Source organism: Rutidosis leptorrhynchoides, chromosome 7 (assembly GCF_046630445.1).
Source record: "Rutidosis leptorrhynchoides isolate AG116_Rl617_1_P2 chromosome 7, CSIRO_AGI_Rlap_v1, whole genome shotgun sequence".
NCBI classification, from domain to species: Eukaryota; Viridiplantae; Streptophyta; class Magnoliopsida; order Asterales; family Asteraceae; genus Rutidosis; species Rutidosis leptorrhynchoides.
In genome coordinates, this window is record NC_092339.1 from 369,983,256 (window position 1) to 370,055,344 (window position 72,089).

Sequence of the window (72,089 nt, forward strand, 5' to 3'; positions counted from 1 at the left end):
AACGCATAATGGGGAAAAAAGTTCCTAATAAAGTTTTACGTTATTTTCCAATAACTCCAAGACTAAAATGTTTGTACAGTTCCAGATACACTGCAAAGGATATGACTTGGCATGCTACTGGGCGGTGCAATGAAGAGGGTAAGATGCGTCATCCGATAGATGGTCTAGCTTGGAAAGAAATTGACAAAAGATATCCGGATTTTGCACGTGAACATAGAAACATTCGACTAGGATTGGCTGCTGATGGTTTCAATCCATTCGGAAATATGAATAATCCTTACAGCATGTGGCCAGTCATATTGACAACGTACAATACGCCGCCGTGGATATGTATGAAAGAAAGTTCTCTCATGTTGACTATGTTAATTCCTGGTCCTAAATCACCTGGAAAAGATATTGATGTTTACTTGAGGCCTTTAGTTGATGAACTAAAGATTTTATGGTCCGAAGGGGTTGTTACACATGACTCAGTTACAAACACGTATTTTCAAATGAAAGCAATGCTTATTTGGACCATAAACGATTATCCTGCCCGTAGTAGTTTGTCCGGTTGGAGTGGCCAAGGCTATAAAGCATGCCCTACATGTAACGAGGACACTCCTGCTATGCGTGTGAAAAATAAAATTGTTTTTGTCAGTCACAGACCGAACCTTGAATCGAATCACCCATACAGAGAAAGCTTAGAATTCAATGGTAAGGTTGATCATACCTCTAAACCTAGAAAGTTAAAAGTAGCTGATATCGAAAACCAACTTATAGATTTGTTGCCAGTTGGTAATCCCGGTAAAAATCATACAAATGTTGGTGAAAAAAGAAAACGTCCCCCTAATTGTCGTCACAACTGGACTAAAATTTCTATTTTTTGGGAACTTGAGTATTGGAAATATCTTCCACTGCAACATAACTTGGATGTCATGCATATTGAAAAGAATGTGTTGGAGGCTATTTTGGGTACCTTATTAATGAATGACAAGTCCAAAGACACTCACAATGCACGAGTTGACTTGGAAAAATTAGATATTCAAAAAGATTTGTGGCTCAAACCTAAAACCAATGGTAAAAAAGATGGGCAATTCTTCAAACCTCTTCCCAAATACTCTTTAAAACCCGAAGACAGGGTAAGTTTTTGTAAATTCATTAAAGAAGTAAAACTTCCAGATGGGTTTGGATCAAACTTCAGGCACAAAGTGAACAAGGATAATACCAACATTACGAACATGAAATCTCATGATTGCCATATCATGATGCAACGATTATTACCGGTCGGAGTTAACGCGTTTTTGGACGAAACCATTTCTACATTAATAATGCAGCTATGCGCATTCTTTAAGCAAATTTGTGCTTGAGAGTTAATGGTGGCAGACATGTTGAAAGCTCAAAAACAATTGATTAAACTGTTATGTACTCTCGAGTTAATTTACCCTCCCGTTTTTTTTTTGACATAATGATTCATTTGGTGATGCATTTACCGGAAGAGGCTATATATGGAGGGCCTGTTTACATGAGGTGGATGTATCCAATTGAGAGATACATGAAAAAACTAAAAAATTATGTTAGAAATAATGCTAAGCCTGAAGGTTGTATAGCTGAGGGGTACGTTGCCGATGAAGCATTAACTGCATGTTCAATATCTCTTGAAGGTATACAGACGAGATTTAATCGTCCTGATAGATATGCAGACGGGCCAAATAGGTCATGTGAGTTTCGTGTGTTCAACTCGTTATGTAAATTTATCAGTAAAGATGTGTTTAAATCTCTGGCCCGGGATGTTCAGGATAAACTTCACTGGTATGTACTCGACAATTTTTCTGACATCGAAGAATACAAAAAGTAAGTCATTATACTAAAATATGAATTTATAATGACTTAACTGTGTAAACGTTAATCATACTAACAATTATCTTTGAACATTTACAGTCTGTTTAAAGCAGAGAATCCCAATATGGACATGAAAACAAATTTTCCTAGTTGGTTCACCAACCAAGTAAACTCATTGTGTGTGTGTATATATATATATATATATATATATATATATATATATATATATATATATATATAAAATTTACATTGAATAACTATTTTTTAATAGATACGTGAACTACGGTCAGTTGACAGATCGAAGTATAACGATGAATTGATCTGTCTATCTGAAGGACCGGTGGGTACCTCAAACCATTACAGTGCCTGCAATGTGAATGGTGTCAGGTTTGTGGTTAGCAATCGCGATGATCAACGCACAACACAAAATAATGGAATTGCAACACTCGCAGATGTCGGTGCTCGTGTCTCTAAGTATTATGGTCGATTGGAAGATATTGTTGAGTTGCATTATGGTGGTGCATTTAGTGTTGTGTTATTCAGATGCCTGTGGTTCAATACTGAGAACACTCGAAATCGTAAATGTACAGTTAAAGTGAATAACATAACTAGTATTGACACGAAAGATGAGTGGTACCAAGATGATCAACACATTTTTGCAACACAAGCTCAACAAGTCTTTTACATCGACAATCCTTCACAAACCTCTAGCAGCTGGAAGGTCGTTCATGAGGTACATCATCAAAAACTCTGGGATAGGGACATTATTGAAATGTCCCGTTCTTATTGATTAAAAACGTTCCATATTAATTGATTTCGTTGCGAGGTTTTGACCTCTATATGAGACGTTTTTCAAAGACTGCATTCATTTTTAAACAAACCATAACCTTTATTTCATCAATAAAGGTTTAAAAAGCTTTTCGTAGATTATCAAATAATGATAATCTAAAATATCCTGTTTACACACGACCATTACATAATGGTTTACAATACAAATATGTTACAACAAAATAAGTTTCTTGAATGCAGTTTTTACACAATATCATACAAGCATGGACTCCAAATCTTGTCCTTATTTAAGTATGCGACAGCGGAAGCTCTTAATAATCACCTGAGAATAAACATGCTTAAAACGTCAACAAAAATGTTGGTGAGTTATAGGTTTAACCTATATATATCAAATCGTAACAATAGACCACAAGATTTCATATTTCAATACACATCCCATACATAGAGATAAAAATCATTCATATGGTGAACACCTGGTAACCGACAATAACAAGATGCATATATAAGAATATCCCCATCATTCCGGGACACCCTTCGGATATGATATAAATTTCGAAGTACTAAAGCATCCGGTACTTTGGATGGGGTTTGTTAGGCCCAATAGATCTATCTTTAGGATTCGCGTCAATTAGGGTGTCTGTTCCCTAATTCTTAGATTACCAGACTTAATAAAAAGGGGCATATTCGATTTTGATAATTCAACCATAGAATGTAGTTTCACGTACTTGTGTCTATTTTGTAAATCATTTATAAAACCTGCATGTATTCTCATCCCAAAAATATTAGATTTTAAAAGTGGGACTATAACTCACTTTCACAGATTTTTACTTCGTCGGGAAGTAAGACTTGGCCACTGGTTGATTCACGAACCTATAACAATATATACATATATATCAAAGTATGTTCAAAATATATTTACAACACTTTTAATATATTTTGATGTTTTAAGTTTATTAAGTCAGCTGTCCTCGTTAGTAACCTACAACTAGTTGTCCACAGTTAGATGTACAGAAATAAATCAATAAATATTATCTTGAATCAATCCACGACCCAGTGTATACGTATCTCAGTATTGATCACAACTCAAACTATATATATTTTGGAATCAACCTCAACCCTGTATAGCTAACTCCAACATTTACATATAGAGTGTCTATGGTTGTTCCGAAATATATATAGATGTGTCGACATGATAGGTCGAAACATTGTATACGTGTCTATGGTATCTCAAGATTACATAATATATAATACAAGTTGATTAAGTTATGGTTGGAATAGATTTGTTACCAATTTTCACGTAGCTAAAATGAGAAAAATTATCCAATCTTGTTTTACCCATAACTTCTTCATTTTAAATCCGTTTTGAGTGAATCAAATTGCTATGGTTTCATATTGAACTCTATTTTATGAATCTAAACAAAAAAATTATAGGTTTCTAGTCGGAAAAATAAGTTACAAGTCGTTTTTGTAAAGGTAGTCATTTCAGTCGAAAGAACGACGTCTAGATGACCATTTTAGAAAACATACTTCCACTTTGAGTTTAACCATAATTTTTGGATATAGTTTCATGTTCATAATAAAAATCATTTTCTCAGAATAACAACTTTTAAATCAAAGTTTATCATAGTTCTTAATTGACTAACCCAAAACAGCCCGCGGTGTTACTACGACGGCGTAAATCCGGTTTTACGGTGTTTTTCGTGTTTCCAGGTTTTAAATCATTAAGTTAGCATATCATATAGATATAGAACATGTGTTTAGTTGATTTTAAAAGTCAAGTTAGAAGGATTAACTTTTGTTTGCGAACAAGTTTAGAATTAACTAAACTATGTTCTAGTGATTACAAGTTTAAACCTTCGAATAAGATAGCTTTATATGTATGAATCGAATGATGTTATGAACATCATTACTACCTTAAGTTCCTTGGATGAACCTACTGGAAAAGAGAAAAATGGATCTAGCTTCAATGGATCCTTGGATGGCTCAAAGTTCTTGAAGCAAAATCATGACACGAAAACAAGTTCAAGTAAGATCATCACTTGAAATAAGATTGTTATAGTTATAGAAATTGAACCAAAGTTTGAATATGATTATTACCTTGTATTAGAATGATAACCTACTGTAAGAAACAAAGATTTCTTGAGGTTGGATGATCACCTTACAAGATTGGAAGTGAGCTAGCAAACTTGAAAGTATTCTTGATTTTATGAAACTAGAACTTTTGGAATTTATGAAGAACACTTAGAACTTGAAGATAGAACTTGAGAGAGTTCAATTAGATGAAGAAAATTGAAGAATGAAAGTGTTTGTAGGTGTTTTTGGTCGTTGGTGTATGGATTAGATATAAAGGATATGTAATTTTGTTTTCATGTAAATAAGTCATGAATGATTACTCATATTTTTGTAATTTTATGAGATATTTCATGCTAGTTGCCAAATGATGGTTCCCACATGTGTTAGGTGACTCACATGGGCTGCTAAGAGCTGATCATTGGAGTGTATATACCAATAGTACATACATCTAAAAGCTGTGTATTGTACGAGTACGAATACGGGTGCATACGTGTAGAATTGTTGATGAAACTGAACGAGAATGTAATTGTAAGCATTTTTGTTAAGTAGAAGTATTTTGATAAGTGTATTGAAGTCTTTCAAAAGTGTATAAATACATATTAAAACACTACATGTATATACATTTTAACTGAGTCGTTAAGTCATCGTTAGTCGTTACATGTAAGTGTTGTTTTGAAACCTTTAGGTTAACGATCTTGTTAAATGTTGTTAACCCAATGTTTATAATAACAAAAGAGATTTTAAATTATTATATTATCATGATATTATGATGTACGAATATCTCTTAATATGATATATATACATTAAATGTCGTTACAACGATAAACGTTACATATATGTCTCGTTTCAAAATCATTAAGTTAGTAGTCTTGTTTTTACATATGTAGTTCATTGTTAATATAATTAATGATATGTTTACTTATCATAATATCATGTTAACTATATATATAACCATATATATGTCATCATATAGTTTTTTACAAGTTTTAACGTTCGTGAATCACCGGTCAACTTGGGTGGTCAATTGTCTATTTGAAACCTATTTCAATTAATCAAGTCTTAACAAGTTTGATTGCTTAACATGTTGGAAACATTTAATCATGTAAATATCAATCTCAATTAATATATAAAAACATGGAAAAGTTCGGGTCACTACAGTACCTACCCGTTAAATAAATTTCGTCCCGAAATTTTAAGCTGTTGAAGGTGTTGACGAATCTTCTGGAAATAGATGCGGGTATTTCTTCTTCATCTGATCTTCACGCTCCCAGGTGAACTCGGGTCCTCTACAAGCATTCCATCGAACCTTAACAATTGGTATCTTGTTTTGCTTAAGTCTTTTAACCTCAAGATCCATTATTTCGACGGGTTCTTCGATGAATTGAAGTTTTTCGTTGATTTGGATTTCATCTAACGGAATAGTGAGATCTTCTTTAGCAAAACATTTCTTCAAATTCGAGACGTGGAAAGTGTTATGTACAGCCGCGAGTTGTTGAGGTAACTCAAGTCGGTAAGCTACTGGTCCGACACGATCAATAATCTTGAATGGTCCAATATACCTTGGATTTAATTTCCCTCGTTTACCAAATCGAACAACGCCTTTCCAAGGTGCAACTTTAAGCATGACCATCTCTCCAATTTCAAATTCTATATCTTTTCTTTTAATGTCAGCGTAGCTCTTTTGTCGACTTTGGGCGGTTTTCAACCGTTGTTGAATTTGGATGATCTTCTCGGTAGTTTCTTGTATAATCTCCGGACCCGTAATCTGTCTATCCCCCACTTCACTCCAACAAATCGGAGACCTGCACTTTCTACCATAAAGTGCTTCAAACGGCGCCATCTCAATGCTTGAATGGTAGCTGTTGTTGTAGGAAAATTCTGCTAACGGTAGATGTCGATCCCAACTGTTTCCGAAATCAATAACACATGCTCGTAGCATGTCTTCAAGCGTTTGTATCGTCCTTTCGCTCTGCCCATCAGTTTGTGGATGATAGGCAGTACTCATGTCTAGACGAGTTCCTAATGCTTGCTGTAATGTCTGCCAGAATCTTGAAATAAATCTGCCATCCCTATCAGAGATAATAGAGATTGGTATTCCATGTCTGGAGACGACTTCCTTCAAATACAGTCGTGCTAACTTCTCCATCTTGTCATCTTCTCTTATTGGTAGGAAGTGTGCTGATTTGGTGAGACGATCAACTATTACCCAAATAGTATCAAAACCACATGCAGTCCTTGGCAATTTAGTGATGAAATCCATGGTAATGTTTTCCCATTTCCATTCCGGGATTTCGGGTTGTTGAAGTAGACCTGATGGTTTCTGATGCTCAGCTTTGACCTTAGAACACGTCAAACATTCTCCTACGTATTTAGCAACATCGGCTTTCATACCCGGCCACCAAAAATGTTTCTTGAGATCCTTGTACATCTTCCCCGTTCCAGGATGTATTGAGTATCTGGTTTTATGAGCTTCTCTAAGTACCATTTCTCTCATATCTCCAAATTTTGGTACCCAAATCCTTTTAGCCCTATACCGGGTTCCGTCTTCCTGAATATTAAGATGCTTCTCCGATCCTTTGGGTATTTCATCCTTTAAATTTCCCTCTTTTAAAACTCCTTGTTGCGCCTCCTTTATTTGAGTAGTAATGTTATTATGAATCATTATATTCATAGATTTTACTCGAATGGGTTCTCTGTCCTTCCTGCTCAAGGCATCGGCTACCACATTTGCCTTCCCCGGGTGGTAACGAATCTCAAAGTCGTAATCATTCAATAATTCAATCCACCTACGCTGCCTCATATTCAGTTGTTTCTGATTTAATATGTGTTGAAGACTTTTGTGGTCGGTATATATAATAATTTTGACCCCATATAAGTAGTGCCTCCAAGTCTTTAATGCAAAAACAACCGCGCCTAATTCTAAATCATGCGTCGTATAATTTTGTTCGTGAATCTTCAATTGTCTAGACGCATAAGCAATCACCTTCGTTCGTTGCATTAATACACAACCGAGACCTTGCTTTGATGCGTCACAATAAATCACAAAATCATCATTCCCTTCAGGCAATGACAATATAGGTGCCGTAGTTAGCTTTTTCTTCAATAACTGAAACGCTTTCACTTGTTCATCATTCCATTCAAATTTCTTCCCTTTATGCGTTAATACAGTCAAGGGTTTTGCTATTCTGGAAAAGTCTTGGATGAACCTTCTGTAGTAACCAGCTAGTCCTAAAAACTGGCGTATGTGTTTCGGAGTTTTCGGGGTTTCCCACTTTTCAACAGTTTCTATCTTTGCCGGATCCACCTTAATACCTTCTTTGTTCACTATGTGACCTAGGAATTGAACTTCTTCCAACCAAAATGCACACTTTGAAAACTTAGCGTACAATTCTTCCTTCCTCAATACTTCTAACACCTTTCTCAAATGTTCACCGTGTTCTTGGTCATTCTTTGAGTAAATAAGTATGTCATCAATGAAAACAATGACAAACTTGTCAAGGTATGGTCCACACACTCGGTTCATAAGGTCCATGAACACAGCTGGTGCATTAGTTAAACCAAACGGCATGACCATAAACTCGTAATGACCGTAACGTGTTCTGAAAGCAGTCTTTGGAATATCATCTTCTTTCACCCGCATTTGATGATACCCGGAACGTAAGTCAATCTTTGAATAAACAGACGAGCCTTGTAGTTGATCAAATAAGTCATCGATTCTCGGTAGTGGGTAGCGGTTTTTGATGGTAAGTTTGTTCAACTCTCGGTAGTCGATACACAACCTGAATGTACCATCTTTCTTCTTGACAAACAAAACAGGAGCTCCCCACGGTGATGTGCTTGGTCGAATGAAACCACGCTCTAAAAGTTCTTGTAATTGGCTTTGTAGTTCTTTCATCTCGCTGGGTGCGAGTCTGTAAGGAGCACGAGCTATTGGTGCAGCTCCTGGTACAAGATCTATTTGAAATTCAACGGATCGATGTGGGGGTAATCCCGGTAATTCTTTCAGAAATACATCAGGAAATTCTTTTGCGACGGGAACATCATTGATGCTCTTTTCTTCAGTTTGTACTTTCTCGACGTGTGCTAGAACAGCATAGCAACCTTTTCTTATTAGTTTTTGTGCCTTCAAATTACTAATAAGATGTAGCTTCGTGTTGCCCTTTTCTCCGTACACCATTAAGGGTTTTCCTTTTTCTCGTATAATGCGAATTGCATTTTTGTAACAAACGATCTCCGCTTTCACTTCTTTCAACCAGTCCATACCGATTATCACATCAAAACTCCCTAACTCTACTGGTATCAAATCAATCTTAAATGTTTCGCTAACCAGTTTAATTTCTCGATTCCGACATATATTATCTGCTGAAATTAATTTACCATTTGCTAATTCGAGTAAAAATTTACTATCCAAAGGCGTCAATGGACAACTTAATTTAGCACAAAAATCTCTACTCATATAGCTTCTATCCGCACCCGAATCAAATAAAACGTAAGCAGATTTATTGTCAATAAGAAACGTACCCGTAACAAGCTCCGGGTCTTCCTGTGCCTCTGCCGCATTAATATTGAAAACTCTTCCACGGCCTTGTCCATTCGTGTTCTCCTGGTTCGGGCAATTTCTAATAATGTGGCCCGGTTTTCCACATTTATAACAAACTACATTGGCATAACTTGCTCCGACACTACTTGCTCCGCCATTACTCGTTCCGACACCATTTGTTCCTTTCGTTCTATTAACCCCTGGTCCGTAGACCTCACACTTCGCCGCGCTATGACCATTTCTTTTACACTTGTTGCAAAATTTGGTGCAGAACCCCAAGTGATTCTTTTCACACCTTTGGCATAGCTGCTTCTGATTGTTGTTGTTGTTGCGGTTATTATTGTTGTTGGGATGATTGTTGTAGTTGCTGTTGTTGTTATTGTTGTTGTTGTTGGGCCGTTTGTTGTAGTTGCGATTGATGTTGCGATTGTTGGGATAATTGTTGCGATTATTGTTGTAATTGCTGTTGTTGTTGTATTGGTGATTCTTATCACCGTTTTCCTCCCACTTTCTTTTGACTTGCTTCACATTGGCCTCTTCAGCAGTCTGTTCTTTAATTCTTTCTTCAATCTGGTTCACTAGTTTGTGAGCCATTCTACATGCCTGTTGTATGGAGGCGGGCTCGTGTGAACTTATATCTTCTTGGATTCTTTCCGGTAATCCTTTCACAAACGCGTCGATCTTCTCTTCCTCATCTTCGAATGCTCCCGGACACAATAGGCACAATTCTGTGAATCGTCTTTCGTACGTGGTAATATCAAATCCTTGGGTTCGTAACCCTCTAAGTTCTGTCTTGAGCTTATTGACCTCGGTTCTGGGACGGTACTTCTCGTTCATCAAGTGCTTGAATGCTGACCACGGTAGTGCGTACGCATCATCTTGTCCCACTTGCTCTAGATAGGTATTCCACCATGTTAACGCAGAACCTGTGAAGGTATGCGTAGCGTACTTCACTTTATCCTCTTCAGTACACTTACTTATGGCAAACACCGATTCAACCTTCTCGGTCCACCGTTTCAATCCGATCGGTCCTTCGGTTCCATCAAATTCCAAAGGTTTGCAGGCAGTGAATTCTTTGTAGGTGCATCCTACACGATTTCCTGTACTGCTAGATCCAAGGTTATTGTTGGTATGTAGCGCAGCCTGTACTGCGGCTATGTTTGAAGCTAGAAAAGTACGGAATTCCTCTTCATTCATATTCACGGTGTGTCGAGTAGTCGGTGCCATTTCCTTCAAAATAGTCAAATGGAACAAGTTAATCATACAGAATATTAAGAGTAGTTAATAGTATTTCGTAGCATAATATGAACTCATTTATAAAAGCTTTTTCTTCATATTAGCATTTTATAAGTTTAAATTCGGGTAGTACGTACCCGTTAAGTTCATACTTAGTAGCTAATATACAATTCAACTACTTCAATTCTATATGAAAAACTGATTATAATAATATTTCGCGTTCAAACTTTTACACAATATTTTACAAACTTACAATACCGCTTATTTTACATAAAACATGAAATATAGCACACAATAACTTTGATACAAGATAGTTGTGAAGATAATTCTAGCTAGTACACAAGTCGTTCAGCAAAGGCAATAAAGACACGTAATTCATACGTCCAGAAACAAGTCATGCATTCTGGTTTTACTAGGACCACTTCCCATCCTTGGTCTTGTGCAACATAACCGTCATGGCCGTTGATAAGACAGCGTGTTGTAACGTCGTCAAAGGGACGAGGGTTACGTAATGTCCAACAGTCCCGTAATAATCTAAAAACCTCATTTCTTACCCCAATTACCGACTCCGTCACTTGTGGAAACGTTTTGTTTAATAGTTGTAGCCCGATGTTCTTGTTCTCACTTTGGTGAGAAGCGAACATTACTAATCCGTAAGCATAACATGCTTCTTTATGTTGCATGTTAGCCGCTTTTTCTAAATCACGAAGTCCAATATTCGGATATATTGAGTCAAAATAATTTCTTAACCCGTTGCGTAAAATAGCATTTGGGTTCCCCGCAATATATGCGTCAAAGTAAACACATCGTAACTTATGGGTTTCCCAATGTGATATCCCCCATCTTTCAAACGAAAGTCTCTTATAAACCAAGACATTCTTGGAACGTTCTTCGAATGTCTTACAAACTGATCTCGCCTTAAATAGTTGTGCCGAGGAATTCTGGCCGACTCTAGACAAGATTTCATCAATCATGTCTCCGGGTAGGTCTCTTAAAATATTGGGTTGTCTATCCATTTTGTGTTTTTAAACTGTAAAATAGACAAGAGTTAGATTCATAAAAAAAATACTTATTAATACAAGCAATTTTTACATATATCATAAAGCATAGGAACACTATATTACATATATTACACCACACGAATACAACTATCTTATTCCGACTCGCTCGTTTCTTCTTCTTCAGTTTTGGTTCGTTTTGCCAAGTTTCTAGGGATATATGATGTTCCCCTAATACGAGCCGTAATTTTCCACATTGGTTTAGAAAAACCTGGTGGTTTAGAGGTTCCCGGGTCATTGTTACAACTTAAGGACTTCGGAGGTTGACGATACATATAAAGTTCATCGGGGTTGGAATTAGATTTCTCTATTTTTATGCCCTTTCCCTTATTATTTTCTTTTGCCTTTTTAAATTCAGTTGGGGTAATTTCTATAACATCATCGGAATTCTCGTCGGAATCCGATTCATCGGAGAATTGGTAATCCTCCCAATATTTTGCTTCCTTGGCGGAAACACCATTGACCATAATTAACTTTGGTCGGTTGGTTGAGGATTTTCTTTTACTTAACCGTTTTATTATTTCCCCCACCGGTTCTATTTCTTCATCCGGTTCCGATTCTTCTTCCGGTTCCGATTCTTCTTCCGGTTCCGACTCTTCTTCCGGTTCCTCTTCGGGAACTTGTGAATCAGTCCACAAATCATTCCAATTTACATTTGACTCTTCATTATTATTAGGTGAGTCAATGGGACTTGTTCTAGAGGTAGACATCTATCACATAATATCAAACACGTTAAGAGATTAATATATCACATAATATTCATATGTTAAAAATATATAGTTTCCAACAAAAATGTTAAGCAATCATTTTTAAAGAAAACACGGTCGAAGTCCAGACTCACTAATGCATCCTAACAAACTCGATAAGACACACTAATGCAAATTTTCTGGTTCTCTAAGACCAACGCTCGGATACCAACTGAAATGTCCCGTTCTTATTGATTAAAAACGTTCCATATTAATTGATTTCGTTGCGAGGTTTTGACCTCTATATGAGACGTTTTTCAAAGACTGCATTCATTTTTAAACAAACCATAACCTTTATTTCATCAATAAAGGTTTAAAAAGCTTTTCGTAGATTATCAAATAATGATAATCTAAAATATCCTGTTTACACACGACCATTACATAATGGTTTACAATACAAATATGTTACAACAAAATAAGTTTCTTGAATGCAGTTTTTACACAATATCATACAAGCATGGACTCCAAATCTTGTCCTTATTTAAGTATGCGACAGCGGAAGCTCTTAATAATCACCTGAGAATAAACATGCTTAAAACGTCAACAAAAATGTTGGTGAGTTATAGGTTTAACCTATATATATCAAATCGTAACAATATACCACAAGATTTCATATTTCAATACACATCCCATACATAGAGATAAAAATCATTCATATGGTGAACACCTGGTAACCGACAATAACAAGATGCATATATAAGAATATCCCCATCATTCCGGGACACCCTTCGGATATGATATAAATTTCGAAGTACTAAAGCATCCGGTACTTTGGATGGGGTTTGTTAGGCCCAATAGATCTATCTTTAGGATTCGCGTCAATTAGGGTGTCTGTTCCCTAATTCTTAGATTACCAGACTTAATAAAAAGGGGCATATTCGATTTTGATAATTCAACCATAGAATGTAGTTTCACGTACTTGTGTCTATTTTGTAAATCATTTATAAAACCTGCATGTATTCTCATCCCAAAAATATTAGATTTTAAAAGTGGGACTATAACTCACTTTCACAGATTTTTACTTCGTCGGGAAGTAAGACTTGGCCACTGGTTGATTCACGAACCTATAACAATATATACATATATATCAAAGTATGTTCAAAATATATTTACAACACTTTTAATATATTTTGATGTTTTAAGTTTATTAAGTCAGCTGTCCTCGTTAGTAACCTACAACTAGTTGTCCACAGTTAGATGTACAGAAATAAATCAATAAATATTATCTTGAATCAATCCACGACCCAGTGTATACGTATCTCAGTATTGATCACAACTCAAACTATATATATTTTGGAATCAACCTCAACCCTGTATAGCTAACTCCAACATTTACATATAGAGTGTCTATGGTTGTTCCGAAATATATATAGATGTGTCGACATGATAGGTCGAAACATTGTATACGTGTCTATGGTATCTCAAGATTACATAATATATAATACAAGTTGATTAAGTTATGGTTGGAATAGATTTGTTACCAATTTTCACGTAGCTAAAATGAGAAAAATTATCCAATCTTGTTTTACCCATAACTTCTTCATTTTAAATCCGTTTTGAGTGAATCAAATTGCTATGGTTTCATATTGAACTCTATTTTATGAATCTAAACAAAAAAATTATAGGTTTCTAGTCGGAAAAATAAGTTACAAGTCGTTTTTGTAAAGGTAGTCATTTCAGTCGAAAGAACGACGTCTAGATGACCATTTTAGAAAACATACTTCCACTTTGAGTTTAACCATAATTTTTGGATATAGTTTCATGTTCATAATAAAAATCATTTTCTCAGAATAACAACTTTTAAATCAAAGTTTATCATAGTTCTTAATTGACTAACCCAAAACAGCCCGCGGTGTTACTACGACGGCGTAAATCCGGTTTTACGGTGTTTTTCGTGTTTCCAGGTTTTAAATCATTAAGTTAGCATATCATATAGATATAGAACATGTGTTTAGTTGATTTTAAAAGTCAAGTTAGAAGGATTAACTTTTGTTTGCGAACAAGTTTAGAATTAACTAAACTATGTTCTAGTGATTACAAGTTTAAACCTTCGAATAAGATAGCTTTATATGTATGAATCGAATGATGTTATGAACATCATTACTACCTTAAGTTCCTTGGATGAACCTACTGGAAAAGAGAAAAATGGATCTAGCTTCAATGGATCCTTGGATGGCTCAAAGTTCTTGAAGCAAAATCATGACACGAAAACAAGTTCAAGTAAGATCATCACTTGAAATAAGATTGTTATAGTTATAGAAATTGAACCAAAGTTTGAATATGATTATTACCTTGTATTAGAATGATAACCTACTGTAAGAAACAAAGATTTCTTGAGGTTGGATGATCACCTTACAAGATTGGAAGTGAGCTAGCAAACTTGAAAGTATTCTTGATTTTATGAAACTAGAACTTTTGGAATTTATGAAGAACACTTAGAACTTGAAGATAGAACTTGAGAGAGTTCAATTAGATGAAGAAAATTGAAGAATGAAAGTGTTTGTAGGTGTTTTTGGTCGTTGGTGTATGGATTAGATATAAAGGATATGTAATTTTGTTTTCATGTAAATAAGTCATGAATGATTACTCATATTTTTGTAATTTTATGAGATATTTCATGCTAGTTGCCAAATGATGGTTCCCACATGTGTTAGGTGACTCACATGGGCTGCTAAGAGCTGATCATTGGAGTGTATATACCAATAGTACATACATCTAAAAGCTGTGTATTGTACGAGTACGAATACGGGTGCATACGTGTAGAATTGTTGATGAAACTGAACGAGAATGTAATTGTAAGCATTTTTGTTAAGTAGAAGTATTTTGATAAGTGTATTGAAGTCTTTCAAAAGTGTATAAATACATATTAAAACACTACATGTATATACATTTTAACTGAGTCGTTAAGTCATCGTTAGTCGTTACATGTAAGTGTTGTTTTGAAACCTTTAGGTTAACGATCTTGTTAAATGTTGTTAACCCAATGTTTATAATAACAAAAGAGATTTTAAATTATTATATTATCATGATATTATGATGTACGAATATCTCTTAATATGATATATATACATTAAATGTCGTTACAACGATAAACGTTACATATATGTCTCGTTTCAAAATCATTAAGTTAGTAGTCTTGTTTTTACATATGTAGTTCATTGTTAATATAATTAATGATATGTTTACTTATCATAATATCATGTTAACTATATATATAACCATATATATGTCATCATATAGTTTTTTACAAGTTTTAACGTTCGTGAATCACCGGTCAACTTGGGTGGTCAATTGTCTATTTGAAACCTATTTCAATTAATCAAGTCTTAACAAGTTTGATTGCTTAACATGTTGGAAACATTTAATCATGTAAATATCAATCTCAATTAATATATATAAACATGGAAAAGTTCGGGTCACTACAATTATCGAAGACACCATACGGGATGTTGTACACGAAACCAATTCATCCGATCTTAGATAATATGATTTAGATAATATGACTTATACAAGTATGAGTGTACCCGGAGAATCAATACCAATTCAGTTTAATCCACCAACACATGAAGTTAATCCACCAACACATGAAGTTAATGATGATGATGAAGTTGATGATAATGATGATGATGATGATGACATTTGTGATGATGATGACATTTGTGATGATGATGTGGTGGCTGAGGATGAGCTAAATCCCCAAATTCCTCTAAATGAAGCTTACTCTAGCGATGATGATGATTATTGATGTGTAATTCTTGTCATTTATAAAAAAAAAACGCTTGTTGTTGTAATCAAATGTTTAATATTTTTATGAATGTTATTTCTATGAATGTCTTTTTAAAATTTTCGCATGAAATATATGTATATGTATACACACACAAACACACACACACACACACACACATATATATATATATATACATATATAATGTATATATATATATATATATATATATATATATATATATATATATATATATATATATATATATATATATATGTGTGTGATGTTAAGCGAGGTGTATATAAAATAGTTATTAATTTTAGCAGGAAAAACTATTAAATACGGTACAATTTTACACAAGATATTTATTTATTTATAGAATGGATATACTTAAACCTTGCTACAACACTTATAGGCAGTGTACCTAATCGTACAGTAGTGTAGTTTTTAGTAAGTCCGGTTCGTTCCACAGGGAAATCTTTAAACAAAGTTCAACGCTATATTAGTTTACTTTTATAAAAATACAAACATATATATAAGTAATATTATTATTATAAAGGGGGGTTTTTACCGTTTAATGACCGGTTTGTCGATTTTAAAACTTTAGTCGCAGTTAAAACCTAATGTAAAATATTAAATAATTAAAAGACTTAAATTAAAACTTAAAGTAAATAACGATAATGAAAATTGCGAATAATAAAAGTGCGATAAACTTGCGATAATTAAAAAGTACGATAATTAAAAGTGCGATTAAACAACAATAAATAAAAGTGCGATAATTAGAAGTGCAATTAAATATAAAATAAAGGAAATTAAATATGAAATAAAAGAATTATGCTTATTTAAACTTCCGTAATCATGATGTTTGACGTGTTGATTTTAGTTTTATGCCCATGGGTTAATTGTCCTTTGTCCTGGATTATTTAATATGTCCGTCTGGTTTTTGTCCATAACAGTCCATCAGTCATAAATATAAAGTGCGAGTGTCCTCATCAAATTATTCTTATACCCGAAGTTAAATATTCCAACTAATTGGGGATTCGAATTGTAACAAGGTTTTAATACTTTGTTTAATGAATACACCAGGTTATCGACTGCGTGTAAACCAAGGTTTTACTACTTTGTTAACAATTACACCAATTACCCTTGAATGTAATTTCACCCCTGTTTTAATTATTCTAGTGGCTATTAATCCATTCCCGTGTCCGGTTAAATGAACGATTATTCGTACATATAAATACCCCGCCCATCGTGTCCGATTGAGTGTATATGGTAATTTATAGGGACGCCCAATTGTAAATCTTTATATTAACATTAACAAACTTTCATTTAGTTAAACAAATATAAAGCCCATTAATAGCCCATAGTCTAATTTCCACAAGTGTCGTTCTTTTGTCCAAACCCCAATTATGGTACAAAGCCCAATTACCCAATTTTAGTAATTAGCCCAACATCATGATTACTTCGTTTTAAATAAGCATAATAATAACTTAGCTACGAGACATTAATGTAAAAAGGTTGAACATAACTTACAATGATTAAAAATAGCGTAGCGTTACATGGACAGAATTTCGACTTACACCCTTACAATATTCGCTAACATACCCTTATTATTAGAATTATAATTAAAATTAAAATTAAAATATAAATTATATATATATATATATCGTATGAATGAGGAGAAAAAAGAAAAATAGAATATGAAATTTTGATCAGAATTCGGTTTGCTTTATAGGGATTTTTGATTTTTGGGGCTCCGCGACTCGCGGTGAATTTTGCCTTCAAACTCCGCGAGTCGCGGAGTTTGAAATTCCAGCTCACATCTTGGAGTCTTTCTCTGCCGACGGTTTTTATTATATATATAATATATATATAATTAATATAATTAATTATATATTATATTATATTTATATACATAGTTAACTTGTAATTTTTAGTCCGTTGCGTCGAGCGTTAAGAGTTGACTCTGGTCCCGGTTCCGGATTTTCGAACGTCCTTGTGTACAATTTTATATTTTGTACTTTGCGTTTTGAATCTTGTACTCTTGTAATTTCGAGACGTTTCTTATCAATAATTGGAACCTTTTTGATTGTCTTTTGTACTTTTGAGCTTTTTGGTCGTTTGCGTCTTCAATTCGTCGAATCTGTCTTTTGTCTTCACCTTTTATTATTTAAACGAATATCACTTGTAAATAGAACAATTGCAACTAAAAGCTTGTCTTTCTTGAGGAATAATGCTATGAAATATATGTTCGTTTTTAGCATTATCAAATATTCCCACACTTGAGCATTGCTTGTCCTCAAGCAATATCGTCTTGAAATACTAGAATCACTTCTTTATTCTTCACACTTTGTACATCAGTGATTTCTATACGGCGGTATAAACAATGGTAGTAACGATATGGTTTACAGTCCCACATGACTATAAAAATTTAGATCCATTAAGGAAATTGGATCTTTATGAAAACATTTGATCTTTTGAAATCTAGTTTTTACCCTAGATAAGTTTTCCGGAATAACCCTTTACCGGTGTTTGCAAAATATTTTTGTGGGTTTGGTGGGTTTCAGATTTGAAAATTTTAGCTCAAAACTTGCGGTTTTGTGTCACCCACTTGCTAACCTTGTATTTGGAAAGCAACACGTCCAGTTTACTTGTCCCGTATATTACCTTTCGGTAAACTACCGTCCGGTTGTAAAGGAAAGCGTTGAACAAGCAACTGTTAAGGCAATGTCCCGTGACATGCTTTTGATTATGGTCTATAACGTGTCGGACGCAATTACTATCCTTGGTAGGAGCAATAGTAAAGCTCACCCTTATAATTTTTCGGTCTGGCACAAGGTCCTGTCTTTGACCACTATGCAACCACCGTTCTTACGGTTGACACCCGATTTAGTTCAGGTGACCTAATGAATTCCAGGTGAATTCCTAGGATTTTACGTTCAATGGTAATGAACGCATTGAAAATAGGGTTTTTAGAAAACAAATCGGTTTGTAATTTTGATCAAAATATTTTCTCGTTTAAGCTCGAGTTTAGATATCATCGAATTCCATGAGTTTGTAATTCTCAATCTTTAAGGTCAATCTCTAGGATTGAGTAATATCAGTTTTAAAAGCTGATTTTTAATCTTTAAGGAGATTATCCTTTCTGGGGATCTGATTCATTAGTCTTATCCAGCTAATTTGCATGGTGCCCCCCCATTGTACGAGATAAATCCTTCTCATGGTTAGGATAAATCTGACCACTTGGCGACCCTGTTTAATGCTGAGGTCCGTGGATTTCCTGCTGATTTTAGTGATGACTTTTCTAGATTTTTCGTCAACCTACAGCTGGTCTGAACGACAACTTCATGACCTAAATCAAGAAGCGCGTGTCTTTTTCGGAAGACTTTACTTCCTTTTAGTGATGGAATTGATTCATCGTGTAGATCCATCTCTTCTTTTCTTTCATCGGGTAAAACAGTTTAGTTTAGTCCAAAGCAAAAGTATTTTCAGTTATTTGTTACAGATATATGTGACATATGTTTAAGATAACTTGGTAAATTTTCCCACACTTGGCTTTTATTTTCCTTTTTATCGTCCTCTATTCCATTTTAAATGAATTTTAACATTTTAGTTTGTTTCTTAATTTATGTCCTTTCCGAGGTAACAATAATTTCGGTGTTAAAACCTAGTTTTATCGTTCATAAATATGTATAAACATGATTTGAATTCATTTAATTGAAAAATTTTACTAGAATTGGGTAGTCAGTATATAAGACTAGGGCTGTTCTTTTTTATCAGAGAGCACTAGATTCTAATACAACTACTGCTTTACTAGTATTTTTAATGGTAACCAAGTGTATAAAGTAAAAAATTTTAAAATCCGAAAGAATTTAACCCCTTCCCACACTTAAGATCTTGCAATGCCCTCATTTGCAAGAAATCAGTAACAATTTAAATTATTGAGGGTGATTTGTGTGAAAATGATTAAATTTTTACCAAAGTTTCCAAATATATTGGTATTTGTTTGCTGAATGATAAATGGTGTACATCATTTGTTCATTCCGTCTTGTTGTTATTTCACATATATTTTGCATCTTGTCGTCAAAATTAGTTGCTTTTGCTGAACTTAATGCCAGTCTTTGAAAATGCGTTGTTTTACCCTGTTGTGTACATAAGATAAACTGCAAACATATATACATATTTTTGAAGTTTGGTATATTACCCCACATTCAAAAATTATTAAAATCTAAGAATAAAAGTTAGATAATTATAAAAATGATTACAATATTAACAAAAATATTAAATGTATCAATAATTACAAATTACAAAATAAAAAAAATAATAATAAGTAAACTAAGGATGATATTGGTAAATTAAAGCGAGGTGTATACAACTAATCCCCGGCAAAAAGGAACATATATTTTGTCTTCAAAGCGAGGTGTATACAAAATAGTTTATATTTTACTAGGAAAAACTATTAAATACGATACAATTTTACACAAGATATTTATTTATTTATAGAATGGATATACTTAAAGATTGCTACAACACTTATAGGCAGTGTACCTAATCGTAAAGTAGTGTAGTTTTTAGTAAGTCCGGTTCGTTCCACAGGGAAATCTTTAAACAAAGTTCAACGCTATATTAGTTTACTTTTATAAAAATACAAATATATATATAAGTAATATTATTATTATAAAGGGGGTTTTTACCGTTTAATGACCGGTTTGTCGATTTTAAGACTTTAGTCGCAGTTAAAACCTAATGTAAAATATAAAATAAATACAAGACTTAAATTAAAGCGTAAAGTAAATAACGATAATGAAATTGTGAATAATAAAAGTGCGATAAAATAAAATTGCGATAATTAAAAAGTACGATAATTAAAAGTGCGATTAAATAACAATAAATAAAAGTGCGATAATTAGAAGTGCAATTAAATATAAAATAAAGGAAATTAAATATGAAATAAAAGAATTATGCTTATTTAAACTTCCGTAATCATGATGTTTGACGTGTTGATTTTAGTTTTATGCCCATGGGTTAATTGTCCTTTGTCCTGGATTATTTAATATGTCCGTCTGGTTTTTGTCCATAACAGTCCATCAGTCATAAATATAAAGTGCGAGTGTCCTCATCAAATTATTCTTATACCCGAAGTTAAATATTCCAACTAATTGGGGATTCGAATTGTAACAAGGTTTTAATACTTTGTTTAATGAATACACCAGGTTATCGACTGCGTGTAAACCAAGGTTTTACTACTTTGTTAACAATTACACCAATTACCCTTGAATGTAATTTCACCCCTGTTTTAATTATTCTAGTGGCTATTAATCCATTCCCGTGTCCGGTTAAATGAACGATTATTCGTACATATAAATACCCCGCCCATCGTGTCCGATTGAGTGTATATGGTAATTTATAGGGACGCCCAATTGTAAATCTTTATATTAACATTAACAAACTTTCATTTAGTTAAACAAATATAAAGCCCATTAATAGCCCATAGTCTAATTTCCACAAGTGTCGTTCTTTTGTCCAAACCCCAATTATGGTACAAAGCCCAATTACCCAATTTTAGTAATTAGCCCAACATCATGATTACTTCGTTTTAAATAAGCATAATAATAACTTAGCTACGAGACATTAATGTAAAAAGGTTGAACATAACTTACAATGATTAAAAATAGCGTAGCGTTACACGGACAGAATTTCGACTTACACCCTTACAATATTCGCTAACATACCCTTATTATTAGAATTATAATTAAAATTAAAATTAAAATATAAATTATATATATATATATATCGTATGAATGAGGAGAAAAAAGATGATGGTTTTTGATCAGAATTCGGTTGGCTTTATAGGCAGTTTTCAAATTTGGGGCTCCGCGACTCGCGGCAAAATCCTCTTCAAACTCCGCGAGTCGCGGAGAATGAAATTACAGCTCAGTCCTTGGAGTCTTTCTCTGCCGACGGTTTTTTATTTATAAATATAATATATATATAATTAATATAATTAATTATATATTATATTATATTTATATACATAGTTAACTTGTAATTTTTAGTCCGTTGCGTCGAGCGTTAAGAGTTGACTCTGGTCCCGGTTCCGGATTTTCGAACGTCCTTGCGTACAATTTTATATTTTGTACTTTGCGTTTTGAATCTTGTACTCTTGTAATTTCGAGACGTTTCTTATCAATAATTGGAACCTTTTTGATTGTCTTTTGTACTTTTGAGCTTTTTGGTCGTTTGCGTCTTCAATTCGTCGAATCTGTCTTTTGTCTTCACCTTTTATTATTTAAACGAATATCTCTTGTAAATAGAACAATTGCAACTAAAAGCTTGTCTTTCTTGAGGAATAATGCTATGAAATATATGTTCGTTTTTAGCATTATCAAATATTCCCACACTTGAGCGTTGCTTGTCCTCAAGCAATATCGTCTTGAAATACTAGAATCACTTCTTTATTCTTCACACTTTGTACATCAGTGATTTCTATACGGCGGTATAAACAATGGTAGTAACGATATGGTTTACAGTCCCACATGACTATAAAAATTTAGATCCATTAAGGAAATTGGATCTTTATGAAAACATTTGATCTTTTGAAATCTAGTTTTTACTCTAGATAAGTTTTCCGGAATAACCCTTTACCGGTGTTTGCAAAATATTTTTGTGGGTTTGGTGGGTTTCAGATTTGAAAATTTTAGCTCAAAACTTGCGGTTTTGTGTCACCCACTTGCTAACTTTGTATTTGGAAAGCAACACGTCCAGTTTACTTGTCCCGTATATTACCTTTCGGTAAACTACCGTCCGGTTGTAAAGGAAAACGTTGAACAAGCAACTGTTAAGGCAATGTCCCCTGACATGCTTTTAATTATGGTCTATAACGTGTCGGACGCAATTACTATCCTTGGTAGGAGCAATAGTAAAGCTCACCCTTATAATTTTTTCGGTCTGGCACAAGGTCCTGTCTTTGACCACTATGCAACCACCGTTCTTACGGTTGACACCCGATTTAGTTCAGGTGACCTAATGAATTCCAGGTGAATTCCTAGGATTTTACGTTCAATGGTAATGAACGCATTGAAAATAAGGTTTTCAGAAAACAAATCGGTTTGTAATTTTGATCAAAATATTTTCTCGTTTAAGCTCGAGTTTAGATATCATCGAATTCCATGAGTTTGTAATTCTCAATCTTTAAGGCCAATCTCTAGGATTGGGTAATATCAGTCTTAAAAGCTGATTTTTAATCTTTAAGGAGATTATCCTTTCTGGGGATCTGATTCATTAGTCTTATCCAGCTAATTTGCATGGTGCCCCCCCATTGTACGAGATAAATCCTTCTCATGGTTAGGATATATCTGACCACTTGGCGACCCTGTTTAATGCTGAGGTCCGTGGATTTCCTGCTGATTTTAGTGATGACTTTTCTAGATTTTTCGTCAACCTACAGCTGGTCTGGACGACAACTTCATGACCTAAATCAAGAAGCGCGTTTCTTTTTCGGAAGACTTTACTTCCTTTTAATGATGGAATTGATTCATCATGTAGATCCATCTCTTCTTTTCTTTCATCGGGTAAAACAGTTTAGTTTAGTCCAAAGCAAAAGTATTTTCAGTTATTTGTTACAGATATATGTGACATATGTTTAAAATAACTTGGTAAATTTTCCCACACTTGGCTTTTTATTTTTCTTTTTATCGTCCTCTATTCCATTTTAAATGAATTTTGACATTTTAGTTTGTTTCTTAATTTATGTTCTTTCTGAGATAACAATAATTTCGGTGTTAAAACCTAGTTTTATCGTTCATAAATATGTATAAACATGATTTGAATTCATTTAATTGAAAATTTTTACTAGAATTGGGTAGTCAGTATATAAGACTAGGGATGTTCTTTTTTATCAGAGAGCACTAGATTCTAATACAACTACTGCTTTACTAGTATTTTTAATGGTAACCAAGTGTATAAAGTAAAAAATTTTAAAATCCGAAAGAATTTAACCCCTTCCCACACTTAAGATCTTGCAATGCCCTCATTTGCAAGAAATCAGTAACAATTTAAATTATTGAGGGTGATTTGTGTGAAAATGATTAAATTTTTATCAAAGTTTCCAAATATATTGGCGTTTGTTTGCTGAATGATAAATGATGTACATCATTTGTTCATTCCGTCTTGTTGTTATTTCACATATATTTTGCATCTTGTCGTCAAAATTAGTTGCTTTTGCTGAACTTAATGCCAGTTTTTGAAAATGCGTTGTTTTACCCTGTTGTGTACATAAGATAAACTGCAAACATATATACATATTTTTGAAGTTTGGTATATTACTCCACATTCAAAAATTATTAAAATCTAAGAATAAAAGTTAGATAATTATAAAAATGATTATAATATTAACAAAAGTATTAAACGTATCAATAATTACAAATTACAAAAAAAAAAAAAAATAATAATAAGTAAACTAAGGATGATATTGGTACCAATAGGGGTTCCAGGCATAACCATAAGTGCTATAGAATGCTTCGGCAGGGTCATACGTAGGATACGGTGGCTGCATCTCTATAGACCAAGGAGGGAAGACGGGTTTCGGTGTAGGAATATAGTTTCTACCTATATGTTGGCAATGAGCTATGATCTGGTTCTGATGAACTTGCCAATCTTCAAATGCTCTCTGTCTAGCATTTTCGTATTCCTGAGAAGCTATAAACCTATGCATTTCTTGCATCTCATTCCCCCCTCCTACATTACCTTGCTGTTGGTTTCTCTCCACCTGTGGATGTCTACCATGGTATCGTACTGCGGCGTTATTTCGCCTCTTCAAAACTTTCGCACCATGGTATACATTTAAACCTATAGTATCGCAGGGTTCTGGTTCTTCTACTAATAATCCCCCCCGACTTATATCCACACCGAGATATTCACCAATCAAAGTAATAAAAATTCCACCTCCTATTATGCTATGTGGTCGCATCCCCCGAACCATAGCTGATAAATAATAACCCACACAATATGGTATACTTACAGCGCTTTGTGGGTCTCGAATACACATATGGTAAAACAAATCCTGTTCATTTACTTTTTCCTTGTTTTTACCCCTTTGTGTAATCGAATTAGCTAAAAACCTATGTATCACTCTTAATTCGGCTCTATCTATATCCAAATAAGAGTAATTTCCCCCTTTGAAACGGTGATGGCTTGTCATTTGACTCCACACACCGTGTGTATCAAAATTCTCATCTATCTTTCTACCGTTTAGTATCAATCCTCTACAATCGGCAGACGCTAACTCCTCAGGCGTATATATACGTAAAGCCTGAGCCATGTCCAGTAAAGACATGTGGCGCATCGAACCGCCTAACAAAAATCTAATAAAAGAACGATCGGTTAAACTAGCTACCCGATCATTCAAATCTATACTACATAACAATTCTTCACACCATACTTTATATACAGGTCTACGTATGGTGAATAAACATATCCAGTCATTAAAAGAAGAATTACCATACCTCTGTACAAGTAATTCCCTAATTGGCCCGGCCAATTCTACAGCTTCTAAGGGTCCCCATTCTATGACCCTCGGTACCTCAACAACCTTGGAATGAAGAGTATGCAAACCCCGTTGATATTTTGGATAATCTATCCAAAGTCTGTCAAATCTCAGGTTCGGGTGCAACTCTTCCAAGTGCATATCGGAAAAAGTCATGACTGGATGAGGTACATCCTGCTTGTAGTAGTTATCCACCTCCTGTTGTTCCAAATTCTCAGCAGGAGCATTGCGGGCTTGGGATGAAGATTCACCCCTTTCATTCTGCAAAACACATCAAACACAAATTTTGTGCATCCAAATATGCATTAGTGTCAGCAAAATCATCAATCAAAATAATTACAATGACATTATCAATTTATATCAAACTTAAGCTCATTTTCATATTTTCATCAAATCTACACTTTTTCAAATAAGCATATACGAAAATGTTCGCCAAGTTCATAAGCATTCAACTCAAATAACATGTCAAAATAATCATTACTAGCAATTAAACAAGTCTCAAATGGCATTATCTTTCAAAAATCAAGTTCATGAATTTTAGACTTGAAAAAGTCCACTTTAATTCTCAAAATCATGTTTAGGCTCAAAGTTTGGATCATTTAACTACCTAAACATGTTACACTACTTAATTTAGCAACAATTCATGACAAAAATCGGCCATAACCTGTTTATATCAAAAAGCCCCAAATTTGCTCAAGAACACAAACCCTAGATTACTCAAAATTTGAAGTTTAAGGCTTCTAATCATGTTAAACAGCATCAATCTAGGTTATACAAGCATAATACATAAACAATTTTAGTCTAATTACACTAAAAAGCATCAAAATCAAATTGGGGAAAAAATTGCTCAAGAACATCAAATTTCGAATTAAATGGTGTTTAGGTGTAGAAATTTACCGTTTTTCTTGAGTAATTCTTAGATAGCATCCTTCTCAACATGATTTTAGCAAAAAATTTGGTGATTAACGGTTAAAAATTGGGATTTTTGGGGGTGTTTTTCGGGTTTTTCGGGTCTATTTTCGCAGCAGTTTTTGAGTTTTTGGGTTGGGGACTGAAACTGATCGTGCAGCTCTTTTTATTTTTTTTTTCTGTAATCCGGCCCCTCCGCGAGTCGCGGGGATTTACCCTCCAAACTCCGCGACTCGCGGAGTTTGGTATATATATATATATATATATATTTTTTTTTATAATCATTAACTTATTAAAACAATTAAGTAATTAATTTTAAAATTTTGTTTCCCTTATTATTTAGGACGAGGTCGTTTCGGATCGATGTCCTAGTCCGTCCCTCGACAAAATTTTAAAATTTGTCTTTTAGTAGCGATTGTTTTAAAAGCTAAGATTTTTGGGTTTTTTCAATGTTTTTGGCATACTCTAATTCAATAAGATTAAAAATAATGATAATAAAAGTTCTCGTCCCTCCCTCGGGTAAAGCAATTTCGGTTCAAAGACCTAGTCTTCAACTTACGACGAATTTTAAAAATCATATTCTTAACTTAATGAGATAAAGTAAATTTTTGTTTTTAAATTCACACAACTTAAATATAAAATTCAAATTTAAAAATTAAAAATTCACACCAAACTTAAAATTTGAAATGCATAAAATTAAAATTTCATATTTTAAAAATTAAAAATTCACACCAAACTTAATTTAAAAATTCATATTATAAATTCATACCAAACTTATATTAATTTTTCAAATATTTACAATTTTAAATATATTGTTTTTATAAAGTTTACAATATTAATTTAAGATTTAAATATTAATTTTAAAAATATGGTAAAAATAAAATTAAAAATCTTTTTGTCTTTTTATCCCACTTTAATCAATCAAATATTATCAAAAATATGCGCCCCTCTTTTCGGTAAAGTAATTTCGGTTCCAAGACCTAATTTAACTCATGACGAATTTTTGAAATATTTTGGGTTGATTGTTTAAAGATATTTATACCTTAAGAATAAACGTTAAATTTCGCAGTGATGTAATAAATTTTTGAATGATATCAATAATTTCGGTCGCCAAACCTAATTTTATTCAATACCAATTTAATACTTTTTAGCGAACAAATTAGCGTTTATTATCAAAAGGTTAAAAAAATAAAAAAAATAAAAACTGTACAGACATACCTGTGAAATAGATTTCTTAGTTATATGATCTATCCCATTCATAAGATAGTCAGTTTAATTGGTTTTCCATGGCTACATAGGCGTAACCTCGAGCATTCAGTGTCTTTTCTTCTAAACATATGAACGGTCCGTCTCTGCATAAAGTAACAAATTCGGTATTTGAATAGGTTTGATTATTTGAACATTTACCTCCATGTGACCATTTTCCGCATTTGTGACATCTTTCTAGGTGTCGTGCTCTTCTTTTCGCTGCGGATTTTGATTTTCCTTTACCAAATTGTAACTTATTATCTTCGCATCTGGATTCTTTTCTAACTCCGTCCATTCTTTCTCTGATTACTGATACTATTTCACTCGGTAGTATGTCATTATTACGTTTAGTGATCAAAGCGTGTAGCATTAGACCATGGTTTAGTTCACAGGCAGTCTTCATTTTGTAAAAACCTAAAAAAAATAAAAATTCAGAATGGGGGGAGAAGACTAGTTCTTTAGGGTCTGCTAGAGAAAGACCATTCGGGTTCCATTTTCGAGAACTATACGAAAACAGACAATCTAACTCTAACAGAAATACATATTATCCTTTAAAGACTTGATTCTCCCCACACTTAGTTAGCTGTGGTGTCGAAATTGTGATTAACTTCGTTGTCGACTTCCATCGGACCATGTATGTAATGTTTAACTCTGTGACCATTAACTTTAAATTCAATCCCATTTGAATTTATCAATTCTATCGTTCAGTATGGGAAAACTCTTTTGACTATGAATGGCCCAGACCATCTTGATTTCAATTTTCCAGGAAATAGCTTGAATCGTGAATTGAAAAGAAGAACTCTGTCTCCTTCTTTAAATTCTTTTGAACTTCTGATTCTTTTATCATGCCATTTCTTCGTTCTTTCTTTATAGATTAACGAATTTTCGTATGCTTCATGTCTTAATTCTTCTAATTCATTTAGTTGACTTAATCGTAGACGTCCGGCTTCATGTAAATCAAGATTACATGTTTTCAAAGCCCAAAATGCTTTGTGTTCAATTTCTACTGGAAGATGACATGCTTTTCCATAAACAAGTCTAAAAGGTGTGGTTCCAATTGGAGTTTTGTAGGCTGTTCTAAAAGCCCAGAGTGCATCCTCCAATTTAATGGACCATTCCTTCGGATTTGATCCTACGGTTTTCTCTAGAATACGTTTTAAAGCTCAGTTGGTATTTTCAACTTGTCCACTTGTTTGTGGATGATATGCGGTGGAGATTTTATGAGTTACTCCATATCTTTTAAGAACTTTCTCAAGTTGATTATTACAGAAATGAGTACCCCGATCACTTATTAAAGCTTTCGGTGTTCCAAACCTTGCAAAAAGACGTTTTAAAAAGTTGACTAAAACTCGTGCATCGTTAGTTGGGAGAGCTTGTGCTTCCGCCCATTTAGATACATAATCAATGGCTACGAGTATATATAGATTATTATGAGATTTTGGAAATGGACCCATAAAGTCAATACCCCAAATGTCAAATACTTCACATACTTGGATGACATTTTGTGGCATTTCATCACGTTGACTTATTTTTCCGGCCCTTTGACATGCATCACAGGATTTGCAAAGAAGGTGTGCGTCTTTGTAAATTGTAGGCCAATAGAATCCAGCTTCATAAACTTTTCTTGCTGTTAGTTGAGGCCCATAATGCCCTCCTGTTGGTCCTGTGTGACAATGGTTTAAAATTTTACTAGCTTCATCTCCAAATACACATCGGCGTATTATTCCATCGGGACAACTTTTAAACAGATGTGGATCTTCCCAGAAATAGTGTTTTATATCACTGAAGAATTTCTTTCGTTTTTGGTACGATAATCCTTTTTCAAGGAATCCACATACTAAATAATTTGCATAGTCTGCAAACCATGGGATTTCTTTATAATCTATCTTCAATAGATATTCATCAGGAAAGTTGTCTTGTATGGCTGATTCATTTAGAACTTCTAATTCGGGATTTTCAAGACGAGAAAGATGATCAGCGGCGAGATTTTCTGCTCCTCTTTTATCTCGGATTTCAATATCAAACTCTTGTAAGAGTAAGATCCAACGGATTAATCTTGGTTTAGCATCTTGTTTTGAAAATAGGTATCTAAGAGCAGAATGGTCGGTATAGACCACCGTTTTTGCTAGAACGAGATATGATCGAAATTTGTCAAAAGCAAAGACAATAGCAAGGAGTTCTTTTTCAGTAGTTGTATAGTTCGTTTGTGCTCCTTGTAATATCTTACTAGCATAATATATAGGTTGAAATCATTTTTCAATCCTTTGTCCTAAAACGGCTCCCATTGCAAAATCACTTGCATCGCACATTAGTTCAAATGGTAGATTCCAATTTGGTGTTATCATGATCGGCGCATTAGTGAGTTTTTCTTTAATAATATTAAAAGATTTGATACACTCATCTGAAAACATGAATGGAGCATCCTTTTCTAGGAGTTTATTCATAGGAGTGGCAATTTTAGAAAAATCTTTTATGAAACGTCGGTAAAAACCGGCATGCCCTAGAAAACTCCTAACTCCTCTAACATTTGTGGGATGTGGAAGTTTAGCAATTACATCTACTTTAGCTCTATCCACTTCAATTCCTTCTTTTGAAATTTTATGTCCAAGAACGATGCCTTCTTTAACCATGAAATGGCATTTCTCCCCATTAAGTACTAGATTTGATTTTTCGCATCTAATTAGCATTCGTTCCAGATTAATTAGACTTGATTTAAATGTATCACCGAAGACTGAAAAGTCATCCATGAATACTTCCATGCATTCTTCTATCATGTCGTGAAAAATCGCCATCATACACCTTTGAAAGGTTGCAGGGGCGTTGCAAAGTCCAAATGGCATGCGTTTGTAAGCAAAAGTACCATAAGGGCACGTGAATGTGGTTTTCTCTTGGTCCTCGGGTGCTATTGGAATTTGAAAATATCCGGAAAATCCATCTAGAAAACAATAGTAGCTATTTCCGGCTAATCTTTCCAACATTTGATCTATGAAAGGTAAGGGAAAGTGATCTTTTCTGGTGGCGTCATTTAATTTTCTATAATCAATACATACACGCCATCCTGTTACAGTCCTAGTAGGAATAAGCTCATTTTTCTCATTTGTGATGACAGTCATGCCACCCTTCTTAGGTACGCATTGAACTGGGCTTACCCATGGACTATCAGAGATTGGATATATCAAACTTGCATCTAGCAGTTTAATAATCTCTTTCTTAACTACATCTTGCATATTAGGATTTAGTCTTCGTTGGCGTTGCACATACGTTTTATGACCTTCTTCCATAAGGATTTTATGTGTGCAATATGAAGGACTTATTCCTTTAATATCATGAATCTTCCATGCAATGGCTGGTTTATGAGCTTTCAACACAGAAATGAGTTGTGATTTCTCATTTTCAGTAAGAGAAGACGATATTATTACAGGTAATTCAGATTCACCATGTAAATAAGCGTATTCCAAATGGTTTGGAAGTGGCTTTAACTCTAATTTCGGAGGTTCTTCTATCGATGATTTATATCGATATCTGTCTTCTTCTTTTAGCATTTGAATTTCTTCTGTTGTTGGTTCATATCCATTAGCTATAAGTGTAGCTAACATTTCAGCTTCATCAATTGGTTCATTACCTTCTCCTAAAGAACATTCTCCTGTTCCTTGTAATTCTGGAAATTCTTCTAATAATTCTGCATGTGCATCTATAGTTTGAATATAATAACATGTATCATCTGCAGATTGTGGTTGTTGCATTGCTCTATCAACTGAAAAGGTAACACTCTCATCCTCTATACTTAGGGTCAGTTTCTTACCGAACACGTCTATCATTGCTTTAGCCGTGTTTAAGAATGGTCTTCCTAATATGAGAGGAACTTGAGAATCTTCTTCCATGTCCAAAACAACAAAATCTACTGGAAATACTAAAGTACCAACTTTAACTAGCATGTTCTCCATTATCCCTCTAGGATATTTTATTGACCTATCGGCTAGTTGTATGCTTATTCTGGTTGGTTTCAATTCTCCAAGGTCTAGTTTAGCGTATAGTGAATACGGCATTAGATTTATACTAGCACCTAAGTCTGCCAATGCTTCTATTGAACTAAGACTACCCAGAAAACATGGAATTGTGAAACTTCCTGGATCAGATAATTTTTCTGGTATCTTATTCAACAGCACTGCTGAACAATTAGCATTCATAGTAACAGCCGAGAGTTCTTCCATTTTCTTTCTATTTGAGATTAGATCTTTCAAGAATTTAGCATATCTAGGCATTCCTGAAATCACATCAATGAAAGGAAGATTTACATTTATCTGTTTAAACATATCCAAGAATTTGGATTGCTCGGCTTCAAGTTTTTCTTTCTTCATTTTACTCGGGTAAGGAAGTGGTGGTTGGTATGGTTTAACATAAGGTTTATCCTTAACTGTGTTATCTTCATTAACCTTTTCAACTACCGGTTCTTTTTCCTTATCTTGATCAGGTTGTGGTTCTTGTGGAGTAGGAATAGTTTCATCAGAAGTTACAGGTATTTCAGGAGGTTTAAGTGTTGTACCACTTCTTGTGGTAATAGCTTTAGCTGTTTCATTCCGGGGGTTAGCATTTGTATCACTAGGTAGACTTCCCGGTTTTCTTTCACCTATTAATCTTGCTAGGTTACTTACTTCTTGTTCCAGATTTTGAATAGAAGCTTGTTGATTTCTAAATGCTTGAGCATTTTGTTCATTAGTTTGTTTTTGAGATGTGAAAAACTGCGTTTGAGTTTCAACTAGCTTCGTCATCATATCTTCTAAATTCGGCTTTTTATCATCGGTTTGTTGTGGTGGTTTGTTTTGAAAATTAGGTCTTTGCTGATTGTAAGTATTATTGGATACTTGTTGATTGCTAGGACCTTGTTGGTTGTTGTATGGAATATTTCGGTTATAATTCTGGTTTTGATTGTAAATCGGTCTTGGCGGTTGATAATTATTCTGATAATTATTTTCAGGCCTTTGGTTTATGTATGAAATATTCTCTCTTTGTTCCATTGTTAATTCAATACTGAGACAATCTTTTGTCAAATGTGGTCCTCCACACTGCTCACAACTAATTCGTATTGAGTGAATATCTTTAGTCATCTTTTCCATTCGTCTCTCCACAGCATCTATCTTTGCGGAAATGGAATCTAAGTCATGGCTAGAATCGGCTCTAGCTGCTTTAGATGATCTAATGATGTCTTTTTCTTGGTGCCACTCATGTGAGTGGGAAGCAGTATTATCAATAATTTTGTAAGCATCAGTTTCGGTTTTCTTCATAATAGAACCACCAGCTGCTATATCTATGTCTTTCCTTGTAGTGATGTCGCATCCTTGGTAGAATATTTGTACTATTTGACAGGTGTCTAAACCATGTTGCGGACATCCTCTTAATAACTTTCCATATCTTGTCCATGCCTCATATAGAGTTTCATTTGGTTTCTGTGTGAACGTAACAATTTCTTCTTGAAGTCTTACGGCTTTAGATGCAGGAAAGAATTGTTTAAGAAATTTGTCAATTAAAACATCCCATGTATCAATCGCCCCTTCAGGTAACGATTCCAACCAATCTTTGGCTTCTCCCTTTAAAGTCCAGGGAAATAACATGAGATATATCTGTTCATCCTCCACTTCTCGTATTTTAAATAGTGTGCAGATCCTATTAAAGGTACGTAGATGTTCATTTGGATCTTCCTTCGGCGCACCACTAAATTGGCATTGATTAGTCACCATGTGTAGAATTTGTCCTTTGATTTCATAATCTGGCGCATTAATGTCTGGATGAGTAATTGCGTGACCTTGGTCAGTGCGTTTAGCTTTCATTCGGTCTTCCATACTTAAAGGTTCCAGATTCTCCATAATTGAATTTGTTGAATCGGTATCACTAGATGATTCTGATTTAATAGTTCGTTCCTCAACAATCTCTGTTTGAATGATTGGTGGCTCCGGAGGAAAGTTTAATGGTTCAGGATCTACGAACCGTTCCTGAATATTTTCCGGATTCTCAATTGTGAGGTAGGGTTCAAAAAATGGATTATCGGAAATTTGAACTGAAGTACTTGGTTGACTAGATGATGATTCTAAAGAAAAATCAACGGCGGTTATATTTGCTAAATGTCTTGATCTAGTTACAGGTGGTGAACGTACAAAAGGTGATGAATGTCTTACTCGGTGCATTCACTGAATATCCTATTAGTTTTAAAAAGGAAAGAAAAATTATAATAAGTTATCCAATTAATAGACTTTTCTGATTTTGCCCACGTTTCGAATAGCCAAAAGATGCAGCAGAGGGGCAGGATTCGTTTGGTCTCAATATAATTGAGGACTGTTTGGCTCCAATAACCCGGTCCACGTACAAATCCAACTATTACTACGAACCAGAAAATTTTGATGTCTATTAATTTAACCACTTAAAATAAATTTTCGTAATTTTAAGAAATTTAGATAAGAAGTAGAAAAAATTCTAAGTCCTAAAAACTAGAATGGCGAGAAATAAGAGAGAAAATGAGTTCGTCGCAAAAGGTCGAAAAAGAAAAAATGGTTGAAAAATAAAAGGTGACGGAAAAATAAAAGAAACTTATAAAAACTTAAAAATACTTAACTAACCTAACCTTATTACTACAACTAACTTAAAATTATAATCGCAAATTGAAATTACTAATTGGAATGACAATTGGTACATAGTAAAAGGTGTCTAAAAATATTAAAGCTTACAGGAAAAACTAAATCCCAAATGGAAATAACTTAAAAAGAAACTAAAACTTAAAAAGGCGTCGCAAAATTCTAAAGCACCTAAATCTTAGTCTAAAGAAAAAGCACTTAAAGAATTCTACGGCAAAGCCTAAAAATCTAGGAGTAAAAATAACTATAGCAAAAACTAAGTTTAAAATTAAATATGAGCGAAAAATACAAATATTACGCTACAACGATTAAAAAGGGACAAAATATAAAAATATATAAAAAGTTGTAAAAAGTACAATTTTTATAAAAATATTATTTTTATATTATTTATTTAATAAAACTACTAATTTTACAATTTAATTAAAACTAATTAATACTAAATACATAAATTAAATAAAAAGTAAAAGTAAAAATAAAACTAATTATAATAATAATACATAATTAGGGTTTAATAATAATTAATTAATAAATACTCCGTAATTAATACAGATTTAGGGTTCTGTCGGTGGTGTCAGAAAGTCTCCGTGAGTCGCGGCAATTAAAGCATCAAACCCCGCGAGTCGCGGGGTTCCAGAATTCAGCTGACAGGTTTGAATATTCGACGCGTTTTTTCTTTATTTTTTATTTTTTTATTTTCTGTTTTCTGTTTTTTTTTTCTATATATAAAAGATATTTAATAAAAGTTATATTTTTATAAATTAAAATAAAGATAAACAAACTTATAAAACTTAAATATTTAACAAAATCTTAAAAATACTTATATTTTTGTTTTTCTTTTTATATTTTTGAATAATTAAAACGTATTTTTACAAAAACGAATTTTTAATAAAAGTAAACTAAAAATCTTTTTTTTTTTTTTTATATTAGCGTTGCGCTTCCGGCTTTTAAGATAAGTCCCCGGCAGCGGCGCCAAAAATACTTGATGTTAAGCGAGGTGTATATAAAATATTTATTAATTTTAGCAGGAAAAACTATTAAATACGGTACAATTTTACACAAGATATTTATTTATTTATAGAATGGATATACTTAAACCTTGCTACAACACTTATAGGCAGTGTACCTAATCGTACAGTAGTGTAGTTTTTAGTAAGTCCGGTTCGTTCCACAGGGAAATCTTTAAACAAAGCTCAACGCTATATTAGTTTACTTTTATAAAAATACAAACATATATATAAGTAATATTATTATTATAAAGGGGGGTTTTTACCGTTTAATGACCGGTTTGTCGATTTTAAAACTTTAGTCGCAGTTAAAACCTAATGTAAAATATTAAATAAATAAAAGACTTAAATTAAAACTTAAAGTAAATAACGATAATGAAATTGCGAATAATAAAAGTGCGATAAACTTGCGATAATTAAAAAGTACGATAATTAAAAGTGCGATTAAACAACAATAAATAAAAGTGCGATAATTAGAAGTGCAATTAAATATAAAATAAAGGAAATTAAATATGAAATAAAAGAATTATGCTTATTTAAACTTCCGTAATCATGATGTTTGACGTGTTGATTTTAGTTTTATGCCCATGGGTTAATTGTCCTTTGTCCTGGATTATTTAATATGTCCGTCTGGTTTTTGTCCATAACAGTCCATCAGTCATAAATATAAAGTGCGAGTGTCCTCATCAAATTATTCTTATACCCGAAGTTAAATATTCCAACTAATTGGGGATTCGAATTGTAACAAGGTTTTAATACTTTGTTTAATGAATACACCAGGTTATCGACTGCGTGTAAACCAAGGTTTTACTACTTTGTTAACAATTACACCAATTACCCTTGAATGTAATTTCACCCCTGTTTTAATTATTCTAGTGGCTATTAATCCATTCCCGTGTCCGGTTAAATGAACGATTATTCGTACATATAAATACCCCGCCCATCGTGTCCGATTGAGTGTATATGGTAATTTATAGGGACGCCCAATTGTAAATCTTTATATTAACATTAACAAACTTTCATTTAGTTAAACAAATATAAAGCCCATTAATAGCCCATAGTCTAATTTCCACAAGTGTCGTTCTTTTGTCCAAACCCCAATTATGGTACAGAGCCCAATTACCCAATTTTAGTAATTAGCCCAACATCATGATTACTTCGTTTTAAATAAGCATAATAATAACTTAGCTACGAGACATTAATGTAAAAAGGTTGAACATAACTTACAATGATTAAAAATAGCGTAGCGTTACACGGACAGAATTTCGACTTACACCCTTACAATATTCGCTAACATACCCTTATTATTAGAATTATAATTAAAATTAAAATTAAAATATAAATATATATATATATATATATATATATATATATATATATATATATATATATATATCGTATGAATGAGGAGAAAAAAGAAAAATAGAATATGAAATTTTGATCAGAATTCGGTTTGCTTTATAGGGATTTTTGATTTTTGGGGCTCCGCGACTCGCGGTGAATTTTGCCTTCAAACTCCGCGAGTCGCGGAGTTTGAAATTCCAGCTCACATCTTGGAGTCTTTCTCTGCCGACGGTTTTTATTATATATATATAATATATATATAATTAATATAATTAATTATATATTATATTATATTTATATACATAGTTAACTTGTAATTTTTAGTCCGTTGCGCCGAGCGTTAAGAGTTGACTCTGGTCCCGGTTCCGGATTTTCGAACGTCCTTGTGTACAATTTTATATTTTGTACTTTGCGTTTTGAATCTTGTACTCTTGTAATTTCGAGACGTTTCTTATCAATAATTGGAACCTTTTTGATTGTCTTTTGTACTTTTGAGCTTTTTGGTCGTTTGCGTCTTCAATTCGTCAAATCTGTCTTTTGTCTTCACCTTTTATTATTTAAACGAATATCACTTGTAAATAGAACAATTGCAACTAAAAGCTTGTCTTTCTTGAGGAATAATGCTATGAAATATATGTTCGTTTTTAGCATTATCAGTGTGTGTGTATATATATATATATATATATATATATATATATATATATATATATATATATATATATATATATATATCATTGTTCTATTCACTTTATTTGTATTTATATAGCTGAATTTCTTTGCTCTCATTTTCCTAATGATCGGTGCTGGGGCCGGTGGCCAAGATAACGATCCCGAACCTAATGCAAGGGGTAAACGGGGAAAAACAAAAAACAAAGGTTTACGAAAATTGAGAGATGCTCACGGACGACTCGACATTGACTTTGATTTTACGTGGAGAACCGTTAATCCGATAGGCCCTAATAGTTCAATGTTTGTTAATTTGATAACTAGTGTTGTTAGGTCCCCAAAGTTCCCGAAATATTACGCGCGTTGGACGGATGTGCCAAGTTCTTCAAAAGAATTAGTTTGGATTAATATCCACGTAAGTTTAACTAATTAGTACTTATACATATACATATATATAACTATATACACGTATATACGTATATACGTATATACGTATATACATACATATATATATATATATATATATATATATATATATATATATATATATATATACACACACACACGTTTATATATATACACGTATATATATATACGTGTATATATATACTTGTATATATATATATATATACATACATATATATATATATACATATATATATATATACATATATATATATATATATATATATATATATATATATATATATATATATATATATATATATATATATATATATATATATATATATATATATATATATGCGTTTCTTATATACAATCTTCTAATATATCTATTATTTTTTTTTGTAGAATTTCTTTAAAATTGAAACTTGGCTAGAATCAGAGAAAGAACAACAAGTCCGAGCTGCTATTAATAAGATAGTAGGGGATAGATGGAAAAACAGAAAAAGTGAACAACAAGGTTATTACAAAAACCTTGTAAACGACTTTCCTAATGATATTAATTTTATTCGTTCCCACCCACCACCGGACGTTGAAGCCGAACTCTGGAATCCTTTTGTTGACTTTATGCTTAACGAAGAATACCAAAAGCGTTGTCAGCAAAATGCAAAAAACCGGTCTTGTGTCCAATACCACAGTTTGCATGGAAGCAAATCGATAGTTAAACATTTGGTAAATTACTTAAACCTCCTTGTTTTTAATGTTTTACATAAATGATAAAATGTTAGAAAATATGTTATTTGATTTATATACATTTAAGTTATTTTTTGTGTGTTTGTAGAATGATAATAAGGTAAAGCACATTCCGCAACCTTTCGATCCTATCAAAAATTACAAGCTCTTGCACAAACCCAAGGATGGAACCACGTGGACTAACGCTTTCAAACCAAAACAGAACTACGTAAGTATAAATATAAGTCAAATGGTATATATATATATATATATATATACGTTTCGGGACTTATATTTATATATATACATACATATATATATACGTTTCGGGACTTTTATATATATATATATATATATATATATATATATATATATATATATATATATATATATATATATATATATATATATATATATATATATATAAAGTCCATAAATGTATATATATAAGTATATTCGTATATATATATATATATATATATATATATATATATATATATATAATATAAATATTTGTTTAATCTTGTAGAAACGAATGAAAGAATTGCTAAATGAACAACCGGGAAGAGACGAGACCGATATCATGGATGATGTTTTGGGTGAGCGAACCAGACACCAATGCAGAGTGGGGCCAAAGTTACCAAAGTCGGCAAGTAATTCCGCATCTTCATCTTCTACCGGTCGAAGCCAACAACCACCAATGGAACCATACTACACGGCAAGTCAAATTGAACAAATCTTTCATTTTAATAATCTTGTAGTCCCTCCCGATATTCAACCAAATTTTGGGTATCCTGCCGGTACTTCCAATTCCAATACTCCGCGCCCGAGCCGTAACAATGATGATGATTTGTATGACGATCCATTTGCCGATTTGTAATTTGTTTGGTGTGTTTGAAGAAAAGTATGCTTTTGTTGGGTGTTTTTCCGGTTGTTTCAAGACAATTATGTTAAGTTTAGTTGATTTGTAAACGATATTAGTTGATTTGGTAGTTTTTCCAAATTTTAAAATGTATGGATCATTATTGTTGCGTTTGGATATTTTTTTTAATGTTATTGTGGTATTTTGTGAAAGTATAATCTTATTAATGTAGCAGGTTTGGAAATGTAGCAGGTTTGGAAATGTGCCGTATCGAATACGGCTGGAAACAGCAGAAACGAATTGGTCCCGAAATAGCAGAGGGCTCTCTGGACGACTAGTCATCCAGGAAGCGCCGTCCGGGTTTTTATTTTCCTTTTCTAGTTATTAATAAATAATTAATAATAAATAATCAGTATTATTTTAATATAATTTCTTTTGGGATGATAATTCGTCCCCAAGGGTCGTCCGAAAAAAGCATCCACGAAGGCAAGCGTTGAAAGTCAATGTGGGCCCCACCTTCCGTCCGGGAAAAAAAATGCCGTCCAGAAAAACTTTCCGGGACGAACCTTTCTGGACGACACAATCCGGACGAGGTGTCGTCCGGGAATACTTTCTGGGACGAAACATCGTCCCCAAGAGTCGTCCGGAAAGAGCTTTTTTCCAGAAGTGTTTACTTCTATTCTACTGTCTATTTTTCTGTTTAAATTGATGGCCTAACTACACAAGAACACCCACACGCCATCACATGTTGCCGTTGTTTAAATCCTATAGCCGTAAACCACCATAGTTGATATAACCATTTGACATCCACTATTATTGTTATCATTTCTGTTTCGTTTGCAACAGCTATTGCTACTACCACATCTATTATTCTGTTTCTTTTTGTTGTGTAAAGTCATCACCATATCCGTCACCACGAACCGCCACTATTCACTACCCTCGGTCACCCCATAACCGCCACCCATCACAATCACCAAACCACCATCTCCATTGAACAACACCAAGAGTCAACATCACCACTCCTTCGATGCTACTATTCCTGCTCAGATCACCAACATCGATACCTTATTAAACCCACCGCAAACCCGATTGCTACATGAAATGTCCCGTTCTTATTGATTAAAAACGTTCCATATTAATTGATTTCGTTGCGAGGTTTTGACCTCTATATGAGACGTTTTTCAAAGACTGCATTCATTTTTAAAACAAACTATAACCTTTATTTCATAAATAAAGGTTTAAAAAGCTTTACGTAGATTATCAAATAATGATAATCAAAAATATCCTGTTTACACACGACCATTACATAATGGTTTACAATACAAATATGTTACATCGAAATCAGTTTCTTGAATGCAGTTTTTACACAATATCATACAAACATGGACTCCAAATCTTGTCCTTGTTTTAGTATGCAACAGCGGAAGCTCTTAGTATTCACCTGAGAATAAACATGCTTTAAACGTCAACAAAAATGTTGGTGAGTTATAGGTTTAACCTATATATATCAAATCGTAACAATAGACCACAAGATTTCATATTTCAATACACATCCCATACATAGAGATAAAAATCATTCATATGGTGAACACCTGGTAACCGACATTAACAAGATGCATATATATAAGAATATCCCCATCATTCCGGGACACCCTTCGGATATGATATAAATTTCGAAGTACTAAAGCATCCGGTACTTTGGATGGGGTTTGTTAGGCCCAATAGATCTATCTTTAGGATTCGCGTCAATTAGGGTGTATGTTCCCTAATTCTTAGATTACCAGACTTAATAAAAAGGGGCATATTCGATTTCGATAATTCAACCATAGAATATAGTTTCACGTACTTGTGTCTATTTTGTAAATCATTTATAAAGCCTGCATGTATTCTCATCCCAAAAATATTAGATTTTAAAAGTGGGACTATAACTCACTTTCACAGATTTTTACTTCGTCGGGAAGTAATACTTGGCCACTGGTTGATTCACGAACCTATAACAATATATACATATATATCAAAGTATGTTTAAAATATATTTACAACACTTTTAATATATTTTAATGTTTTAAGTTTATTAAGTCAGCTGTCCTCGTTAGTAACCTACAACTAGTTGTCCACAGTTAGATGTACAGAAATAAATCGATAAATATTATCTTGAATCAATCCACGACCCAGTGTATACGTATCTTAGTATTGATCACAACTCAAACTATATATATTTTGGAATCAACCTCAACCCTGTATAGCTAACTCCAACATTCACATATAGAGTGTCTATGGTTGTTCCGAAATATATATAGATGTGTCGACATGATAGGTCGAAACTGAAGGTTTTTCGTATGCCCGAGAGACATATTTAATTAATGTGGCGAATATGTTGTGATCCAAGTCGGGTCATACCCAATAACAAACTTACCGACACCTTATTCGTATTTGATTTTAACGATTGGTTCATTGATCAAATACGCAACACTTGAACTTTAAGAAAGATGGTTTTCTTAAATATTACCTGATGTGTATATATATATATATAAATTATGGAATAATTTATATATATTGGATTTAATTATTTATAGGTAAATAATTAATAAGTTTATGTTACATTTTATATAAATGGACTTTATATATTAAAAATGTACATAAAATTATATGGAAGTTTTATAAATTAGATTTTATAAAATCTAACTTTTATAAAAACTAATTCTTTTATAAAACATATTCTATATTACTTGTTGAGTGAGTGGCATTGGAGTCTCAAATATGCATGCATTTGACTAGCATTTTGAGTGGCTACTTGAAGGATTCCCATGTGCATATGTACTAGGACTTCTTGGAGACTCAACACACATTCAAACACATCAAAAAGACTTCAAAAAAACTGCCCAAAAACTCCCATTCAGCTGCTGTTTGGCCGTGGCCTTTTGGAAGGCAAAGAGGGTTCATTTTTTTTTTTTTTTGCAAGTTAAATTCAAGTGTGAACAAATCCTAACCAAAGTACAAGGTGTTGGTGATAAGCTTGGGGTATAACTACTTGAGGTTTCATCCATTTGAGGCTCCATTCAACATCATCATCTTCATCATTCATTACCTAGCTTGGAATAGGTATAACCTCCTTACTATCTTGTAGTTTGTAAGTATATATCACAACTTGATCCTAATTGGGTTTTAACTTTAAAAGGTTAAAGATATACAAGTTCTAAAATGGTAATTAACATGCTTCCGCTTTGATAAGATTCTTAAAAGGTTTTAAGTATTATGAACTTGTTAAAACCCAACAATGGTATCTAGAGCCGAAGTTGTTGAAATATGCTTCGAATTGTTGCTTTAAATCCCATCAACTTTGCATTCTAAGTACATGCATGAAAGAAGAATGCAAAAATTGTTGGATTTGGGTGGGTTTAAGGAGGATGCCGAATTTTTGAAGGTTCAAAAGTGGGTTTGGACTCTTCCATTTGGTAATATTTTGGTTGCATGTTAATGTTCACAATCTATGCCTAGACCTTGTGTTGATTGCATGTGTGTTTGAATGATTTGTATTATTCATTTGGTATGTAATAATTAATTCATTCATTTGGTTGTAATATTTATTATTTTGGTTATGTAATTTATTTTATATTTGGCATGTAAAATAGATTAGGTTGTATTTTCATTTTTTAGAGAAAAATGTATTAGGATATATTTTTTGTAAAAGATGAAGATGCAAGATGAAGAACTCAAGAAGAAGCATTTGGATGCAAGATTGAGTGGGAGATTTTGAAATCTCTAACTTTGTGTTATAACCCCTTAACCGGTGGCATTTGTTTTCGGCTAAACAAATGCCTACCAAAATGGCTAGATTGTGAACATCTTTGTTTTGCATGCGTGGTTGTTTTAATTTCTTGCATGATTGTGGATTATATGTTTGTATGCTACAAGTTAATCACACAAGTTAACAACAAACAAAACTAAAATTTAATTGGTTAAATTAGACGTTGTTAATCACATGCAAAACGACAATTCAAAATGGTTAAATTGAAATGGCTAAAAGGACATTAATAAACGGTCATTAAGATCATGATAAGGATCATATATATAAAAAATGGTTTATATCATGTAATTGGTTTAATTACAAGACATGAAAATGGTTTTTCATAAGTACCATGCACTAAATGCATGTTGGTGTATGGTATAAAAGTTTTCTCAAACTAGAATTAACGAAAACTCAAAATCCCTTTCACTAATAAGGTAAACAAGTTAAACGCCATCCTATTGTGTGACACTTAAAAGTATTAGGGAACTCATGATGGGATAAAGGTCACCTAACCATTATGAGCAAACTAATATGATTAAGGTAAATTTCGCATGCTTGTGGGATAAAGGTCACCTAACCACATGTATGTTAAATTTACAAGTCTATACAAGTAGGACGACTTGATTTGGGAATCATGAACTTAGGGTCACCGAAGCATGAGGAACAAATAGGCGTTGATGGGATAAATATGCCATGCAAAAGGATTGCATGATCCCATACTCTAGAAGTTGCAAATGGATTGCAATTGTCATTTATTGACTACCTAGCTAAATCAAATTGCGGGATAAAGGTCACCTAACCGAAATTTAGTTTACCGTTGGATTCTAGAATTTAATAATTCAATTTGATTTAAAGGGTATTGAATGTTAAATTAAAATCGATACTTAAACGAACTTTGTTAATTTTGTAGATGGCCGCCAATAACAACAACAACATTCCAAACGCACCACTTAACCTAAACCACCTATCATTAAGGTCTCTCTTAGAGAAAGACAAACTCAACCATACCAACTTTATGGATTGGTTCCGCAATCTTCGGATTGTCCTCAAACAAGAGGATAAAATGTATGTGCTTGAGGACCCCATTCCCGATCAACCGGATGAGAATGATGTGGAGGCAATGGCCTCTTACGATAAGTATTGCCACGACTCCCTTCAAGTCTCATGCTTAATGCTTGGGACTATGATACCCGAACTCCAAAAGGATTTCGAACATCATAGTGCATACGACATGATAACGCAATTGAAGGAGATGTTCCTTCAACAAGCACGTGTCGAGCGATTCGAAACGGTTCGGGCGCTACATGCTTGTCGTATGGACAATACCCAATCGGTTTCATCTTATGTACTTAAGATGAAAAGCCTTATCGATCGTGCTAACCGTCTTAACCTAAACATATCTAATGAGTTAGCCACCGATCTTATCCTTAACTCCCTATCAAAAAGGTTTGATCAATTTGTAATTAATTACAATATGAATGAGATGGATAAGAGCATAGGTGAGCTTCACGGTATGCTTAGAACGGCGGAAACTAGCATGGGTAAAAGGGCTTTACCCTTGTTAGCAATCGATCAAGGTGGATCCAAAGGTAACACCTCTAAGCCAAAGGTGGCTAAGAGAAAAGGACCCGCCCATAAAGGCAAAGGGAAGGGGAAGATGGTTACCCCAACCATCAACAAGGCTGAGAAGCAAAAGGTAGCCGAGAAGGCAAATCCCAAGGAAGACCCATGTTTCGGTTGCGGTGAGATGGGTCATTGGAAACGAAACTGTCCGGTTTATCTTAAGGAGTTGAAGGACAAGAGGGATGCAGGGCAAACCTCAGGTAATATATATATGGTATATATAGAGCTTAGTATTACTTCTTCTAATACATGGGTATTAGACACTGGATGTGGAACTCACATTTGCAATTCATTGCAGGGGTTCAAAAGAAGTAGCAAGCAAACGGGAACATCAAGTCTCTACATGGGTAATGGAGCCAAAGTGCAAGTGAAGGCTCAAGGAGACTTTGTGTTAAAGCTTCCAAGTGGTTTGGAACTTATTTTGAATGATGTTTTGTTTGCACCCGACTTATGTCGAAACATTATTTCTATTTCCCGTTTGAAACAATGTGGTTTTAATCCTAATTTTGTTAATGATGATATCCACATTTATTTAGATAATGTATTCTATTTCAAGGCTTCACCTTCAAATGGAATTTATGAATTGGTTCATGATGACACATCATCTAGTAGCTCAATGTACCATACAAGCACCAAGAAACTCAAAAGGGATTTGAGTGATTCCTATTTATGGCATTGTCGCCTTGGTCACATAAACAAGAACCGAATGCATACACTTCAAAGGAATGGACTTTTGAAATCAAATGAAATAGATTCGTTTGAAGTATGTGAATCTTGTTTACAAGGCAAGATGACTAAAGCACCTTTCAAAGGGACCTATGAAAGGGCTAAAGATTTATTGGGATTAATACATTCGGATGTATGTGGACCCTTTAAACCCATGACTAGGAATGGTGAAAGATACTTTGTTACTTTCATTGATGACTTTAGTCGTTTCGGATATGTCTACTTATTAAGACACAAGGACGAAACGTTTGAAGCATTCAAAGAATATCAAAACGAAGTACAAAATCAACTCAATAAGACAATTAAGGTACTACGTACCGATAGAGGAGGTGAATACCTAAGCGATGCCTTCCAAGATCATCTTAGGAGTTGTGGGATTATCTCACAACTTACTCCTCCCGGAACACCCCAACTTAATGGAGTTTCCGAAAGGAGAAACAGAACCCTAATGGATATGGTTCGATCTATGATGGCAAGAAGCTCGTTACCTCTATCATTTTGGGGTTATTGTCTAAGCTCCGCGGCTCGTATTTTAAATATGGCCCCAACCAAGAAAGTGGAACGAACTCCTCACGAGATGTGGTTTGGAAAACCTCCTTCTCTATCATACTTAAAAGTATGGGGATGTGAAGCTTATCCTAAGCGTTATGTAGCTAATAAGCTACATGCTCGATCCACAAAGTGTATCTTCATAGGATATCCCAAAGATGACATGGGATATTACTTCTATGATCCATTCGAGCAAATGGTATTTGTTGCTCGGAAAGCGGAATTCCTAGAAACCAAGTTCCTTATGGAAGGTGATGGTGAAAGGAAGATAGATCTTGTAGAGGTACAAGATCAAGCCGATGATACACAATTGGTTGGCACTAGTACTCAACATGAGGATGTTGAAAATGATCAAGTGGATGATCAAGGTACACAAGACGTTCGAAGATCTAGTAGGATTAGTAATCCTCCCGAGAGATATGGGTTTCTCGTGGATGGTTGCTATACGGTTGATTTGGATGAACCGACAAACTACGAAGATGCTTTATCAAGGATTGATAAAGATAAATGGCAGGATGCCATGAACGCCGAGATGCAATCCATGTATGAAAACCAAGTGTGGGAACTTGTTGAGCAACCTCCTAGCTCTAAGCTAGTTGATTGCAAATGGCTTTTCAAGAAGAAAACCGACATACATGGAAACTTGGATACATATAAAGCTAGACTTGTAGCAAAAGGTTTCACTCAAACTCAAGGGGTTGATTATGATGAAACTTTCTCGCCAGTGGCAATGCTAAAGTCTATTAGGATATTATTTGCCATTGCTGCTCACTACGACTATGAAATATGGCAAATGGATGTCAAAACCGCTTTCCTAAATGGATATCTTATGGAAGATGTCTATATGGTCCAGCCTGAAGGTTTTGTTGATCCAAAATATCCTAAAAGGGTATGCAAGTTAAAGAAGTCAATCTACGGATTGAAACAAGCATCTAGAATGTGGAATCATCGTTTTAATGAGGAAGCCGAGAAATTTGGCTTCATTAAAAATGGTGATGAAGCTTGTGTATATAAGAAAGCTAGTGGGAGCACTATCATGTTCCTTGTACTATATGTGGATGATATATTATTATTTGGGAATGATATTACCACAATGCAAGGAGTCAAAACTTGGCTAAAGAGTTGCTTCTCCATTAAGGATCTTGGAGATGCACAATACATATTGGGGATAGGGATCTATAGGAATAGATCCAAGAGATTGATAGGTTTAAGTCAAAGTACATACATTGATAAAATCTTGAAAAGGTTCAAGATGGAAAACTCTAAGAGAGGTTTGGTACCTATTCAAAAGGGAACCATTCTCAGTTCATCTCAGTATCCTGCCACGAAAGATGAACAAGAGAGAATGAAGAAAGTCCCATACGCATCTGCTATTGGGTCTATCATGTATACAATGATATGTACTAGACCGGATGTGTCATGCGCTCTAAGCTTGACAAGTAGATACCAGAATAACCCAGGAAATAGTCATTGGATTGCTGTTAAAAGTATATTGAAATACCTTAGGAGGACTAAGGATATGTTTCTAATATATGGGTCTGGTGAGGAGGAACTCGCTGTAAAAGGTTACGTGGACGCGAGTTTCCAAACTGATCGAGATGACTCTCGATCACAATCCGGTTATGTCTTCATGTTAAATGGTGGTGCGGTCTCTTGGAAGAGTTCGAAACAGGAGGTTGTTGCGTTATCCACTACAGAGTCGGAGTACATTGCCGCCTCATTGGCAGCACAGGAAGCTGCATGGATGAAGAAATTCATCGACGACTTAGGAGTGGTCCCTTCCATTCAGGACCCTCTTGAGATCTTTTGTGACAACGAGGGTGCGATTGCTCAAATCAAGGAACCTCGTGCCCATCAAAAGACTCGTCACATTGAGCGGAGATTCAACTACATAAGGGATGAAGTTGAAAAAGGAAAGATATGTATTCGCAAAGTTCATACAGATCATAATGTTGCGGATCCACTCACGAAGCTTTTACATGGGCCAAAACATGAGGGACATGTTTGTGCATTAGGGCTTCGATATTCTAGTGATTGGATATGATCTATTTTATGTATTGTACCGGAACAAAATTATTCAAACTCATTAATATAACTATGGTGTTAATTTATTTGAGTTATGTTCCTATTTTGCATATTTCATCCATGAATAAGCAATTATTCTAAATTTCCATAGTCGATCACATTTGTGGGAACAAGTGTGAGGTTTAGACTATTATGAACTCGGATTGGTATAGATTCATAGGTTGAATGTGGGGCAAGGTTGCAACCAAGGTTCATAGATATTTGTGGGAAACAAATATTGGAAGACCCGCTCTCAAGAATTACTGTATAGAGCCTTTGTGGTTGATCACATGTAATCTTGAGTAAAGGCGAATATCATTGTATCCTCTGACCTGAGATACATATTGGGTTCAGATATTCACCAAGTACTGTTCCTTGATTCTTTCCTTCGCTATTCTGAAACATGGTAGTACATAAGGAAGAACTCAGGTATATTACAAAGTGTATATCTAGGACGTATGTAGTCAAGATGGAATTTGTCCCTCTTATTCGTTGAGAGTCAGATGTCTAAGGCCTGAAAAGTTAAATCTATAAGAGAGTGATCACTCTGTATCTCTTGGATTTAACATGACATCTAGGATAAAAGGATATATTGAAAGATTCACCTACATATATCAGTTCGAGTAGGGAGCTCGAAAGGGATGATGTTATTGAATGGCACAAAGTCATAACATATTAGGGGTGATGGACGGTGTGTTAGGCTGTATCCATCACTTGCATTAATTTCTTATGTTTCTCGTGCAAGTGGGAGATTGAAGGTTTTTCGTATGCCCGAGAGACATATTTAATTAATGTGGCGAATATGTTGTGATCCAAGTCGGGTCATACCCAATAACAAACTTACCGACACCTTATTCGTATTTGATTTTAACGATTGGTTCATTGATCAAATACGCAACACTTGAACTTTAAGAAAGATGGTTTTCTTAAATATTACCTGATGTGTATATATATATATAAATTATGGAATAATTTATATATATTGGATTTAATTATTTATAGGTAAATAATTAATAAGTTTATGTTACATTTTATATAAATGGACTTTATATATTAAAAATGTACATAAAATTATATGGAAGTTTTATAAATTAGATTTTATAAAATCTAACTTTTATAAAAACTAATTCTTTTATAAAACATATTCTATATTACTTGTTGAGTGAGTGGCATTGGAGTCTCAAATATGCATGCATTTGACTAGCATTTTGAGTGGCTACTTGAAGGATTCCCATGTGCATATGTACTAGGACTTCTTGGAGACTCAACACACATTCAAACACATCAAAAAGACTTCAAAAAAACTGCCCAAAAACTCCCATTCAGCTGCTGTTTGGCCGTGGCCTTTTGGAAGGCAAAGAGGGTTCATTTTTTTTTTTTTTTTGCAAGTTAAATTCAAGTGTGAACAAATCCTAACCAAAGTACAAGGTGTTGGTGATAAGCTTGGGGTATAACTACTTGAGATTTCATCCATTTGAGGCTCCATTCAATAACATCATCTTCATCATTCATTACCTAGCTTGGAATAGGTATAACCTCCTTACTATCTTGTAGTTTGTAAGTATATATCACAACTTGATCCTAATTGGGTTTTAACTTTAAAAGGTTAAAGATATACAAGTTCTAAAATGGTAATTAACATGCTTCTGCTTTGATAAGATTCTTAAAAGGTTTTAAGTATTATGAACTTGTTAAAACCCAACAGAAACATTGTATACGTGTCTATGGTATCTCAATATTACATAATATACAATACAAGTTGATTAAGTTATGGTTGGAATAGATTTGTTACCAATTTTCACGTAGCTAAAATGAGAAAAATTATCCAATCTTGTTTTACCCATAACTTCTTCATTTTAAATCCGTTTTGAGTGAATCAAATTGCTATGGTTTCATATTGAGCTCTATTTTATAAATCTAAACAGAAAAGTATAGGTTTATAGTCGGAAAAATAAGTTACAAGTCATTTTTGTAAAGGTAGTCATTTCAGTCTAAAGAACGACGTCTAGATGACCATTTTAGAAACATACTTCCACTTTGAGTTTAACCATAATTTTTGGATATAGTTTCATGTTCATAATAAAAATCATTTTCTCAGAATAACAACTTTTAAATCAAAGTTTATCATAGTTTTTAATTAACTAACCCAAAACAGCCCGCGGTGTTACTACGACGGCGTAAATCCGGTTTTACGGTGTTTTTCGTGTTTCCAGGTTTTAAATCATTAAGTTAGCATATCATATAGATATAGAACATGTGTGTAGTTAATTTTAAAAGTCAAGTTAGAAGGATTAACTTTTATTTGCGAACAAGTTTAGAATTAACTAAACTATGTTCTAGTGATTACAAGTTTAAACCTTCGAATAAGATAGCTTTATATGTATGAATCGAATGATGTTATGAATATCATTACTACCTCAATTTCCTTGGATAAACCTACTGGAAATGAGAAAAATAGATCTAGCTTCAAAGGATCCTTGGATGGCTTGAAAGTTCTTGAAGCAGAATCATGACACGAAAACAATTTCAAGTAAGATTTCCACTCGAAATAAGATTGTTATAGTTATAGAAATTGAATTAAAGTTTGAATATGATTATTACCTTGTATTAAAATGATAACCTACTGTAAGAAACAAAGATTTCTTGAGGTTGGATGATCACCTTACAAGATTGGAAGTGAGCTAGCAAACTTGAAAGTATTCTTGATTTTATGTAACTAGAACTTGTAGAATTTATGAAGAACGCTTAGAACTTGAAGATAGAACTTGAGAGAGATCAATTAAATGAAGAAAATTGAAGAATGAAAGTGTTTGTTGGTGTTTTTGGTCGTTGGTGTATGGATTAGATATAAAGGATATGTAATTTTGTTTTCATGTAAATAAGTCATGAATGATTACTCATATTTTTGTAATTTTATGAGATATTTCATGCTAGTTGCCAAATGATGGTTCCCACATGTGTTAGGTGACTCACATGGGCTGCTAAGAGCTGATCATTGGAGTGTATATATCAATAGTACATATGTCTAAAAGCTGTGTATTGTACGAGTACGAATACGGGTGCATACGAGTAGAATTGTTGATGAAACTGAACGAGGATGCAATTGTAAGAATTTTTGTTAAGTAGAAGTATTTTGATAAGTGTATTGAAGTCTTTCAAAAGTGTATAAATACATATTAAAACACTACATGTATATACATTTTAACTGAGTCGTTAAGTCATCGTTAGTCGTTACATGTAAGTGTTGTTTTGAAACCTTTAGGTTAACGATCTTGTTAAATGTTGTTAACCCAATGTTTATAATATCAAATGAGATTTTAAATTATTATATTATCATGATATTATCATGTATGAATATCTCTTAATATGATATATATACATTAAATGTCTTTACAACGATAATCGTTACATATATGTCTCGTTTAAAAATCATTAAGTTAGTAGTCTTGTTTTTACATATGTAGTTCATTGTTAATATACTTAATGATATGTTTACTTATCATAATATCATGTTAACTATATATATATATCCATATATATGTCATCATATAGTTTTTACAAGTTTTAACGTTCGTGAATCACCGGTCAACTTGGGTGGTCAATTGTCTATATGAAACATATTTCAATTAATCAAGTCTTAACAAGTTTGATTGCTTAACATGTTGGAAACATTTAATCATGTAAATATCAATCTCAATTAATATATATAAACATGGAAAAGTTCGGGTCACTACAGTACCTACCCGTTAAATAAATTTCATCCCGAAATTTTAAGCTGTTGAAGGTGTTGACGAATCTTCTAGAAATAGATGCGTGTATTTCTTCTTCATCTGATCTTCACACTCCCAGGTGAACTCAGGTCCTCTACGAGCATTCCATCGAACCTTAACAATTGGTATCTTGTTTTGCTTAAGTCTTTTAACCTCACGATCCATTATTTCGACGGGTTCTTCGATGAATTGGAGTTTTTCGTTGATTTGGATTTCATCTAACGGAATAGTGAGATCTTCTTTAGCAAAACATTTCTTCAAATTCGAGACGTGAAAAGTGTTATGTACAGCCGCGAGTTGTTGAGGTAACTCAAGTCGGTAAGCTACTTGCCCGACACGATCAATAATCTTGAATGGTCCAATATACCTTGGATTTAATTTCCCTCGTTTACCAAATCGAACAATGCCTTTCCAAGGTGCAACTTTAAGCATGACCATCTCTCCAATTTCAAATTCTATATCTTTTCTTTTAATGTCAGCGTAGCTCTTTTGTCGACTTTGGGCGGTTTTCAACCGTTGTTGAATTTGGATGATCTTCTCGGTAGTTTCTTGTATAATCTCCGGACTCGTAATCTTTCTATCCCCCACTTCACTCCAACAAATCGGAGACCTGCACTTTCTACCATAAAGTGCTTCAAACAGCGCCATCTCAATGCTTGAATGATAGCTGTTGTTGTAGGAAAATTCTGCTAACGGTAGATGTCGATCCCAACTATTTCCGAAATCAATAACACATGCTCGTAGCATGTCTTCAAGCATTTGTATCGTCCTTTTGCTCTGCCCATCAGTTTGTGGATGATAGGCAGTACTCATGTCTAGACGAGTTATTAAATGCTTACTGTAATGTCTGCCAGAATCTTAAAATAAATCTGCCATCCCTATCAGAGATAATAGAGATTGGTATTCCATGTCTGGAGACGACTTCCTTAAAATACAGTCATGCTAACTTCTCCATCTTGTCATCTTCTCTTATTGGTAGGAAATGTGCTGATTTGGTGAGACGATCAACTATTACCCAAATAGTATCAAAACCACTTGCAGTCCTTGGCAATTTAGTGATGAAATCCATGGTAATGTTTTCCCATTTCTATTCCGGGATTTCGGGTTGTTGAAGTAGCCCTGATGGTTTCTGATGCTCAGCTTTGACCTTAGAACACGTCAAACATTCTCCTACGTATTTAGCAACATCGGCTTTCATACCCGGCCACCAAAAATATTTCCTGAGATCCTTGTACATCTTCCCCGTTCCAGGATGTATTGAGTATATGGTTTTATGAGCTTCTCTAAGTACCATTTCTCTCATATCTCCAAATTTTGGTACCCAAATCCTTTCAGCCCTATACCGGGTTCTGTCTTCCCGAATATTAAAATGTTTCTCCGATCCTTTGGGTATTTCATCCTTTAAATTTCCCTCTTTTAAAACTCCTTGTTGCGCCTCCTTTATTTGAGTAGTAAGGTTATTATGAATCATTATATTCATAGATTTTACTCGAATGGGTTCTCTGTCCTTCCTGCTCAAGGCATCGGCTACCACATTTGCCTTCCCCGGGTGGTAACGAATCTCAAAGTCGTAATCATTCAATAATTCAATCCACCTACGCTGCCTCATATTCAGTTGTTTCTGATTAAATATGTGTTGAAGACTTTTATGGTCGGTATATATAATACTTTTGACCCCATATAAGTAGTGCCTCCAAGTCTTTAATGCAAAAACAACCGCGCCTAATTCCAAATCATGCGTCGTATAATTTTGTTCGTGAATCTTCTATTGTCTAGACGCATAAGCAATCACCTTCGTTCGTTGCATTAATACACAACCGAGACCTTGCTTTGATGCGTCACAATAAATTACAAAATCATCATTCCCTTCAGGCAATGACAATATAGGTGCCGTAGTTAGCTTTTTCTTCAATAACTGAAACGCTTTCTCTTGTTCATCATTCCATTCAAATTTCTTCCCTTTATGCGTTAATGCAGTCAAGGGTTTTGCTATTCTGGAAAAGTCTTGGATGAACCTTCTGTAGTAACCAGCTAGTCCTAAAAACTGGCGTATGTGTTTCGGAGTTTTCGGGGTTTCCCACTTTTCAACAGTTTCTATCTTTTTCGGATCCACCTTAATACCTTCTTTGTTCACTATGTGACCGAGGAATTGAACTTCTTCCAACCAAAATGCACACTTTGAAAACTTAGCGTACAATTCTTCCTTCCTCAATACTTCTAACACCTTTCTCAAATGTTCACCGTGTTCTTGGTCATTCTTTGAGTAAATAAGTATGTCATCAATGAAAACAATGACAAACTTGTCAAGGTATGGTCCACACACTCGGTTCATAAGGTCCATGAACACAGCTGGTGCATTAGTTAAACCAAACGTCATGACCATAAACTCGTAATGACCGTAACGTGTTCTGAAAGCAGTCTTTGGAATATCATCTTCTTTCACCCGCATTTGATGATACCCGGAACGTAAGTCAATCTTTGAATAAACAGACGAGCCTTGTAGTTAATCAAATAAGTCGTCGATTCTCGGTAGTGGGTAGCGGTTTTTGATGGTAAGTTTGTTCAACTCTCGATAGTCGATACACAACCTGAATGTACCATCTTTCTTCTTGACAAACAAAACAGGAGCTCCCCACGGTGATGTGCTTGGTCGAATGAAACTGCGCTCTAAAAGTTCTTGTAATTGGCTTTGCAGTTCCTTCATCTTGCTGGGTGCAAGTCTGTAAGGAGCACGAGCTATTGGTGCAGCTCCTGGTACAAGATCTATTTGAAATTCAACGGATCGATGTGGGGGTAATCCCGATAATTCTTTCAGAAATACATCGAGAAATTCTTTTGCAATGGGAACATCATTGATGCTCTTTTCTTCAGTTTGTACTTTCTCGACGTGTGCTAGAACAGCATAGCAACCTTTTCTTATTAGTTTTTGTGCCTTCAAATTACTAATAAGATGTAGCTTCGTGTTGCCCTTTTCTCCGTACACCATTAAGGGTTTTCCTTTTTCTCGTATAATGCGAATTGCATTTTTGTTACAAACGATCTCTGCTTTCACTTCTTTCAACCAGTCCATACCGATTATCACATCAAAACTCCCTAACTCTACTGGTATCAAATCAATCTTAAATGTTTTGCTAACCAGTTTAATTTCTCGATTCCGACATATATTATCTGCTGAAATTAATTTACCATTTGCTAATTCGAGTAAAAATTTACTATCCAAAGGCGTCAATGGACAACTTAATTTAGCACAAAAATCTCTACTCATATAGCTTCTATCCGCACCCGAATCAAATAAAACGTAAGAAGATTTATTGTCAATAAGAAACGTACCTGTAACAAGCTCCGCGTCTTCCTGTGCCTCTGCCGCATTAATATTGAAAACTCTTCCGCGGCCTTGTCCATTCGTGTTCTCCTGGTTCGGGCAATTTCTAATAATGTGGCCCGGTTTTCCACATTTATAACAAACTACATTGGCATAACTTGCTCCGACACTACTTGCTCCGCCATTACTCGTTCCGACACCATTTGTTCCTTTCGTTCTGTTAACCCCTGGTCCGTAGACCTCACACTTCGCCGCGCTATGACCATTTCTTTTACACTTATTGCAAAATTTGGTGCAGAACCCCGAGTGATACTTTTCACACCTTTGGCATAGCTGCTTCTGATTGTTGTTGTTGTTGCGGTTATTATTGTTGTTGGGATGATTGTTGTAGTTGTTGTTGTTGTTGTTGTTGTTGTTGTTGTTGTTGTTGTTGTTGTTGTTGTTGTTGTTGTTGTTGTTGTTGTTGTTGTTGTTGAGCCGTTTGTTGTAGTTGCGATTGATGTTGCGATTGTTGGGATAATTGTTGCAATTATTGTTGTAATTGCTGTTGTTGTTGTATTGGTGATTCTTATCACCGTTTTCCTCCCACTTTCTTTTGACTTGCTTCACATTGGCCTCTTCAGCAGTCTGTTCTTTAATTCTTTCTTCAATCTGGTTCACTAGTTTGTGAGCCATTCTACATGCCTGTTGTATGGAGGTGGGCTCGTGTGAACTTATATCTTCTTGGATTCTTTCCGGTAATCCTTTCACAAACGTGTCGATCTTCTCTTCCTCATCTTCGAATGCTCCCGGACACAATAGGCACAATTCTGTGAATCGTCTTTCGTACGTGGTAATATCAAATCCTTGGGTTCGTAACCCTCTAAGTTCTGTCTTGAGCTTATTGACCTCGGTTCTGGGATGGTACTTCTCGTTCATCAAGTGCTTGAATGCTGACCACGGTAGTGCGTACGCATCATCTTGTCCCACTTGCTCTAGATAGGTATTCCACCATGTTAACACAGAACCTGTGAAGGTATGCGTAGCGTACTTCACTTTGTCCTCTTCAGTACACTTACTTATGGCAAACACCGATTCGACCTTCTCGGTCCATCGTTTCAATCCGATCGGTCTTTCGGTTCCATCAAATTCTAAAGGTTTGCAGGCAGTGAATTCTTTGTAGGTGCATCCTACACGATTTCCTGTACTGCCAGATCCAAGGTTATTGTTGGTATGTAGCGCAGCCTGTACTGCGGCTATGTTTGAAGCTAGAAAAGTACGGAATTCCTCTTCATTCATATTCACGGTGTGTCGAGTAGTCGGTGCCATTTCCTTCAAAATAGTCAAATGAAACAAGTTAATCATACAGAATATTAAGAGTAGTTAATAGTATTTCGTAGCATAATATGAACTCATTTATAAAAGATTTTTCTTCATATTAGCATTTTATAAGTTTAAATTCGGGTAGTACCTACCCGTTAAGTTCATACTTAGTAGCTAATATACAATTCAACTACTACAATTCTATATGAAAAACTGATTGTAATAATATTTCGCGTTCAAACTTTTATACAATATTTTACAAACTTACAATACCGCTTATTTTACATAAAGCATGAAATATAGCACACAATAACTTTGATACAAGATAGTTGTGAAGATAATTCTAGCTAGTACACAAGTCGTTCATCAAAGGCAATAAAGACACGTAATTCATACGTCCAGAAACAAGTCATGCATTCTGGTTTTACTAGGATTACTTCCCATCCTTGGTCTTGTGGAACATAACCGTTATGGCCGTTGATAAGACAGCGTGTTGTAACGTCGTCAAAGGAACGAGGGTTACGTAATGACCAACAGTCTCGTAATAACCTAAAAACCTCATTTCTTACCCCCAATTACCGACTCCGTCACTTGTGGGAACGTTTTGTTTAATAGTTGTAGCCCGATGTTCTTGTTCTCACTTTGGTGAGAAGCGAACATTACTAACCCGTAAGCATAACATGCTTCTTTAAGTTGCATGTTAGCCGCTTTTTCTAAATCACGAAGTCCTATATTCGAATATACTGAGTCAAAATAATTTCTTAACCCGTTGCGTAAAATAGCATTTGGGTTCCCCGCAATATATGCGTCAAAGTAAACACATCGTAACTTATGGATTTCCCAATGTGATATCCCCCATCTTTCGAACGAAAGCCTTTTATAAACCAAGGCATTCTTGGAACGTTCTTCGAATGTCTTACAAACTGATCTCGCCTTAAATAGTTGTGCCGAGGAATTCTGACCGACTCTAGACAAGATTTCATCAATCATGTCTCCGGGTAGGTCTCTTAAAATATTGGGTTGTCTATCCATTTTGTGTTTTTATACTGTAAAATAGACAAGAGTTAGATTCATAAAAAAAATACTTATTAATACAAGCAATTTTTACATATATCATAAAGCATAAGCACACTATATTACATATATTACACCACACGAATACAACTATCTTATTCCGACTCGCTCGTTTCTTCTTGTTCGGTTTTGGTTCGTTTTGCCAAGTTTCTAGGGATATATGATGTTCCCCTAATACGAGCCGTCGTTGTCCACATTGGTTTAGAAAAACCTGGTGGTTTAGAGGTTCCCGTGTCATTGTTACAACTTAAGGACTTCGGGGGTTGACGATACATATAAAGTTCATCGGGTTTAGAATTAGATTTCTCTATTTTTATGCCCTTTCCCTTATTATTTTCTTTTGCCTTTTTAAATTCAGTTGGGGTAATTTCTATAACATCATCGGAATTCTCGTCGGAATCCGATTCATCGGAGAATTGGTAATCCTCTCAATATTTTGCTTCCTTGGCGGAAACACCATTGACCATAATTAACCTTGGTCAGTTGGTTGAGGATTCTCTTTTACTTAACCGTTTTATTATTTCCCCCACCGGTTCTATTTCTTCTTCCGGTTCCGACTCTTCTTCCGGTTCCGACTCTTCTTCCGGTTCCTCTTCGGGAACTTGTGAATCAGTCCACGAATCATTCCAATTTACATTTGACTCTTCATTATTATTAGGTGAGTCAATGGGACTTGTTCTAGAGGTAGACATCTATCACATAATATCAAACACGTTAAGAGATTAATATATCACATAATATTCATATGTTAAAAATATATAGTTTCCAACAAAAATGTTAAGCAATCATTTTTAAAGAAAACATGGTCGAAGTCCAGACTCACTAATGCATCCTAACAAACTCGATAAGACACACTAATGCAAATTTTCTGGTTCTCTAAGACCAACGCTCGGATACCAACTGAAATGTCCCGTTCTTATTGATTAAAAACGTTCCATATTAATTGATTTCGTTGCGAGGTTTTGACCTCTATATGAGACGTTTTTCAAAGACTGCATTCATTTTTAAAACAAACCATAACCTTTATTTCATAAATAAAGGTTTAAAAAGCTTTACGTAGATTATCAAATAATGATAATCTAAAATATCCTGTTTACACACGACCATTACATAATGGTTTACAATACAAATATGTTACATCGAAATCAGTTTCTTGAATGCAGTTTTTACACAATATCATACAAACATGGACTCCAAATCTTGTCCTTATTTTAGTATGCAACAGCGGAAGCTCTTAGTATTCACCTGAGAATAAACATGCTTTAAACGTCAACAAAAATGTTGGTGAGTTATAGGTTTAACCTATATATATCAAATCGTAACAATAGACCACAAAATTTCATATTTCAATACACATCCCATACATAGAGATAAAAATCATTCATATGGTGAACACCTGGTAACCGACATTAACAAGATGCATATATATAAGAATATCCCCATCATTCCGGGACACCCTTCGGATATGATATAAATTTCGAAGTACTAAAGCATCCGGTACTTTGGATGGGGTTTGTTAGGCCCAATAGATCTATCTTTAGGATTCGCGTCAATTAGGGTGTATGTTCCCTAATTCTTAGATTACCAGACTTAATAAAAAGGGGCATATTCGATTTCGATAATTCAACCATAGAATGTAGTTTCACGTACTTGTGTCTATTTTGTAAATCATTTATAAAGCCTGCAGTATTCTCATCCCAAAAATATTAGATTTTAAAAGTGGGACTATAACTCACTTTCACATATTTTTACTTCGTCGGGAAGTAAGACTTGGCCACTGGTAGATTCACGAACCTATAACAATATATACATATATATCAAAGTATGTTTAAAATATATTTACAATACTTTTAATATATTTTGATGTTTTAAGTTTATTAAGTCAGCTGTCCTCGTTAGTAACCTACAACTAGTTGTCCACAGTTAGATGTACAGAAATAAATCGATAAATCTTATCTTGAATCAATCCACGACCCAGTGTATACGTATCTCAGTATTGATCACAACTCAAACTATATATATTTTGGAATCAACCTCAACCCTGTATAGCTAACTCCAACATTCACATATAGAGTGTCTATGGTTGTTCCGAAATATATATAGATGTGTCGACATGATAGGTCGAAACATTGTATACGTGTCTATGGTATCTCAAGATTACATAATATACAATACAAGTTGATTAAGTTATGGTTGGAATAGATTTGTTACCAATTTTCACGTAGCTAAAATGAGAAAAATTATCCAATCTTGTTTTACCCATAACTTCTTCATTTTAAATCCGTTTTGAGTGAATCAAATTGCTATGGTTTCATATTGAACTCTATTTTATGAATCTAAACAGAAAAGTATAGGTTTATAGTCGGAAAAATAAGTTACAAGTCGTTTTTGTAAAGGTAGTCATTTAAGTCGAAAGAACGACGTCTAGATGACAATTTTAGAAACATACTTCCACTTTGAGTTTAACCATAATTTTTGGATATAGTTTCATGTTCATAATAAAAATCATTTTCTCATAATAACAACTTTTAAATCAAAGTTTATCATAGTTTTTAATTAACTAACCCAAAACAGCCCGCAGTGTTACTACGACGGCGTAAATCCGGTTTTACGGTGTTTTTCGTGTTTTCAGGTTTTAAATCATTAAGTAAGCATATCATATAGATATAGAACATGTGTGTAGTTAATTTTAGAAGTCAAGTTAGAAGGATTAACTTTTATTTGCGAACAAGTTTAGAATTAACTAAACGATGTTCTAGTGATTACAAGTTTAAACCTTCGAATAAGATAGCTTTATATGTATGAATCGAATGATGTTATGAACATCATTACTACCTCAATTTCCTTGGATAAACCTACTAGAAATGAGAAAAATAGATCTAGCTTCAAAGGATCCTTGGATGGCTTGAAAGTTCTTGAAGCAGAATCATGACACGAAAACAATTTCAAGTAAGATTTCCACTCAAAATAAGATTGTTATAGTTATAGAAATTGAATAAAAGTTTGAATATGATTATTACCTTGTATTAAAATGATAACCTACTGTAAGAAACAAAGATTTCTTGAGGTTGGATGATCACCTTACAAGATTGGAAGTGAGCTAGCAAACTTGAAAGTATTCTTGATTTTATGTAACTAGAACTTGTAGAATTTATGAAGAACACTTAGAACTTGAAGATAGAACTTGAGAGAGATCAATTAGATGAAGAAAATTGAAGAATGAAAGTGTTTGTAGGTGTTTTTGGTCGTTGGTGTATGGATTAGATATAAAGGATATGTAATTTTGTTTTCATGTAAATAAGTCATGAATGATTACTCATATTTTTGTAATTTTATGAGATATTTCATGCTAGTTGCCAAATGATGGTTCCCACATGTGTTAGGTGACTCACATGGGCTGCTAAGAGCTGATCATTGGAGTGTATATATCAATAGTACATACATCTAAAAGCTGTGTATTGTACGAGTACGAATACGGGTGCATACGAGTAGAATTGTTGATGAAACTGAACGAGTATGTAATTGTAAGCATTTTTGTTAAGTAGAAGTATTTTGATAAGTGTATTGAAGTCTTTTAAAAGTGTATAAATACATATTAAAACACTACATGTATATACATTTTAACTGAGTCGTTAAGTCATCGTTAGTCGTTACATGTAAGTGTTGTTTTGAAACCTTTAGGTTAACGATCTTGTTAAATGTTGTTAACCCAATGTTTAAATATCAAATGAGATTTTAAATTATTATATTATCATGATATTATCATGTATGAATATCTCTTAATATGATATATATACATTAAATGTCTTTACAACGATAATCGTTACATATATGTCTCGTTTAAAAATCATTAAGTTAGTAGTCTTGTTTTTACATATGTAGTTCATTGTTAATATACTTAATGATATGTTTACTTATCATAATATCATGTTAACTATATATATATATATATATCCATATATATGTCATCATATAGTTTTTACAAGTTTTAACGTTCGTGAATCACCGGTCAACTTGGGTGGTCAATTGTCTATATGAAACATATTTCAATTAATCAAGTCTTAACAAGTTTGATTGCTTAACATGTTGGAAACATTTAATCATGTAAATATCAATCTCAATTAATATATATAAACATGGAAAAGTTTGGGTCACTACACTACACTGCTGCTATTTCTTTGTTATTATTTTTGTTTGATCGAAAATCACCACAACGGTCCACCTGCAACCTTGTTAACTGCTACAGCCATTATGTTTCTGTTTTGAACCGAACACACCACCAATAAACCACCAAAACAACAACCATTAAAATAACCACGTGAAACCTGCAACCTTCAATTAAGTGCCACTTTATACTTCTGGTTACTTTTTATTTTTTTTTACGAAGAAGATGACAGCTTCTTTCCTGTTGTACGCTATTCCCATCGACAAAAAAACACAACAGGGACTGTATATGGTTACTGGATTAAAACGTGTTATGTGTGGGCTTATAATTTGTTATGTTGGGCCGAAGAGAATATGTAAATAAAATTGGGTTTCATATTAAATGAGAAAGACAGAAATGGATGAGTGGTTTGGGGTGTTAGCGGGGGAGCGAGAGGTCTCGGGTTCAAGCCTGGGCATCGGTAAAATTTTTTTATAAAGCTTTGTTCTTCAAAGGTTGTGCTTCATTTTTATTATTATTATTGTTATTATTATGATTATTATTAATATTAATATTATTATTGTTATTAGTTTGATTATTATTATTATTATTATTATTATTATTATTATTATTATTATTATTATTATTATTATTTTTATTTTTATTATCATTATTATTATTATTACTTTTATTAATTTGATTATTATTATTATTGTGGATATTATTAGGATTATTATTATTATTATTATTATTATTATTATTATTATTATTATTATTATTATTATTATTATTGTTATTATTATTATCGCATTATTATTATTATTATTAAGATAAGTATTATTATCACCATTAACATTATTATCATTATGAAAATAAGTATTATTATCATGACTATTAAAATTATCATTATTAAAAACTATCATTTTTATTAAAAGTATCATTATGATTATCATTATTAGTATTGTTTTTATTAAAAATTATTATTATTATCATTCTTACTAAAATTATTATTTTGATATCACTAAAACTATCATTATTATTGTTATCAGTATTATCTATATCATTATTATTAAAATAATTATGATTATGAAAATAAAAGTTTTAATACGTTATTAAGGTTATAAGCATAAAAATAAAGATTATATATATAAATATATATTTAATGCACATAACTTAACTATATTAATATTTCTATATATAAAATGAATATATATATATATATATATATATATATATATATATATATATATATATATATATATATATATATATATATATATATATATATATATATATATATATATATATATATATATATATATAATGAAACTTATTAATTTATTATATATATAAATTAAATCACTAATAATATATATATATATATATATATATATATATATATATATATATATATATATATATATATATATATATATATATATATATATATATATATATATATATATATATATATATATATATATATTTGTTCGATTACAATTATGTGTGTTAATATATATATACAAATGATATAGGTTCGTGAATCCGAGGCCGACCCTGCATTGTTCAGTTCCGTCGTATGCATATTTTTACTACAAAATATCGTATCGTGAGTTTTCATTTGCTCCCTTTTTAAATGCTTTTGCAATATATATTTTTGGTACTGAGAATACATGCGCTGTTTTATAAATGTTTGACGAAATAGACACAAGTAATCGAAACTACCTTCTATGTTGGATTATCGAACCGAGTATCACCCCTTTAGCTTGATAGCCTAAGAATTAGGTAACATTACCCCTAATTGACGCGAATCCCAAATATAGATCTATGGACCTTGACATGTTCCATTCTGGAATTCAGAATGCTTTAGTACTTCGATTTATATATACTGATTGCAACGGCCGGTATATAGCATACTGATTACGATCATATGCGGGGGATATTCTATATGCATCCTTGTTAGTCGGTTACCAGGTGTTCAACATACGAATGATTTTTAAACACTTGAGAGTGTATGATTATTGAATAAATAAAATCTTGTGACTATTAAAATTATGGAAATGATTGATTACGATAAACCTATGAACTCACCAACCTTTTGGTTGACACATTAAAGCATATTTATTCTCAGGTATGAAAGAAATCTTTCGCTGTTCATTTTCTTATTTTAAGAATATTACATGGAGTCGTTCATGGCATATTTAGGACAGTACCTCGCAATAGGACCAAATGTTGATGACTTCGTCCAGATGGATTAGGACGGGCCCTTCAGTACAGATTGTTTTAAGACCTATTATTTCACTCGTAATGTAATTATGTTAACGCATATAAATTTGAATCTAATGTCAATTCATTAAACACGCTTTCTTAAATCATTAATATGCGCCGCCAGATGGAGTACCATTTGGCGGCGCATAACCTTCGGTTTCAGATTGTGTTGAAATTCTCAAGATCACCCTAAAACGACCCTAACATCAAGACTCCTGGATAGTGTCTTGACATTCGAGGTCATCAGGATGCCGAAAAAAGACATTTTTACTCATTTTTAATGTTCTCTTTGAAACGTTTTCAATTTATATGGTATTATTAGTTTTGTGTATGCATGACTTAGCATGGTATATATCGTTTTATGGTATGTTATTTCACTCGCAATGTAATTATGTATAACCGGTTTAATTTGAATCTAATGTCACTTCATTAAACACATTTTTTTAAATCATTAGCATGCACCGCCAGATGGGGTACCATTTCGCAGCGCATAACCTTCGGTTTCAGATTGTGCTGAAATTCTCAAGATTACCCTAAAATGGCCGAACGAGCAAGACTCTGTGAACTTGCTTGCTATTCGAGGTCTTCTAGATTCCAAAAAATACATCTTTCCTCGCAAAATCGCACCACGCACCAAACACCACCGACGGTTCGTGGTGCTTGGTGTTTTCTGTCTTTGGCCAAAATGTTCGATCTCTCGTATCTTTTGACTCGGTGCTCCGATTTAGTCATCGTTTTTTTTTTCAAATCATGTATATTTCGAGATATATCTGTTGGAAAACTGCTGTAGGCGGTTTATCCCAAATATTTTTTGAAACGACTCCTCAAAAGCCTTCAGTTTTGCCTTTTTTTGATTTTGACCGTTTTAAATTTCATTCATATTATTCCTTTAGTGTATGCATGAATTAACATGGTACATATTGTTTTAAGACCTATTACTTCACTCATAATGTAATTATGTATAACGCATATAAATTTGAATCTAATGTCACTTCATTAAACATGCTTTTTTAAATCATTAGTATGCGCCGCCAGATGGAGTACCTTTTGGCGGCACATAACATTCTGATTTTGATTGTGCTGAAATTCTCAAGATCACCATAAAACGGCCTAACGAGCAAGACTCTCTGAACGTGCTTGCCATTCGAGATCATCTAGATTCCAAAAAGACATCTTTCCTCGCAAAATCGCACCACGTACATGACACCACCGACGGTTCGTGGTGCTTGGTGTTTTGTGTCTTTGGCCAAAATGTTCGATCTATCGTATCTTTTGACTCGTAGCTCCGATTTAGTCACCGTTTTTTTTAAATTGTGTATTTTTTCTGGAACAATCCATTGGAAAACTACCGTAGACAGTTTGCACCAAATATTTTTAGAAACGAGATCTCGAAAGCCTTCATTTTTGCATTTTTTCAATTTTGACCGTTTTAAATTTCATTCATATTATTCCTTTGTGTATGCATGACTTAGCAAGGTACATATTGTTTTAAGGCCTATTATTTCACTCGCAATGTAATTATGTATAACGCATATAAATTTAAATCTAATATCATTTCATTAAACACGCTTTTTAAATCATTAATATGCGCCGCCAGATGGAGTACCATTTGGTTGCGCATAACCTTCGGTTTCAGATTGTGCTGAAATTCTCGAGATCACCCTAAAATGACCCTAACATCAAGACTCCTGGATAGTATCTTCACATTCGAGGTCATCAGGATGCAGAAAAAAGACATTTTACTCATTTTTAATCTTATCTTTGAATGTCACTTTATTAAACACGTTTTTTTTTTAATTATTAGTATCCGCTGCCAGATGGAGTACCATTTGGCGGCGCATAACCTTTGGTTTCAGATTGTGCTGAAATTCTCAAGATCACCCTAAAACGGCCGAACGAGCAAGACTCTCTGAACGTGCCTACCATTCGAGTTCGTCTAGATTCCAGAAAAGATATCTTTCCTTGCAAAATCGCACCACACACTACACCACCGATGGTTCGTGGTGCTTGATGTTTTGTGTTTGTAGCTAAAATGTTCGATCTATCGTATCTTTTGACTCATAGCTCCGATTTAGTCACCGTTTTTTCAAATCGTGCATTTTTTTCGGGATCAATCCATTGGAAAACTTCTGTAGGCAGTTTTTCCCAAAACATTTTCAATACGAGTCCTCGAAAGCCTTTAATTTTGCCTTTTTTCAATTTTGACCGTTTTGAATTTCATTTATATTATATCTTTTGTGTATGCATGACTTAGCATGGTACATATTGTTTTTAGGCCTATTATTTCACTCGCAATATAATTATGTATAACACATATAAATTTGAATCTAATGCCACTTCATTAAACACGCATTTTTAAATCGTTAATATGTGCCGCCATATGGAGTACCATTTGGCGGCGCATAACCTTCGGTTTTAGATTGTACTGGAATTCTCGAGATCACGCTAAACAACCCTGACATCAAGACTCCTGGATAGTGTCTTGACGTCGAGGATGTCAGGATGGCAAAAAAAGACATTTTACTCATTTTTAATATTCTCTTTAAACGTTTTCAATTTATATCTTATTATAAGTTTTGTGTATGCATGACTTAGTATGGTATATATCGTTTTAAGACCTGTTATTTCACTCGCAATGTCATTAATGTATAAAGGGTATAAATTTAAATTTATTGTCACTTCATTAAACTCGTTTTTCTATATCATTAGTATGCGGCGCCAGATGGAGTACCATTTGGTGGCACATAACCTTCGGTTTCAAATTGTGCTGAAATTCTCAAGATCACCCTAAAACAGCTGAACGAGCAAGACTCTGTGAACGAGCTTGCCATTCGAGGTAGTCTAGATTCCGAAAAAGACATCTTTCCTCAGAAAATCGCACCACGCACCAAACACCACCGACGGTGAAAGGACCCGTCCTAATCCATCCTGACGAAGTCCATATTGATTATAAACGATTCACAATAGTTGATTACATCGCGAGGTATTTGACCTCTATATGATACATTTTACAAACATTGCATTCGTTTTTGAAAAGACAAACTTTCATTACAACGAAAGTTGACGGCATACATACCATTTTATAATATATCTAACTATAACTGATTTAATAATAATCTTGATGATCTCAACGACTCGAATGCAACATCTTTTGAAATATGTCATGAATGACTCCAAGTAATATCTTTAAAATGAACAATTACACAGCGGAAGATTTTTTTTCGTACCTGAGAATAAACATGCTTTCAAGTGTCAACCAAAAGGTTGGTGAGTTCATTAGTTTAACATAAATAATCATTTCATAATTTTAATAGACCACAAGATTTCATATTTCCATTTCTCATAAACATACGTCCCATGCATAGAGACAAAAAATATCATTCATATGGATTGAACACCTGGTAACCGACATTCACAATATACATAATAAGAATATCCCCATCATTCCAGGATCCTCCTTCGGACATGATATAAATTTCGAAGTACTAAAGCATCCGATACTTTGGATGGGGCTTGTTGGGCCCAATAGATCTACCTTTAGATTTCGCGTCAATTAGGGTGTCTGTTCCCTAATTCTTAGATTACCAGACTTAATAAAAAGGGGCATATTCGATTTCGATCATTCAACCATATAATGTAGTTTCGATTACTTGTGTCTATTTCGTAAAACATTTATAAAAGATTGCGCATGTATTCTCAGCCTAAAAATATATATTGCAAAAGCATTTAAAAAGGGAATAATGAAACTCACGTAATGTATTTTGTAGTAAAAATACATATGACGACATTAGACAAACTGAACAATGCAGGGTTGGCCTCGGATTCACGAACCTATACCATTTGTATATATATTAACACATATAATGGTAATCAAATAATTACATCTATTAATTATATAATATTTATATATTTAGTGTTGTAGTTTATGTATAATTTGTAGTACATTTTGTCTATATATAATATCACATTTTGTCTGTATATAATATCTTAAATTTTAATAAAAAAAATATGTATATATATATTTATTTGTTAAAATGATAATTTTGATAATAATGATTTACTAATAATAACAATAATAACTTTATTATAATGATAATACTAATAATAAGAATGATAATAATAATCTTTAATAATAATAATAATAATAATAATAATAATAATAATAATAATAATAATAAGTTATTTTATTTAAAAATAATAATAATAATATTGATAATAATATCTAGTACTAATAATAAGTAATAATAATACTAATTATGATAATAATGATAAAAATAATAATTTTACTAATAATGTTAATCTTAATAAAATGGTAATTTTAATTATTAACAATGATATTAATAATGCTTTTATTCATAATAATGATGTGATAATAATAATAATAACTATAATAAAAGTATTACTAATTACTACCTTAATATGCAAAGCTTCCAAAAAATAAAGTGCCTTAGTCCGGGTTCGAACCCGAGACCTCTCAATAACTTGAAAACATTCTCAACCATTAAGCCATTTTCTATTTTTCTCACTTAATATCGAAACTATGTAAATATAACCCGTTATTCAGCTTAACCAAAAATAAGGATCTCGGCTCAATTGATCACTTCATACGGCCCAAAAAATGAAAGGGATTCGGCCTACTTAAACAATACCGGCCCAACACTAATTAACTCAAGCCCAATTGCTAAATTAAAGTTCACGGCCCAAAATCAAAACAAGGAATTCGACTAGCTGTATTAAACAATTGAAACTTTCGGTTCTTTCATTAACCTTTTTAATATTTAACTAGTGGGAGCTTCAATCAAAGAGACTTGATGTGCTTGTAGTTAGGATCCAATGATATACTCCTTCCATAGTGGCACCTATTGTCTGCCATCCATTCCCACTTGTTCCACATACATATTTTAAAAAATGGTGTAAATATCCATTCATCTTATCTCCATATAATATCATTGTTAATCAAAAGAAGTGGTTGTGCTTGTTGGTCAAAAATAAAATAACAATTGTATTATGGTGTGTTCGAATTTGGAAACAGAAAAGGATAACAAAATTTTCGGTGGCTAAATTCCTTGTGTCACGCTTTGTTTAGTTAAATATGAATCACCACCTCTTTTTAAAGTGTTATATTATTTTGTTGGCCACCAATTCCCTTTGATTCTTTGTGTTTGTCGGTTGAACATAAATTCCAAATGGGTACAGCTATAGTAGCCATGACACAGCCCCACACACAGCTCATTATAATAGTATATATTCCTTTTTCTTTGTAAATGACAACGACAGCAATTTTAGAAAAAGAAATTTGGTGCGTTCTTCACTTTATCATCGTTAATCCTTTCAACTACCCAAAGAAGGAAGATAGTTCATATGTTCAGTAAAAAAAAATTAGAGCAGAAGTACAAGTGCGTTTTAATGGTCGACGTGGTGATTTTTGTTTTAACTGCAGCAGCAGTAATAACAAAGTAGAAACAGAAAGGCGACATTCATTTAGTGTTTAATAAAGGTGGTGAGGTGTTTGGTTGTAGTGGATGTCGTAGATGGTTAATAGTTGAGATGGTAGATGGATTCTCGGTTGTATATTAAGGCTAGAAGGTGGTTGTAGGTTATTGTTGAAGTTGAATCATGACCCAAACATATGTAATTCAGGTTACTGAAAGATGGAAGTATGCTAAAATAAGAAAAGAAAAATTAAACGGAAGAAAGGTGGTGGTGTCGAGATGTCTAATAGGATTTGTGGTGATTTGTACCCGCTGTAAACAGAAAGCAGAAGAAGAGCATAGTAACGAAAATAATAGTAGCATTCAATGTTGGAATACCTGATCGAAGCAAAAATAATGGCAGCAGTATACTCATAGCAATAGTAGGAAAATCGAGTGTAGCACCAAGGTAATAGTTTGATAGGGTGGTGGCTGTCCTTGATGCAAAGGTGGTGTGTTTGGTGACCGACGGATGAAGTAAGGAAATGAGTGTGGTGATAGAGGCTTCGGTAGACAGAACAAGGAATAAAGGAAGGGGTGATTGTGGTTGATCAAGTTAATATCTCATCTCAAAGGTTTAATGAAACAAACACAGTACAACTTCATCAATTATTCCCTATCACGGATATTAAGTATGTGTTTATTTAATGGGTGATAGAAGACAGCTAACGTAAAGTAGTCAAACATATAGATAATTTCCTCTTTGTCAACATAAACTCACAAGTGAACAGAAAATGAGATAAAAGTTGTTAATGATAGAAAACAGATTTCGCATAAATATTAATATATTTAACTAATATTAATAATTAAAAATGTATTACTAATAATAATGCTGTTACCATTAATAATATTACAATTACTAATAATATAATAATACTAATATCAATATTTACATTTATATTAATAATAATAATGGAAATAGTTATAATAATATTAGTGTTAATACGATATCCATATTTTGTAATTTATTTATTTATAAATAAATTTCTATATATAATATTTATAAATTATTATAATGTTTATAAATATGTAAAGAAATTATAAGTTCGAATTAAACTGGTTACATATCAATCGAAGTGGCAATTGATTATTACAATCATTCAGTATTTATAATCTATATGTATTATATATATTTATATATATATATATATATATATATATATATATATATATATATATATATATATATATATATATATATATCTATCTATTTACAAATGGTTGTTCGTGAATCGTTGGGAACAGTCGAAAGTCAATTGAATATATGAAACAGTTCAAAATATTTGTGACTCAACATTACAGACTTTGCTTATCGTGTCGAAATCAAGTAAGATTCAAGTTTAAATTTGGTCGAAAATTCCCGGGTCATCACAGTACCTACCCGTTAAAGAAATTTCGTCCCGAAATTTGAGTGAGGTCGTCATGGCTAACCATAAATATGTTTTCCTGACGAATATGAGCTGATAAATAGAATTTTATCTTATTGAATAATTTGGATCAAACGATTCGATTACTCGAAGCGTACGAGTGAAGCTATCACAAAAGAGTGAAATGAATAAATGAAGTTTCGTTTTAACTTCTGACGTTGCCTTGGTTGAATTCCGGAATTCAAGGGATTTCGAGAAAATCTTCAAAATCTAAAAGATTTGATTCTTCGGCAAATTAGGAAATTAAGATCTCTATAAATAAATACGATGATCTGCCTCGATTACTTTATCTGATATTTCCATTATGAATTTACTTTTTCCGTTCCATTATTCTCACCATTCCTACTTTCTTCCTCTATTCCTACTTCTAAAATATTGGGAAAATGTTCCATCCAGTTCTGATTCTTGATATTTTCCTATCTATGTATCTGTCATCCTTCTTTTCAATCTTCCATCAGAAAATCTGTTTATTTCTACTATTGCCTTGGGGGGATACTATTCTTAATTATACCGTGTCTTTATATTGCTAATTGTGTTAATATCCACGGTTTGTAACTTCTGTGTTGTTATTAGGTTTTATATCTTCCCTTATATTTCAATGTCTCTGCTTCTATCTCCTATATTTATTGTCATCCACAGTTAATGCGCTCTCTTATTTGCTGCGTTATATACCCCCTTTCTATTTCGGAGCTTCATGCTTTGGTTTACTTTTCGCAAGTAACGGTCCAGAATTCATAGGTATGGAGTTTCGAATTATCATAATATACAAGGTAGAAAGGAAAGATAGTAGCACGATTTGTTTTGTCACATTACCTGAATCACTGAGAATAGAACTATCAAGAATATATTTTCTTGATATGTTCAGAAGTTAAGCAGAATGAAAGAGTTATGTAACATGGCACATGATGACGTTATAATCTGTGAATCATCACGTTCCATTTAGAAACTCAGCATGACTTACTGTAATATAATCACGTTGATCAAGTGTCATTATATTATACTAACTCATGCATCAATTCCCAACATTACCTCAAAAACATTCATATTTTAAATTCGAAGATTCGCAGAATATAGAAACTAATAGTTTCTCATATGATGTAACATTGATATCTCAAAGAGATAAATGATTTCAGATAAGATTAGTTATGAAAATATATTCAAAAATATCGAGGATATTTATAATGAAAGATACGATAATATCTTTGAATATTTAAGATCAGAGGATGATACTATTATCT

General features: G+C 33.4%; 1 protein-coding gene across 1 annotated transcript in view; it reads left to right on the top strand.

The window, feature by feature from the left end:
* Window positions 1-1,346, top strand: part of LOC139860508 (uncharacterized) — a 2,049-nt gene extending 703 nt beyond the window's left edge. The window contains exon 2 of the mRNA XM_071849261.1: window positions 1-1,346. This exon is cut by the window's left edge and continues 528 nt beyond it. Within this exon, the coding sequence (XP_071705362.1) occupies window positions 1-1,346 (1,346 nt within the window).
* The last annotated feature ends 70,743 nt before the right edge of the window (window positions 1,347-72,089 follow it).